Source organism: Colias eurytheme, chromosome 20 (assembly GCF_061535395.1).
Source record: "Colias eurytheme isolate Ceu_HAF_F1 chromosome 20, ilColEury1 Martin Lab GWU primary, whole genome shotgun sequence".
In the NCBI taxonomy this organism is placed as follows: domain Eukaryota; kingdom Metazoa; phylum Arthropoda; class Insecta; order Lepidoptera; family Pieridae; genus Colias; species Colias eurytheme.
This window is the reverse complement of record NC_142999.1, coordinates 2,716,166-2,788,254: the sequence shown is the minus strand read 5'-3', so window position 1 is coordinate 2,788,254 and position 72,089 is coordinate 2,716,166. Positions and strand designations below refer to the sequence as shown.

The 72,089-nt window shown below is 32.8% G+C and overlaps 1 protein-coding gene across 1 annotated transcript; it reads left to right on the top strand.

Moving 5' to 3' along the window:
* Nucleotides 1-16,735: 16,735 nt before the first annotated feature.
* Nucleotides 16,736-50,437, top strand: LOC149899530 (lachesin-like). Its single transcript, XM_090113534.1, has 7 exons — nt 16,736-16,836; nt 26,088-26,199; nt 26,507-26,586; nt 26,753-26,886; nt 27,975-28,177; nt 46,470-46,566; nt 50,294-50,437. The coding sequence occupies exons 1-7, from the start codon at nt 16,736-16,738 to the stop codon at nt 50,401-50,403; spliced, it is 837 nt and encodes a 278-aa protein (XP_089969660.1). The 3' UTR covers nt 50,404-50,437.
* Nucleotides 50,438-72,089: the final 21,652 nt, after the last annotated feature.

Sequence of the window (72,089 nt, the reverse complement as noted above, 5' to 3'; positions counted from 1 at the left end):
CAGCATTGCAAAGAATAACAATGTACAGCTAAAATGTACCTCATTTCCCTGCCATAAAACATTTCTTTATAAATTGCCGTCACTGCTGTCCTGCAATTCAAATGCCTGATAAAAGCAAAGCCGGCAACGTGCTATCCATTAAAAGTTGGCGTTATCTTCAACAGTTGCGCCGTTTTACCTATTTTATAGCACCATTACTATGAATATTATTTGCGGGTATAAACAGTGTCGATTGTATTTGGTAGATGGTAATGCGTGTGTAATTGCGTAAAATGTGTGAAATTATTGATCGAAAATAATTTAATGTGTATTTTAAGTATGTATCATTTGTATGTATGTTGGATCATGTTCTTAATACATAGGTGCTTAGATGTGTATGTGTGCGTACATTATCAGTTAATATTATACCGGGATAAAAGGATTTAACTATGGTAATTACTTTTTGTATTTCTATATTTTACTGGAAAATTATGTCCAACAAAATTCTCAAACGTTGAATATAATAAAAACTGTTTAATATTTACATATATACAGTTTTACATACTAAACTATTTTATCAATTACTGTCATGCTAATTGTACTGTAATACGAATTACCTTCAAAAACTCCATTTAAACCTGTCCCAAAGACTTAACAAGATAAAATTGCAGCGCATTTAGCAACGGAATTAAAAGCATTTAGAATCAAAAGCGCAAAAGCTATCAACTTACATTTACCCTACTTCAAACACTGAAGTACGTACGTTCGCTTAAATGCAAATTCAAAGGCAGTTGTTAAGAAACAAACGAAACAAGACACTGCATACGTGACGTCACAGGTCAAAAGAATGACGCTAAATTGCTCTGTTGGGATAAGTTGAGTCATAAAGCGCTTTTGAAAACTATTTCACTGAACGCTGTATCGTCTGGGGACGTCGGAACTTCATTTCCTTTTCATTACTATTACAATCCGGTTCTGTGATTTGGGGTTTTATCTAGACGTTCTGGGAATAAATATAAAAAGTTTAGCACTTATTGCGTTTGTGTTTATAAATGTTTTCTTAGATTACTTCTACATCTGGCTGGTTAATAGAAAATACAATAAGGTTAAAATATAGTACAAAATAAAGTACTATTTTTATCAAGAATTGTAGCAAGAATAAAACAGATACAAAGTAAGGATAGGATAACTTTTAAATGTATTTAAAGATATTTTAAACGCTTGGAACAAGACGTATGTGTTTAAGGGACGATTTTTTAATCCATAGTTAAAAATTATCCGCCCAATAAAGTATTACACGATAATAATATAGTGTCACCCGTAAACTGTCAAGTACGGCCAAAGAATACATTTTTGAAATGGTAGTTTAGTACGTTATTCGACGAATAAGTAACCAAGGATTTAAAAATCAGCCCTAAATTTAATAATAAGATAAAAGAAGGTATAAAAACTTCAGTTTATGCATCAAAGTGAAATTTGGAATGTTTTCATTTATATTGCAGGACTAAATAAACGATTTTCTCCCAAAAATATGACAACTCAAGTGCTCTTCTAAAAGCTTATTATCTTAATTCCAAAAGAAACTTTTAATAGAAGCTTTATTAAAGAAATGTTTGACTTTGAGTTAGAAATGGAATATTTTGATGTCATAATCTTACTTAAATTACTTTTAAAGGACAATAAAATCCCTACATAAATAATATATAATATTATAAATGCGAATGTCTGTCTGTTACGCTTTCCCGCTTAAACCTCTCAACCGATTTTGATGAAATTTGGCACAGACAATCTTTAGAACCTGAGAACATAGGCTACCTTTTATCAAAACACCACGCGGGCGAAGCCGCGGGCGGAAGCTAGTATAATAATTTGAAGGATTCCTTTACTAAGACAACCCTACCTCTTCTTGTTATTGTAATAGTCATTACGCATAAGTAACTATTTTTAAAAAATAATTTGTATAACCTCCTGTGGTGGTTTATGATACATATCTCTGCAGTTGGAACTAATAAGCATGTTATAAATATACTGTCTTTTTTATGGTAGACGAGGCAACATACATTAAAGTTCGAAATATTACTAGAAACAGAACTTGGGTCTTACCTCTTATTCCCAGTCAGTTTACGCCGTGAATTGAACTGACTGGCAAATTCATATAATACCATAATTAAATATGGCTGGTTATTGATATTATAATACGAATTTGCCAACTCAATTCACGGCGTAATCTGTCTGGAAATAAGAGGTAAATTTATTAAATAATAAGGCTAAAGGCTTTATTTAATAACAAGCAGTGCCGCGCGGTTTCACCCGCATGGCTCCGTTCCTGTAGGTCTTAGCGTGATGAAATATTATAGCCTATAAGCCTTTCTCGATAAATGGGCTATCTAACACCGAAAGAATTTTTCAAATCGGACCAGTAGTTCCTGAGCTTAGCGCGTTCAAACAAACAAACTCTTCAGCTTTTTATTACATATTAGAATAGATACGGCCCCAGTAGCAAGTTCATTCCCCATACAAAATTCGATTAAAAATACACAGTATAAATGAAAATGTGCATGTATCTTGAAACTGTCAAGTCGACGCTTTTCTAAAAATGCATCGACGCGTGAAAGGATTTTATCTTTAAGCATCTTTCACGTTGACTTCAATTCTGAATAAACTACTTTAAGTTTCCGTATATTTCCGACTCGTGTTTGAATAGAGTATGAAGTTTTGAAATGTATTTGTTTTGTTTGCGGACTGTACTCGTAAATATATTTGCTTTGAAGGTGCAGTGTGTTATTTGATTGGAAAAAATTTGTAATTTCTAGACACATTTTTCGATATTATTAAGTCAGTTTTATTTCGGCTTATTTTGTAAAATAAAAGGCAAGACGTAGAACATAACATAACATAACATTTTATGGATAAATGATTACAAATATGATTAAGTTTACATGCAAGTTTAGCCCCAAAAAAAAAAGAATACTTATATGTATAGGGTCTTACCTACTTAACCAGAAGAATAAAAATTTCCAATATTATGATAACAAAATGTTAACTAGGTACATACAGTATTTCAAAGCATTTCTATTGAAAGAACCGGAGCTATAAGTTTCGAAGGTGATAGTTCCATCTAGCGCGAAATATCAACAATGCATCAGTTCGGACGATATGTATGAATCGCGGACAAAATTCACGGAACGTGGTCACAATGTTTTATATGGGCTGAAGTTTTGTGTACCGCTTTATTTTGTCCAATAGTTATAGCTTGAAATAGCGGAATTGCCTTTGGACGAAATACATAAATGCTTTACATTCTAAAAAAAAATATGTACTTGGAATAGGATGTTTGTTATGTTTCCACGTATAAATGTTTAAATAAAAATTCATTCTGATAAATCGTTACCTATAGAAATTCGTTGAAGTTAGGGGAAGAGACATAGGCATTTGTATGCTGTACTACTAATCAATCTATATTTTTTAATATCATGAAGCTGAAGAGTTTGTTTGTTTGTTTGAACGCGCTTATCTCAGGAACAACTGGTCCGATTTGAAAAATTATTTCGGTGTTAGATAGCCCATTTATCGAGAAATGCTATAAGTCTCTATATAATCACGTTAAGACCAACAGGCGCGGAGCAATGCGGGTAAAACTGCGGGGCACAGCTAGTTATTAATAAATAATATTTGTCATTTTTATTAAACTGTACAACATACCTAATACATATTTATAAATAAACTTATTCCATTATATTTATAATATATCTTCCACATCATGTTTAATCTATGTTACCTGTAAAGGTGAAAAATTCTTACTGAGTTTTAATCAAGTGATCCATTATAAGGAAAAAACCTATTTATCGTGTCCTCATTACTCTTGATCGATCACAGCTGCTTCAGCTTTATTTTTATTATGCATTAAGGTTGATTTTGCATAACTTATTTTTGTATAGAAGATTATTTAGAAGTAAGAGCGTCGTATTTCATCATCACTTTGAAAAGGCTTCTCAATTAGACTGTTATTTTTTTTAAATTTCGTTTTCTTATTTGAATGATGGTGTCTTCGATGTGGTCCCATTTTAGTTTAGTTCTGAAAATTGGAGGCGGTTTAGTTTTTTGTTCAAAAATAATTATAGGTATATGTACTAGCTATGCATCGCGGTTTAACCCGCGAACGAATCTATAAAAGCAAATATTTCAATAAATTTTGTACTAACATGACGTGTGTCTGTGTGTGGATCGTGTATATATGCTATGTATAGTTTGTAATATACTATGTTATGTTTTTTAACATTTATACATAATTGAGTACATAATATTGTATGTGCACTGTACAGTACAATAATATGTTAAACACATAAAGCCCCTCGTTTGCATTGGGTATTTAAAATAATTACTTTCAAATAAGCAACTGTGACATATTGTACTTAATAAGGGCCCAAATTCTTACCCCTATTAAAGTTTTGAAGTAATATTAATTAAACGATTACTAATAATAACATAGATTTTACTAAGCTCCGAATATTGAACGAGATTAACATATTTAACGGGCCAAATTTCTAATTCAATTACTTTAGTCTGGTCAGCCATTTTGCATAAATTCTAGAGAATATGTTTCATAATATGTATTTTTACAATATAATGTTATTAGGTGCAAATAAATGTGTTTATTCATAATAATTAAATGATATATACATAATCGCTACTTAGTATAAAACAAAGTCGCTTTCTCTGTCCCTATGTTCCTTTGTATGCTTAAATCTTTAAAACTACGCAACGGATTTGGATGCTGTTTTTTAAATAGATAGCGTGATTGAAGAGGAAGGTTTTAGTATATAATTTATTGGTTTTAGACAAGGCGGGCGAAGCCGCGTGCGGTAAGCTAGTATTATATAAATGACTAGCGGTCCGCCCCGGCTTCGCCCGTGGTACAAATTTCGCAATAAAAGATAGCCTATGTTCTTTCTCAGGGTCTAAAGATTATCTGTGCCAAATTTCATCAAAATCGGTCCAGTAGTTTATGCGTGAAAACCATACATACATACATACATACAAACCTTTCCTCTTTATAATATTAGTATAGATAAGAACGCAAAAAGAAATACTTACTCAGCTTTTCCACTAAACGATTCATATAAAAACACACTTCGTAAACAAAACAAAACAGAGTTTATTAACCCGAAGTAAGAATAAAAATATCAATTTCATTTTGTATAAACCGTACAAAACGCAACATTCCAAAGAAATAAGCCAATATCAGGTGTAACATAATAATAAAGATAACTCTGTATCACTTTACTCTGTGACATTACATTATAGTGTATCGTTACTGAAAACCATCTGAATACAAATGGCGCCAAAACGAAAGAATCGAATTACTCAACATTTTTTTTTCGGATACAGATTATAAAACTCATCTGATATGAGTTCTAGCTTTGCTCAGCTAAAAAAAACAGTTTAAAATTAGAACACGGCAAGCGAGTGCAATTTAAAATTTGTTTGCGTTTCTGCGAAAGACGTTCTTAATTCAAATTGGACGCGCGCGAAATTGACACATTGTTTTTTTTTTATGAAAAAAGTAAGTTTATTTTTAAATTCTTCCGCTTCGTTTATGTTACAATAATTTAGAACAACTTTTGATAAAATTACTGAACGTAACTTATTAGCATTACAAGGGTCAGATCAGTGTTTATGCTAAAACATAATTATGTTGTTAATTTAAAAACAATTTGAGAGAGGTCAAGCTAATTACACAATTATGAAGGCGTGTTAATAACACTTATCACGATTCTCCATGCGACACGTGGATTCATTTCTGACGTTTTGACAGGAATGGTGACGTCACACGGGTTGGGTTTGGTATGTGTGGGTTATAGGCTCAATAGGTGTGGAATATGGATGTGAAAAGCCTTATAATGAAATAGCGTATATTTTGATGCGATGATAGCAAATTAATTTTGGATAATGATGAAATTTTTAGTGAAAAATATTTTAAAATGTCATTGACCTATTTATTAAAACCTAATTAATCCATCAGTCCTCGGAATTACAGACACAATAGAAAATCTATTGTGTCGCGCCCCGATCGGGCCTTACGGTGGTCAATGGGTTAAGACTAACATTAATGAAGTTTTGCTTTGATTTATGTTCTGAGCGATTAAAACAAATGAATATAGGTAAGTACCTTGGTTAGGTTAGTCCATGGGTAATTACCATGGTTAACAGTTAACACGTTCGCGGACAGTACTGGTTTACAGGTTGCAGCTACTGAGACACTACTTTTTTTCATACATTGCCCAGGGGCGTAGTGTTACAACACATGGTTAAAAAACCATATGATATGACAGAACGGATATAGGCGTAAACGTCGTAAGTACTCAGCCTCAGATTCATAGTCACCATCATCAGCAAATGGGTATGGACTCGATTCAGGGGTAGACGCTGCATCAAACAGGTCTTGAAGACGTTTTTGTTCTTTTTCGAACGAGTCTCGAGACGCCATTTGCAAAAATATTCGTTACAAATTTAGTTCAACAAAATCGTGTTCACAACAAACAATAGCAACATAAATATGTTGTTTACATAAGCAACTAGACTTGAATTAGTACATCCAGTATGAGTAAAACAATTAAATTACGTTGGAAACAAAATACTCATTTTCTAAACAACAATTCACACGCGGCACGCGGGATCACCGCAGCGGCGCAGTAACTCGACTAACCGTATGCAAACATGACGCCCACGGGCGTAGTGTGCGCGGGGAGAGGGTTAAAAAAATATGAATGTATGCGTGGAAGTACCTTCCTTTGACGAATTTTTGTAAATAATGCAGTGACAGTACAAAAGTCGTAATTATACCTGTGATGACAGTACAACATGCCGTTCTTTATGATAGTATGAAAAATCGCTCGTCGTTTGGCGTACTGATTTTATGCAAGTAAAAACTGATACGTCGACAGACGTACTGTCGTATCACTTTTAGCTGTCTAGACGCCAGTGGTCGTTACTGTCCGCGAACGTGTTAATGTAATTGTTATATAATTAATGTTTTTCAATAATATCATTATGACACTTAATATTGATGCACGCCAATAAAATTGAATTATTGTTCTGTATAATATTCACAATTACCTATCGGGGCGCCGCGGCGCCGCGCCATAGCCCTTTTTTTAAAAAAAAAAAGTTTGACAGCTGGCACAAAATTAAAAGTAAAACGAACACGCGACTACAAAATAATTAAATCGAATGAATTATGATTTCTATTGTGTGAATTTCAATTCTCTAATTCCATTGTAGATAAAATCTACTAATTCGTGATAGTAATCAACCATAAGGCTGGTTTTTATAATTGCGTGATTTAATTAGTGATACAAAAGTTGAAATTCGAACGAGAAAGAAACCAAAAAAATGTTATCTGTGAACCTTAGCAGTGTAATAGATGTTTTTAACCGTGAAGCTATAAAGATAATTAATATTATGTGGAATATAACATAAAGGAGTATATTTGTTGTACATGCCACAAAACAATACGTACGGTAAGTGTCAAATTTTTTTCGTCTTAATGTTCTGTTTATATAATCGTTCTCTATAAAATTATAATTATTTAGAAATTAAAGACTTCATAACGGATTTTAAACGCGATTTATTCATTATATTACTGACTGACGGGAGACGTCTCAGTCCCCCCGTGACTACGCTTGCTGTAAAGTGTTCGAAACGTCGGGAAAATAATATCATAAATAAATCGCGTTTAAAATCCATTAAAAAGTCTTTAATTTCAATGTATAATATTCGCGTAAAATCAAACACTAGAAAATACTATTATTATTATTTAACTACATTTTTACGTAGTCCTTGAAGCCGACAATAACATAGAAGAATACACCAATATGTTACTTCTTAATTTCGAAACGTATTCCTCTATTCAAAATCTTCAAACACACTAAGAGAACTTCACGTACATTTGACTGTGAAGTTAGTACTGTAATTGACTTGGAACTTCCTCTCGCAAACATACTAATAATATTGCAGGATCAGTTGTTATAGGAAATGTCATACGTTTAGGAAGTTTTCGACTGCACAATTAATTATACAATCAAATAGTTGGAGCTTAGAGTTGGAGTATTTTGTCAAATTATTAAAAGCATAATATTTACTATTTGATTTTTTAAAGGAAAGAAAAAATTAGATCACGGGTCGACATTCGAATCCACGTCTTTTTACGGTAGTGAACATGATTAATTCTTTACCAATGTTACCTTCCTATACATAAATTAATTAAACAATAATTTTCTTATAAAAAAAACAGATTCAATAACTCACGCTTGGCCGCTTCCAAGTCACGATTCAAAGAAGCGGAATCCCACAAGGAAATAAATCCAGATAAGCCATTGCATTCACAATTGAATGAAAAGTGGGAATAATTAAAATGAGAATCAGAATTACGTATGCACTAAGCTTTTCCGGTACTGCGTTCTCAATTAGGCGGGTTCACACTGAGCGAGCAGTCTCGCGAATAAATCCGCATCTGTAGATAAGTATTTATCACTGTGTAACTTACCCCCGAAGATAACAATCAATACTAATCCAAACTCACAACTATAGAATGATATAGCAATCGATATTAAGACAAAAACTTCTTTTTTTTAATGATAACTCACGATCAGGGTGAGAATGGATTCTGCCTAGTCAAGTTTTGAACATATGGTGAGAGTCTTAACTATCGTTTAAGTTTGTGTTTCTATGAAGCGTACTCTGTGCTGCGGAAAAATCACGGGATGATTCGCTTTTTATATACGTGTAAACCTGGAACTGTATATAACTTGAAAATAGGCGGGCAAAGGAAAATAACGTGTACTGTATTCCTCAGCCGAGCCACGACCACAATGACCGAGCTACTTCGCGCAGCTATTCGCGAGGCTGCTCGCTCTGTGTGGACCCGCCGTTTGAACAATAGGAAGGCAAAACAAAAGTGGCTTGCGAATAAGCCACTTAATGTTTGAAACAGTCTCCCTTGGAGAAACAGGGTGTATAATAAATGGGACCACAGTTAAATTGCTAAATTTCAGCCGAGATTAAATTTTGTTTTTTGATCTTGTATTTGTATTGGAATTAAGATGCTTTTTATGTTGGTATGAACAATTATAAGAAATAATGACGATGTATGTAACTTATCACAGTTTTTCTTTTTACAAAGTTCATTATGTTATTAATTATTTTGATAATAATTAAACAGACATAACATTTTAAGACCTTATTGTTTTCTTCTACAAAACAAATGAAACAAATGTAAAATTCGTTAGTTACTTCATTTATCACAGTACATACAAACTGAATAATTATTTCCAAAAACGAATACCATTTCTCAATATTATTTTAAAATAAACAACGTATAGTTCTTTCAACATGCTAGCAACTTCCCGCGAATCTCGTATTTTTTTACAACTACCGTCACTAGTGCCGTTACGTGCGATACAATCTTCATTATATTCTAGGACGTGACAAGGAGAATACCGGATAAAGTCTGCAAAGTATAATCGGCTGTAGATGACAAACCCCGGTGTTTGTTTTTCAAAAGAATTTATTAAACACTAGCGGTCCGCCCCGGCTTCGCCCGTGGTACATATTTACGTTTTCTCTACATAAAAACCATCCTCGCACTTCAAGGAATATAATAAAAAAAGAATTATCGAAATCGGTTCAGCCGTTCTCGAGTTATGCGCTTACCAACACATTTTGCGATTCATTTTTATATATAAGACTAGCGGTCCGCCCCGGCTTCGCCCGTGGTACTTATTTACGTTTTCTCTACGTAAAAACCATCCTCGTACTTCAAGGAATATAATAAAAAAAGAATTATCGAAATCGGTTCAGCCGTTCTCGAGTTATGCGCTTACCAACACATTTTGCGATTCATTTTTATATATAAGATTACGTAACTTTTGAAGTTTTAATTAAAATTTAGTTGAACTTTTGCCAACAACTCGAACTTGACACGTTTTACAGAACTTTATTAGTCAAACTTGTAGTTATTCTTCATTGTTCAATCAATATTTTGGCGAGAAATATATATATATTTTTTATGAATATTTCTTATCAAATGTACACCATAATAATATCATCATTGTGAAGAATTTTCTTTCATGCATCAAATATTACCATGTGTTTGTAATTTTTATGTACAGGTGAAGGTTTCATTTCTAAAATGAAAAAAGAAAATAATTTTTTATCATAATTTATCAAATCTTTTTTGATCTTCGCTTTATAATGATGTTTTATTTATTCCACATCATTATTTTTCTTTTCCACTAGAATTTGTTTGGAATTGGAATTTAATAATTATATTGTTTTCAATTAAAACACAAATTAGTACAAAAATCGACACTCGAATCTCGATAAACAACCTTTCCCAAACACCCCGTTAATTCTTTTTCATTACAAAGTTGACCAAGTTATACAAGCTAATTGTAGTTTGTCCTACGTTAGCACACCTCTGACCTAAAAGCTCAGGTCAAACTGGAACTAGCTTTACCGAAATTCTATTACAGACTCACTGTTTTAGGTTTCAGTACTAAAAGGTTCATGATTCTTTTTTGGATAGGATAATACTTAATAGTATATGAATATTGTTTAATGTATATATTTTTCTATAAAACATGTTTGTCTGTTAGAGAAAAACATAATAATATAATGAAGAACAGAACTGGGTACCTATATTCATTATAAATTAGCATTATTGTAACTTATTCAGAGCGTGAACAAAAAATATGTCACTATTTTTGTACCTATATTATCAATGTTATTTAACTATACAATATTAATATGTACCCACTCGTAATTTAGTACCTATATCACTAAGGTCTTCCAGAAAATATTAGGTAGTATACAATTTATTTATTTAATATCCTTTCTATTCAATTTACAAAAACGAACTAAATGAAAATCATCCTCCCTTTCACCTCGAAAAACATCCAACAAAAACGTAATACAAAGGCGCAGAAAATTTATATTTAATACAAATTAAGCTTATTTAGATTCTCAATGTCTGTAACGATATTGAGACGAAGTAAATCGAGTTTTTTTCTCCATTTAATAACATCCATCTTCTGAGAAACATTCAATTTGTTCTCAATGGTGCTAATTTATAAATTGAGATCAGATTGTGGACTGGAGATAGGAGGCGTTGATTTCAGCCTGAAGGAAATTAATTATGTTACGCGTGCCTTTGGATATAAATATAATACTCATGAAAAGGCCATCAATGTTGAATAATTATTGTTATGAATGTTATAAATCAAGTGGAATTTTTTTTTATTTACTGTTGTGTCCAACTTGCGTCCAACGTACTTAGTCCAACGAATAACAATACTGTTCTATGATTGTACAATAAAAGTAGTATTTTCTCTTTATATTCAAGCTCTATTCAAACTTAAACATTTATTTATTCAAAAGGACTTCTTTTAGAAGCACTTTTGAATCGTAACTTTTTAACATTTACCATTTTATTACGTTCAATTATTACTATTTCTTTTATATTCTAAACTTCTTCTGCATCATATTTAGTACATAAGCTAAAATAAATCCTAATTCAAAATATCTTACAATAATTATTAATCTTTCGATCCCTACTCTACAAAAAATATCTTCAATATTTACCAATCACCAACAAAACCTTTTATTAACAACGTAATAGACATCACATATCTAAATTTAACACCGAAATTCTAGGAATTGCAATACATTAACAGAACATACGTAGTGTGTACTCATAAAAGAATTCCTCCCCAGTGGTTGGCGTTCCATTTCGATAAGTTAAAAGGGTAGGGTTGGCCCAAGGGACAATATATACATGTACTATATTGTATAGTACATAGACACATTGGACATAATATGACGAGTAAATTACTTGCGTACAGGAATTTTAAGGCTTTTATTTGGCAGGATTACTTTAGTTTTAGTATTTGATGTTTGTAAAGTTACGTGGATTTGTAGAAAAATAGCGCAAGTATGCGGTCAAGTAAATTTGTTATATTATATAGTCTTTTATTGGAAAATTGTTGAAAGTTGTTGAAAGACGATTTCTTTTACTTGGCTGACTTTAAAAGTTATAGATTTGTATATCTTATCTATAGAATAAACTAAAAATAACTATGAAATTCGCGCAAGTTAGAATAAACGAGTTCATTTATAAATACTGTGACTCGAGGATTTTGTATACATAGATTTATACTCATTTCTTGTATCAATCTAGATCTCTTTTTATACCATGAATTATTATATTAGTCTACTACTTGATTCCAAAATATTAGGTCATATTTTGAGTTTAACCCATTTAATTCATCAAGAAGGTTATAATAGACTAAGAAAATCGATAGTTCGCATGATACAATTCGCTTTAAATTGATTCGTTTCGCTTAAGAAAAGGTTAAACAAAATGGTCTATTTAAATACATTCTTTAACAAAAGCTATCAGGGTATTAACGCCGCGCCCAGAGTAATGAAAATGGACAAATTTACGTAATTTCCTTTTATTCGGGTATTCACAATCCAACCAAATTATGTTTATCATTTCAATTAGATTGAAAGGGAGTTTATTGCGAGCGACTTTTAGCAATATGTTATTGTGTACGTGGAAAGGCGGTTTATTAAGGTACATTATGTCCTTGTATAATTTATGTGACACTTTTTTTATAGAAGAGTAGGCAAACGAGCATGTGTATCGCCTGTTGGTTAGCAATTCCACAGTCCATAGGCATCTGCAGACGTGTCCAAAGACGTCTTACTGACTGTTTAAGCTGGAGGTAGACTCTCTTTTTAAAAGCCTCGATATCGTAGACCGCGCCTGGGAATAATATATTTTTCTATCTGATTACAAACCTTATATTGAAACAGGGATATAAGCTCGGTTTAACAACATATCGCCTTTTTATTCTAATGAATGTTATCTTCATCGTTATCATATAATTTCAAATACCTATGAACGCAGATTTTGATTTTTTTATTTCATAGATAGGTTCCACTTAATTCACAAAATTACATCTACAAGTCTTTATTGAAATACTTAAATATTGTTGTTTACAACGCTGTTAACAACGATACAATACTCATAATTACTTAAAACATATAGGTACGAGTAAATAACCCACTCAATAGATTAAAGAGTAGGCTTCTTTTATGAAGTATTCTACAAAATAACAATGATAAAGTCGCCCACACATCAGTCGAGCTGATCGACAACGACTTTACAAAGATTCGTATCATTATCGACCTCGAGACCATTTTCCGATATTTCTCATACTTTCATATGGTTTTGATAATACGCTTGACAAAACCTTTGTGTGGAAGTATATCAATCCAAAATTAGGGGAAATTTATCAAAAGAAAACCGCGCTTGTAATGGTGTTTCGAGTGTACTTGTGTTAGGGTTGCCTCTTGAAAATCCTGTTTCATTACACAAAATTGGGGAAATAATATATTTTTCGTATAGATAACAGGCGTAATAATTTAAATAAATTGTTAAATACGCGTGACATCTCAAAAACGTGACGTTAAGTGCGTTTGTTTGGATGACTTTTTATTACAATGTAATACATTGCGTATACTGTGCTTGTGCCTATTGTTACATTCACATGTATTTTATTGTAAAATAGAGGCCCCGGCTTCTCCTGTGGAACAAGTATATGTTTTTTTGACTTGTCTTTTATGGACCATCCTCGTTATTCAAGGAATATCTATCATAAAAAAAGGAATTAACGAAATCGGTTCAGCCGCTCTCGAGATTTTCTAATTACAAAGTGATTGCAATTTGAATTTTAATAAAAATTTAGAAATTTTGTGTTGCTATATTTTTTCCACATACCTACTACGTCACAGAAATTAAACTTATTAATTTTTGTATTTTAACTTACTCCTATAAGATAAGATAACTTCATATAGTAGAAGTTGGTGGAACCTATAAAAATAACGCACTTGACCTCGTAAATTATTAGTACAAAACAATAAGAAAACCCTTTAACCTAGTAATACACATATATCAGGGACCCATCGTAAAATTGTCCTCCAGAGGTAAAGCATGGCCACTGCATGACGTCATAGACCCACATAAATAACTATACTAAAAGTAATTGCTAAATAGCGAAGACTAGCCGTTTTTCCCGGGTTTGCTAGGGTTAATCGAGTCCGGTACAAAATATTAGTTTAAATAACATTTCTCTATGTATATTATAAGCTTGTTGTATTGAAGGACTGTACTGACATAATATCGCATATACCAGATACCTACTAGAATTAATATAATCCATACTAATATTATAAATGCGAAAGTAACTCTGTCTGTCTGTCTGTTACTCAATCACGCCTTAACTACTGAACCAATTTGCATGAAATTTGGTATATATATATTTTGATACCCGAGAATGGACATAGGATAGGTTTTATCCCGGAAATCCTACGGGAACGGGTTTTTCTTTGATAACGCGGGCGAAGCCGCGGGCGGAAAGCTAGTTTATTATAATTCTTAATTTATTACAGGAAAGTAGGAAACAAAAGCAAAAATTGCAGCAATTTGATAACAGGTTGTGGATTGGTAAAATGGACAGTAGCAAATCAGCATTTGCATAATAACAATAATGTTACAGCACTGATTTACAGTGATACCCTCTCATGGTGAGAGAGACAGGTGTTTAGTGAATATTTAAATACGACATCTGTTTATAAATCAACTAGCTTTCCGCCCGCAGCTTCGCCCGCGTTTACAAAGAAAAACCCGCATAGGTCTAAAAATTTCCGGGATAAAACCTATCCTATGTGTTAATCCTAGTTACCCTCTATATCTGTGCTAAATTTCATTGTAATCGGTTCAGAAGTTTTTGCGTGAAAACCATACATATACATAATTACAAACCTTTCCTCTTTATAATCTTATATATAAAATTCTCGTGTCACAATGTTAGTCTGCATACTCCTCCGAAACGGGTGGACCGATTCTCATGAAATTTTCTGTGCATATCGGGTAAGTCTGAGAATCGGCCAACATCTATTTTTCATATGTACCACGGGCGAAGCCGGGGCGGGCCACTAGTATTAGTATAGATTTAATCAACTCTTAAATTTAATTACACGAGTTAATAATACGTTTAGTATACTATCTTAAACCCAACAATATTGTCCATTTATTAATTTTCGTAAAAATATTGATTTGGATTCATTAGTGTCTGTAATAATTAATTAATTTCCTTAACTGTAGGATAGATCGTGTATATCGTTATATTAATTGCAAAATGAAATATAATATTATTAATTCAGGATTCTGTATCTAATACCTAGAGCACATCTAGACTATATTTTTTTGAATGACGAATATTAACTGGTTAATCCATACTAATATTATAAATGCGAAAGTAACTCTGTAAGTAAGTGTCTGTCTGTCTGTTACTCAATCACGCCTAAACTACTGAACCAATTTGCATGAAATTTGGTATGGAGATATTTTGATACCCGAGAAAGGATGGAGATACCTTTTATTGCGAAATATGTACCACGGGCGAAGCCGGGGCGGACCTCTAGTTATAGTATAAAGCATTGTTTGCAAATAACGCAAGCATTATCCTGTAGTATTATTTTATGGTCTGTTGTAAACGCATTCTTTTGTATCTAAAACTAATACTATTTATTTTTAACATTTGAAAGCTACATATTTTCCTAGCCACGGTCAACATTTTAAGACCTGCTTTACTCGGGATAAGTAGCTAGTATTCAATAATTATCTATTGTTCCAGAGAGCCTGCTAAGCGGGTAGGATGCGGCGGCATGCGGCGCGCCGTGCTGCTCATGGCGCTGCTGACGAGGGTGGTTGGTGGCCCTACACCACAACCTACAGGTATTTATTTATAATGTTATTGAATGGCAGCTAAATCATTGATAGAAAGTTATATAATTTACATTTGAAACTACAAAATTGATTAAAAAAAACAATAGCATAGGTACATAATTTTGATTAAAAACACATTGAAAAACATCATGAAGGTTTATCGTATGCAAAAGCTATCTATACCTGTTAAAAACGGAATTTTCTTCAAGGTATTACAGTCAGTATAAAAATATGTTGTTTATGTATAATCTTATATATAAAATTCTCGTGTCACAATGTTAGTCTGCATACTCCTCCGAAACGGGTGGACCGATTCTCATGAAATTTTCTGTGCATATCGGGTAAGTCTGAGAATCGGCCAACATCTATTTTTCATATGTACCACGGGCGAAGCCGGGGCGGACCGCTAGTAGTATCTAAGAATTGATTGACTAGGTAGGTACTAACTAATATAGGTATAAACCATTGATTTGAGAGTTTGTAGTGAATTATTGTTGTATTTTATCATAAAATGTTTTGGAGTCTATATGAAATTGGTTACAGAGTTGCTTTGATTAGCGGGAATTACAAATATTGAAAAAGTCGTTGATGAAAACATTCTCTCTTTTCGCGCAAAAATATCTGATCATATCTGTATGAAATTTAGTAGAGAGCTTGATTAAAATTTGTTTACATAAACGTACCTTTAAAATAATAAAAATAATTATCAACCTTACAGAGGTGGTAAATGTTGAAAATATGGTATGAAAAATGCTTCTAGAAGAAGTCTAATTGAATAAATAAATGTTTGAGTTTGAGACCTATGTAATGATTGAAATAATTACCAACCATTTCTTTACAGAAGCACCAAGCACTGAAGCCTTTACATCGAAGAGCCCTTTAGTGACGGTATTCCGTAGACCGATGACTGCAAAACCTAAGGGAATGCGACGGAAGGGAGATTCGCCAATGCTGAACTACATCTTCGATTCGTATGCCACGAGTAATAAACATTTTCATGATAAGTGAGTATTATATTAATTATTTTTTATCTCTATATAATTAAAATTATAAATGTGTTTTTTAACGGTTTTGTTAAGGGACAAGGAAGTTTCTAGTTAGTTAGTTATATTCAATGATAAAAATTTTCGTTATAATATACCGTATATTCGTAGAATACGTTATAGTTTAAGTACAGCTATCAAATCACACATTTGTAATTTAACGGTTTAAATCTTTATCATACTGGAATCCTGATGCAGAAAACTGAGGGAAATATCCTCATTGGAATAACAGAATGGGAGCAAGGAAATTCATAACAAAATTTAAATGCCAAATTCGTTGGAGTTGGAAATAGCCTTTTTAAAAATCAGTTTTGAGCATGCGTTTTATGACCATGGAATTTCTTATTTCCTAGACTTTAACTGAATCAAGTATGTCACGAATTTACGACCCGAAAAAAACACCGTAACATAAAATATTTTCACAGAGAACAACGTATGCATACTACATGTGCTATGCTTCCTAATAGTATAGATGCGAAAGTGTGTTTGTCTGTTTGTTTGAACTTCCTTCACGTCGCAACGGAGCATCTCGTGGGTTGAATTTTGTCTCTGAATATAGTTAGAAGGCTAGAGAAAGACATAGGATACTTTTTGCGGGGAAACAGTAATTCATTCCCATGGGTTTCGTTTGACTACGCTACTGAAATAAATAAATTTAATTCATGTTACTCATGTTAAAAAGCAACAATAAAACAACGAACAACTGAAGTTGTCGACAGAATTGTCATTGCGTCACTAAAACAAGCATTATAAAATTTATGACGCATTTGATGGCAGTGAGATTTGCGCAGTACGCTTTAAAGCAGTTTAAAGAGCGACGTTAAAATTCAATAAAACGGTAATAATGCCGGTTTATTTGCTTTTCCAATATCACTTTATCGTAATATAATATTGTGTTTTATTCTGATATATTATTTTGAAAGCTTGGGATAAGGCTGTAAGGATCGGACTGCTTAACTGATATCGAATTAAAAAGTTGCTGAATCTCAGAAAAGACTATTACTGAGATTGATAAATATCATGTTCTGTGTTATTATTGAACGTAATAATAAACGTAATATAGATTAGGAGAGATTTAATAACATAAAGAGCAAAATAAATGTGGATAAAACCTTGAAACTTCGTAAAAATTTAAAGGCTTTTATAATTTTTATGTAGCATCACTTTAAATACTTATTTAAATACAGCGCATGATAATTTATGAAGTGAAACTTCTTTATCGGGGTTAGAAAAAAATTTAGTGTAACATTTTTTCGTTACGCGTGACATTTTTCCGTTACGCGCCATCTTTTTCTTATCTACCACGCGTGATTCGACGTATTTCTATAAAGTTGCATATAGTAAATTATTTTTTGAAAAATAAGGTCACAAAGAAGTTTCACTTCTTACGTGTACACGCACACATTTTTATTTTTGATAAATTTTAAACAATATAAAAAATTCAAACACGATGCGGGAATCGAACCAGCGTTTTTTTGCATTACCGGGGCAACGCCTAGCCTCTTGGCCACTCGTGATCCCGCCTATGTAATCGAAATTTCTTCTACTCTTTCGGTTTTATGTGCTTAGGGGCACCCCATTAGCGCATGCATCAAATAAGTGATCTATGTTCTATTTTCTATGGAGTTTCTTGCCGGTTCTTCTCCATAGATACTGCTTTCCGAATCGGTGGTAAATGTTAAAAATATGTATTGACGTTTCAAAAGTGCTTCTCGAAGAAGTCTAATTGAATAAATAAATAAATGTTTGTTTGTTTGAGTTAGTGAAGCAGTATTTAATATCTGTACTTAAAATACTTCCGAAAAAACTAATCACCCTAAAAAACTAAATAATCCGAGAACCTAAAAACAAATAAATATATCTCAATCGAAATATTGTTTCACAATTGACCTATTTAACAAATAGAGTGATCAGCTAAGGTTCGCGAAACTAATTTGAGCGATACGGAGCCACGTTATCTCATTTACCAGTTTAATGAAGAGCCTTTCAGTATGGTTCGTGGCTGTGTGTTACACCGATGTGTATCTGGGAATATTTGCAATTTTACAGTTTGTAGGTGATAAATTGGTCGCAGTTTTGATAATATACTTTATAAATGTTAAAAATGTAATGTGCAATTTTGAAGTAAATATAAACTGAAGATTATATTAAATTTCTCGTTGAAAATTGTCTTTACGAAAATAAAATTTAAACAAATCTTGCTTAAAATCTTATATACCTGGCCACTTATCCAGGTTAAAATTTTAATACTTACCTGGCCATCACTTGGATTATGTAAACGAATTATTGGTAGCAATGGTATTCATAGCTCTAATTCCTTTAAAACTCCACCTGTCTAATGAAGCTAAAATTATTTGCTTTGTAATCTACATATTAATTCAGGTGTTTTAAAAAACAACGTTACACTACGGTGTAATACGAGGACAATTAATTCGTATCCATGTCACGTTTGTAAAGTTCCCCTGTTTGAATAAAACAGAGCTCGTTTCAGTTTTTCGCTGAAAATATTTTGCATACGAATTTACGGGCTGTATTTTATATATTTCACAATTTACATTAAGCGGGATTGTTTACAAATCGACGACACGTTTCCGTTGCAAATTACTTATATTCAATCTTTGTTATTATTGTTTTATGGAGCAATTTGTTTTTTTATTGGTCCATTGATTATGAACAAGATGCATAAACAAATTGTGAGGTGTGATGTGGCATTTGTGAATTGAATAGACAAAGCTTTTCCTAAATTAAAATAATGATATTCTATCAATATTTATTGCTATAAAATACAGAAACAGTTATTAAAAAGTATCTAAATAGCTGAAGTCTATATCGGGACCCATTAATGTTTTCACACTCTATATTATGAGTGAATTACGTTTGTATTTCTGCTTATCCCGTGGGAAAATACGCAATATCATCTTTATTATTAGAATGGCACGGCCAACACGTGATCAAGGCTTCTTCGGCTATACGTAGAACAACAGCACAGCACAGCATTCATTATATTTTGTTAAATTAGTTAAAATAAGCACATAAAAAAGCAAGTAAAAGGCATTTCCTTGAGCCAAAAAAACTCTAGGAAGTACGACATTCGAACTTATTCAGCTGCATTTTCATATACATAAAATATCGATTGATAATATCGGCTACAAGACATCAGACGAGGTGGAAAGTTACTACAATTGTTATAAATACAAAATCTTGAATGAATTGATAGTAAAAGATTCACAAGCGATCTATAGCTATTGAAATAGATTAGAACTTAGTATCCTACTTAACTTATATTATAAATCCGAAAGTTTGTATGTTTGTTTGTTACTCCTTCACGCAAAAACTGCTGAACCGATTATCATGAAATTTGGCAAACATATAATTGGATTAGCACACAGGAGCGTCTTTCCAATCTATACATAGCCAGAACGCAACCATAGGAAACTGCTCGTGTATATATTGTAATGCTGTTTTTAAGTCTGTGATTACAATATATACACGAATTTTGCGTACTGATCGCGTATACTTTATAACGCGGATGTTTGCGTCTTCGCTCCAAACTATACACGATCAGTACGCAAAATATAACTAAATAATATAGTTATATTTTTTATCCCGAAAATTCCGGGAATGGGAACTATGCGGCTTATTCTTTGACTACGCGGGCGAAGCTGCGGGTGATAAGCCAGTAATAATATCTTTTATCCCACAAAAGCCCCACGCTAAATACCGAAGGTATTATTAATCCATTAATTACCACCAATATTATGCATTGGATCATGCCTATCAATGACATACAGCCAACGTAAGCAAGACGGTGAATATATTATGAGAATTACACGCAGTTAATTATTATATTGCTTTAACCTAATTGCAATTCGATGCGGAATTATTATGCATGAAAGTATTAAGACTAGCTGAGCCACGCAACTTTGTCTGCGATCCTTCGTCCCGCTTCGCAACATTTTTCATAGCTGCTCCGCTCTTATGGTTGTAGAGTAAGATGCCCTGCCCCCCTAGTCAAGTGGCTTTCTGTTAGCGTAGCGTTTAATAGAATAGACTACGAATGTATAAGATTGACGTAAGCTGTAGATACGTTTATCTACAGCCTACCTACGTCAATCTCATACATTCGTAGTGTATTCTATTGATCGCTACGCTAACAGAAAGCCACTTGACTAGGGGGGCAGGGCCGCTAGACCTCACCTATTTTCTGACGGATGAAATCGTCACGATTGGGTAGTGTTAGTATGTGCTACCATCGTACGCCTACCTGCTAGCTCGGTTAATGGGCCAATTTCCAGATATCAGGTGATAAAAACAGTACTGACTTTACGTATTTCCTCATGGCTGATTTTCACATATGTTTTAGAATATACAATTAAAAATAAGATGTCAGTACTCCCAGCCACTTCCTGTGGGCCATTTTGCTTAACAGACGCTTTAAAGCTCTCAAAATTATTAAAAAGTCATCGAGATAAGTGAAATTCCATCAATATGAGTCCCCGTAAAAGATAAGTAATATCTGTGTGACGGCCCTGGGATCTTGTACTATAATGCTTCCCATCCTTCCTTGACAAAAAGGTCAGATCAAAATTATAAATTTTCATTTCGTAACTGAAATCAACAAAGACTTGGCTAATTACACTTACAGCTTAAATTATAATCACTGAGCTTTTCCAATTAATGTAGACTCTAAGGTTTTGTAATAAAATTACTGCAGCTCTGGGCTTGTAAATATATGAAAATTCTCTTGAGACGTACTGTGCAATTTTTTGCTTAGGAAATGTCTTGATTTTGTAACGTAACTGACGTTGATATAATTATATATTTGCAGGAAATTTTAAAAAATGTATATGATTAATTAATTAAAGATAAATCTATACTTATATTATAAAGCTGAAGAGTTTGTTTGTATATTTGTTTGAACGCGCTAATTACTGGTCCGATTTGAAAAATTCTTTCGGTGTTAGATAGCCCATTTATGGAGGATATATAATTATCATCACGCTAAGTCCAACAAGATTGGAGCAATTCGGGTAAAACCGCGGGGCACAGTGAAACTTGTCAAATATTTATCATTTTACGATACACCTGGATTCCTTATATTTTACGTAGCACTTGTTTCAGTATTAAATTTTGAATTATACCTATCGCTTCATAGCTTTTTATCGTTGAGCTATTTCTCAAATCAGCTTAACTTTAATCCGATGTGCGAAGTTTTGAATCGATATAGGATTTTAATCATTTCAAAGAAAATATTGTTTCCAACCTAAATAACTAAACAGTTTCGTATTAAGTTTGTGTTTAAAGGGGTTTATAGTTCATAAAATAAATATGTGTAGGTTAAATAAGTATGTTATTTTAGTGGAAATACTTCTTTGAATCTTCTTCTTCTTTTGCATATTATAATTCCATGTTTTTGAAATACTAAATAATATTTCTATATTTATCTAATTAAGTTCTGTAATCGATGAGTTGATTTTAAAAAGAGCAACTTTGGAGTTTCTTGCTGGTTCTTCTCCATAGATACTGCGTTCCGTATCGGTGCTAATTAATGTTAAAAATATGTTATGATGATTCAAAAGTGCTTCTAGAAGAAGTCTTATTGAAACTTATCGAACAAATAAATATTTGAGTTTGAATTTTGTATCACTCAAATACACACACGCTTATCTTCGGACACGTCTGTCACCTATGGACTGTGGAATCGCTTACCACCACATACTCGTTTGTCTAATTTTAAGTTTAAAAAATATCAAAAGTATTGTTGAATACCTTTTAAAATGGACATCAAAAGTATAACAATTGCAAGAGCACTTTACTGTTCTGACACTCGATGCACAAGCCTCGCAATTGACCGATTTTCATGTTAAACGATTAATATATCTATTGTTTGATCAATAAAACTTTTATTTTGTATATGAGCGTTTAAAATAAACATAAAAGTACCTATTATCTATTTATTTAACAACATAAATCAACTAATTTTATAAAGCTGAAATGTTTAATTGTTTGTTTGCTCGTACGCGCTAAAATCAGGAACCACGGGTCCGATTTGAAAATTTATTCTACTGTTAAGATTGGTTAAGATAGTCCATTTATCCAGGAAGGCTATTGGCTGTATTATAATCGTCACGTTATGACCAATAGGAGCGGAGCAATGCGGGCAAAACCGCGAAGTTCTGCTAGTAAATAAATATACAAAATATAAAATTACCGGTAAATTGGATTTTCTTTATTATTTATTAAAAAAAAAATACAGTTCATTGGTCACAGTAACCTACTTACATACATTGTGCTACAAAGGGTCATAAATATTCATACAAAAGCAATTCTTTTTAAGCCAAAATAAATCTAAACCTGTATTTTATAAATCTACATTATCAACTTCACTTTAAAGGGATTTGCTTTGAGTGCGTTATTTAAAATTATAATATTTACAAAAGGCTTCTATTTTCCAGACTACAGCTTACTAGCTCAGTTGTAACGCTCGTCATTTATAATCTCCTAGTACTTTGAAAATTGTGAGCTATAGGGTATATATTTTCTTCTCATTCCTTAACACTACATAGTATAAAACAAATTCGCTTTTTCTGTCCCTATGTCCCTTTGTATGCTTAAATCTTTAAAACTAGGTACGCAACGGATTTTGATGCGGTTTTCTTAATAGATAGAGTGATTTAATAGGTGGGGTTTTAGTGTATAATTTATAGGTTTTAGACAAAGCGGGCGAAGCCGCGGGCGGTCAGCTAGTCCATACTAATATTATAAATGCGAAAGTAACTCTGTCTGTCTGTCTGTCTGTCTGTTACTCAATCACGCCTTATCTACTGAACCAATTTGCATGAAATTTGGTATAGAGATATTTTGATATCCGAGAAAGGACATAGGCTACTTTTTATCCCGGAAATCTCACAGGAACGGGAACTATGCGGGTTTTTCTTTGACTGCGCGGGCGAAGCTGCGGGTGGAAAGCTAGTCTTAAATAAAACAAAAAATATTGAAAATGTAAACAAATGCAAAAGCTGTGTGTATTTCTTCATAAAATTTTAAAAGTAAAGCCTCGGAAGAAACACATAGTCTGTAATCTGCACATTGTAGTGTCGGGGATCAATAATAGGTACGAACTACGAAATGCTATTTAGTATTTACTGCAACAATGAGTGTCCTGATTTTTTAACAGGATAGGTAACGGGCTGGAAATAGAACTAAACTATTCTGTTTTATGTGTACCTAAATATCTGTATAGAAATATATAAAAATGAATCCCTATTTGCCTTGGTCACGGCATCACGCGTGAAACACTGGACCGATTTCGATAATTCTTACTTTGACGTATTCTTATGAAATAAATCCTCAAGAAATTTAAGTAAATGCTAAAATTGTCGACTATTTTATCGTAATGTTTTACAATTTGCGCGAAGACAAGAAACGTCTGTCGGATCAGCTAGTATACATACATGAGTTGTATGGAAATGGTATAAATAGCTATTTTGTAGATCAATTTATTCAATCCCATACTATACGAGATAGATCGACTTTGTCATGCACAAGGGTAAAATAACATTTTGTGTTTCGATAAAGGAATAGTGATGGAAGTCTGTAAAAAATATTTTAAAGTTACTGATGACGCTAATGATACATTTTTATTGAACTGTTAAACAATTAATAATATAATTATTCTAGAAACCAAAGCCTGTGTTAGTTTAAATTTGAACACGCGTGCGTAGCAGCGGGCAACAGCTATTATAATAATAACGCATCAGCACACACGTCCTTCCAAATGCGTGTTATACTCGACGTCCCAGCGGATAAGCCCAGTAATCTAATAGCAAACAAATGCATGCATAATTGCATAGTGCATACAGTTACGTGCTTTTACGTGCTCATAGTGTTTTGTGTCCAATGCCAAGCGTGTTATGAGCACAGGGCCGAGACAAACGTCAAAACGCAAAGGAATACGATCCGCTATGGATACTAATTGACATAAGCGTATGATGTTTTGCTAGTGGTAGTGTGACCGAGCTTATGTCAATAATTAGCGACAGCAGTTTCTATTTCTTAGCGTTATTCTATTCGTCTGCCATTTGTCTTGGCCTGAAGCTCAGTAATCTAAAAGCAAACAAATGCTACATGCATAGTGCATACAGTTACGTGCTGCTTTTACGTGCTCATAGTGTTTTGTGTCCAATGCCAAGCATGTTATGGGCTGAAGCGTAATTGTGGGCGTTTGTCGGATCAAATAGAATTGCTTCTTTGGTAGGAAAAAAAGACTGAGTTTAAAGGTATAAGAAGATGATGATGGTCGTGTTGGTTATACTCGTGGTTATACTACATTTAACTTTACTTTGATCGGATTTATCTTCGCTTGTGTTAGGTTAAAAAAGTCAATCTTCAGAGAGCCACGGCGAGCAGCTTTTAAGTATTTTAATTATCCTCTGCTTACTAATGTAACACATAATTATACTTCACAGAAAGTACTAGTAAAATATTCGGTAATTTTTCTGCGGAAGTGTGGATCGAACTTTCCTTAACTTTGTGATAGTAAAATCTGGCTTACTTTCCTCTCAGTTAATGGGGCTCGTTAATAAAGACGTCAAATTAATACGATATTCAGTTATAAAGAAATATCGTTTTCTATTTGCAATTATGTAAAATTTATTTCACCCTCTGAAATAGTTTCGGTACTAATAAAGTTAAGTAAAATTCTTGTTTAAACCTTGAAATATATTCGCAAAGCTCCGGAGCTTTGCTTTGAATTTCAGTACAAAATGCCGGCATTTTGTACTGAAATTCAAATTAATTTTAAAAGAATTCAATATTTATGGCCCATTTAAAACGATATGTTGGCGTAAATATACTGTGAATTTTTTCTTAGAGCACGCGAAGTTTTAGCAAATTATTAATGACTTTTATTTAGTTACTTTGAGAAATTAGTGTATAACATGTTTTAAGATTACGTGACAAATTAATTTAAGATTATTTTGTTATTAAATAATTGAATTTGAAGTATAATAACAATGTAGAATTAGGTATAAGATATATAATTTATTAAGAATATACAGCTAGTGTTAGAACGGAAAAATGCTGAAAGGGTTCATTAATATAATAATGAATTAAAAAACTTATAAAATTATAAAAAAAATTAGAAACCTCTCTCCCAACCTTTTTATGGAAGTGAAACTTCTTTATCTTTATCTTTATATTTTTTGTTATAGATTCAAAGCACCCTCATTCGAAGGAGACCTAAACTCGGATACTATAATCAATGCAGACACTGGGTCGACCGTGGTGTTCGATTGCAAGGTGTCTTCTTTGAGAGATAAAACTGTAAGTTTATTGTAATTAATGAGTTATTATTTAGCTTTAAATGTATTAATTTATTAGTTAATAAAAAATTAAATCTGGAATAAAGTACCATATTATGTTCCTAAATATAATAGCAGAGTTTATTCAAGCCAAAAGAATCGACTGTATCAAATCAGAAATACTATGATTTTGTCCGAATTCGAACATTTTAAGGACCTCATTCGACAAATTAGGTCGTAAAATGTTTATGGCTAAGGAAATAAGACACGCAGTACCATTTTATACCGCTTTCTTATTAATACTTTATTAATTTTCTTCTGTATTGTAGGTATCCTGGTTGAGGGTATCTGATGATGAAAATTTGGAGTTACTGACGTTAAATTTAGACACATACACTGCTGATGCAAGGTAAGTAAATTATTATCAACTAATTTTTTTACGTTCAAAATGAATAAAAATGTAACAAATAACAAATTCTTCGAATAGGTCCTTCGAGACCGACAATACTAAAAACTTTAATTTCTTATAATATTATTTTTTACGAACTTGGATCATAAAAACTTTCTTCTTTTAGGTACAGAGTAGATTTAGCGGGTGAAAATTGGAAATTGTCACTTTCATATGCAAAAACTCAGGATTCTGGCATTTATTGTTGCCATGTATCAACACATCCGCCTATGTTAAGGAGATTTAAATTAATAGTGCATGGTAAGTACAATATCCACATATTCAAGCGTAGAGTGAACAGGTATCTTCTAGGGAAGCGCGTTCCATCTTAGACCACATGTCAGCTTAACATCAGGCGAGATTGTGGTCAATAAGTGCTTCCCTATCGACAGTAAAAAAGTGAAGCAAATTAATATGAAATTTCAACGATTTTAAGGCCCAAATACGCATTTGTGTCAAGCAAAGACGTTTACTTTTTTAACCAATTCTCAATACTTTCGCTACCTATGTCAAACGATCTTCAGAACGAAGCAATTATGAGATACCTCGTCTAGTTTTGTTGACCAGACAGCAATGTATGTATAAAGAAGATAGATTTTTGATGACGTTTTATCATTTATGCTTTGACAAAAAGAACGTATAATATTATATCATAAAGTTCAGAACACAACGAAATATTTAAAATCAAATCAAATATATACAGACAATAAAAAGTATCAAATACAACACAGACATGTCACCCGTTTCACAAATTGATTTATAGCCTAGAATGGATAAACGAAAATCAATATCAATTATAATAACTTACTTTAAATTAATAATCACCATTTATAGCTATATAAGCTAAAGTTAAATTAGACTTTACCAAAAAACTCAGTAATAATTTAGCAGTCACAAAGCCGTGTGTATGAACACCTGAGTCTCTAGAGTGTTTTGTAATTTACAAAACCTTGAAATGTCTTGTTTTATTCGTGTAATTTAATAGAGTTTTCTGAATTTATGCATAATATTTTCATACTTTAAACCTTGTACATATTTGTATTGCTAGTTTTAGAATTGTTTCAGACGATCGTTTCAGTTTTATTTTACTTTCAGATTTGAATTGTGTTTTATGCAAACTTATAACTGTACTTTTAATAATATTCGCGTCAGTATTTAATTTGTAAACTTAATTATTTGTATTATCGATTATTTCATGATGTTTATCCTATTTTTATCAGTTTATTTATACAGTCTATCATTGTTATAAACCTTTCTAAATAAATTAATAACTCTAATTATAATTAGAGTAGGACATACTTAATAATAGGTAATTTTATATCAAGTATTTAGACATTATTTTCTTTCAGCACCAGAAATAAGGATGAGCAAAGAAACATTCCTTGAAACAGGGGAGACTCTGTCTCTCAAATGTTCTGTGCTACATCTAAACCCAGGAGAAGTGACTCCCGAACTCTTTTGGTATAGAGGCAATAGCAGTACCCCCTTGGATGAGGTGCGGGGAGGAGTGCTGGTGGAAACAGATCAACTAACCCTGACCAGCCATTTACAGGTAATTTGTTCTTTATATAATCAGCAGCAAAAGAGTCACTTGATGGAAAATATTACCAATGTATTGAAGAATTTTTACATTTGAGAAATGTTTAGTGGTTATTCTTGGAGATGCTAATGCCATAAGAATTTGGAAATGTCTTTCTGGTTTTACATAAATTCATAGACTTTTTTCTTGAAGGCTCAATGTTGTTGTCAGTTTGGAAACACTGAAGCTGGTTATTTGTTCCAGAACAGCGTAGTTGTGGTTAAAAATAAAGTGAGACATGCATTGATATTAATCTTCCTACGGCAGATATGTTTCGTAATTACTTGAGACATCCATTAGTATAGATTTAGAAAGTTTAGATACAGCGTTTTACTGAAGCGATGTGAAGTTTGGTAACTGATGTTCATTATTTAAATGCCAATCAGACATAAACTTTATGAGGCACTTGAGCTAAGTTACGTACTCCCTTGTGGGATGTAGACATATGCTTCTGCCTTTTTAACTTATCCATTTTATTCAGGGTCAAACTTGGATAATCAGTTTTCTATGACCTTCTATATAAGGGCTTTTTAATAGCCTGTGCGATCGATACTGTTATTAAGCTTTTACTGAAGAAAGATAGAACGATCAGTGTCCTCAATCTAAGATCTCTCAAGAGATTTCAAGATACACGTGTATAATATGACACTTTAGAATATAATATACCGTGTACCACGTATAATAATAATGTATATGGTTTAAAATACAAATAAGTAGTGATGTAAATAAGTATGATTATTGCTTGCAATGCCATGCCTTTCACAGCATCGAAAAACTCATAATTATTGAAGTAATGTAGTTATTCCATTTCTAAATTTCCGTCGGCGTTGCCTGTTTTGCGGTTTAGGTGTGCAGAACAGACAGATAGACAGACAAAACTATTATCGCATTTATAATATTTTTAAGGATTATAATATTTATACATAGGAACATTCATTTTAAGAATAATTAGGCACTCTACACTGATTAGGCAGACTATATTTAAGCAGAACAATAAATCGCTTAATTCCTTCGCAAAATTAAACCAGATTTATCCATAATTAAGGGATAAGAAATTCACGAACGTCGAACGTTGATTAAAAACGTATTTTATTAGACGTTACATAAAAGCCAATGGCCAATTTCCGCCGTCCATTGATTTTGATGTTCATGGCGGTTGTAACAGCTTTTGTACCGAATTAGGGGCAGATACATCGTTTTACTTTGTAACTTCGAACATGTGCTCCCGGCCTTATTTATGTTTTACTGCGAGTGATATGTAGTCAGTTCTCTTTGTATACCGATGTTGTTGGAAATAAAAATTTGTGATCAAATGCGACTTTTTTGTATCGTCGAGATGTGTATAATACAGACGCAAAACTTTACTTAAATAAACTAAACATTAAATACGTTTAATCAAATACCATATTTATTTGTAATGTTTATTAAACACTTGACCGTAATTTGAAGCTTACTTCATTGAGAAGGCACCTAGCTTTTTCCGCCTATTTTTCCCTCTCTTTCCGTTGTATATATGCTATCTCTCTCGCACACCTCTCCACCAGGTGGCGGGGCGCACGATAATGTCGGGCGCTGGATGTTTTTCATTGGTGCTATTAAGTATTAAGTATTGCTTAAAGCAAGTGCTAAAAGTGTTAAAAAGTGTATCCCGTCGGATCGGTACAGTGAGTTATTTTTACATCTATCTAATAATATTTTACTTAAAAATGAGTAAAAATCTTTAAAGTCAACGGTATAATCGTTGGACTTTATTTAAAATGCTGAGGTTTTTAATGAATCCTTCAGCAATAGTTTATTTTTCAATATGCTTAAATACTTAATAGCATGAATAAAGATATTTAAAATTAACGATACAACCGTTACATTTTACTTGAAATAGTAACTTTTCTTTTGAAATATTTCATTATGCAATATGTACTAATTAATATTTGAATTTTTAATACTGTGAGTAAAGCTATTTTAACGGTGTTACCGTTCGGCTTTACTCGAATCGTTAATATTACTTTTGTGATTATTTGATATTACTAGATATATCAAATACCCTCTCTTGTATATAGATATTTTTAATATTTTATTTCATTTTTAATAATGTGTTTTTATTACAAGGGTACAAGTGAATTTTTCGTGGAAAAATTACAATTAATACTTAGTATGGATATGAGCCAACTCAAAGCTTTACAGGCATACAATCCATTGCTACGACTTTATTACATTGTCGTTATCGCTAGGAACGGTTCGGAATTCCTATCATAGTTTATTACTAAAAATTATCGAACGAGATGAGTCAGCTCCAAGAAGTCACGACATGTCAGAACATGTTGTGATATTATTTTATAAATCGTACGGGAGTTACCGCTCAACTGAATAATGATGGAATTCGCTCATGTATAGTAGATACGTACCATGAATGTTCCACACATTCAAAACTATCCGTAGTCTATACGTGTCCTTTTATGAGTATTATTCTGATCCGTTTTTATGTGAAAATAGACATATTACACACGGCTAATTTGATTGAAAATTACGTTTCCTATGTTCAAATGATGCAACTTTTTTGTTAAAACGAGTAAGTACCAAAATTTTACAATTAAATTCTTTGGTTTACTGAACTTGTGCTGAAAGGGTTATCGTATAATAATTATCGAGATATCTTAATATAAATTAGATTTAGATACACTTATTTCAAAGGATTTACAATTCACTTCTAACGTTTTAGAATAATATTATAAACTTGTACACCTTGACAAAAAGTAAAAATTTGCGGGTGAGTGGAGATTATTTTGTGCAATTAAATATAACGTCCTACGACGGTATGGTTGCGTTCGTAAGGAATGTTAACGGATATAAAGCAACTAAATTTTACATCGATTGCATGAACAAAAATAAATATGAATCGAAGTTCATTTTAAAATTTAGTGAATTGATTTGAATTATGAATTTATTAAATGTCGCTAACATTGGAAAATAAGTTAAAGGACCTTGTTAATTGCTATATTATTTAAATGATTATTTACTGCTATTTTTATATTAGCACTAAGGTGTATTCTTGCTCGAAGCAGAATACATAAATGTGGCCACTACTCCTCGCAGGGGTTAGCCAGGTCAAATTCACCCTCGCAGGGTGTCTCTTAAGCATTTTTTGGCAGGCCCTACTTATTTCTAGTTACAAACATCCCTCGCGCAGCTGTCGCTCGCAGGGAAATGGTGCAAATATATATCGGCCCTCGCGGGGCTTTGATTACAATCGTCCCTCACGGAAAAGATGGTGCGAATATATATCAGCCCTCGCGGGGCTTTGATTACAACCGTCCCTCATGGAGAAATGGTGCAAATATATATCAGCCCTCGCGGGGCTTTGATTACAACAGTACCTCACGGAGACATGGTGCAAATATATATCAGCCTTCGCGGGGCTTTGATAACAACCGTCCCCACGGGGAAATGGTGCAAATATATATCAGCCCTCGCGGGGCTTTAATGGCGATTGGTGCAAATATACAAAGGATTGATCATTAAAATGATCATAGATATTTGCTTTTGTCAACGAGGACCCACGAAAGAAGTTTTGGATATGACCGTATCGGATCTTCACTCTTCTAAGGTAGGTAGAAAAAGGTTTTGAAATCTACTTCACAGTGGGCAGTATAGTAAATGACCTAATAAATACAATAAAGGTTAGATACGTCAAATAATGGGCGCATGAAATTGATACTTCGTATCCTAAAAGTTTACGCTTCAGGAATCAGGAAACCACCATTGGTTTACCAATTATGGAAATTGGAATTGAACAAATTGTATTTACCAATGCAAAGCCTAATCACAACAAAGGAAGGCGAGTCGGATCAAATATCATCTCGCAGATGATTTATGGCGGTGGTTTCGAGGATTGTCACCAAGCCTTGTGTCAACGGTATGTTTGGTATCGTAATTAAATGGCACTAGCCGACCAATTTTCATATACAAACATCGGAAGAGATTTTTTAATCGCAAAGCGATTGAATGTAACAAATGACGATTGATTACGTATAGTTGACCTCTCATAGGCCTATTTTAGTTGCCCGGTCTTGTAGGCAATTTATTTGACTCGTTTTTCAACCCATTTGACCTCATTATTGCACCCATGAGATTTTTCTTCGGGGCTCAAACAATAAATCGCTGAGGGATTAGGATAATCGTTTGTTAGACAAGTTTTTTGTCATCCCACCAGGATTATTATATTGTATAATAAAGTTATATACAACTATTAACGTAAAACGTTTAAGTACTCAACGAATGCTGAGAATACTGACCGTTGAGTTACATAGGATAGAGGATAAATAACGGAAAGTCAATCTTTCCAAACAAAAGCCTCTTATTATTAGATATTACTTGGAACCCCTACCCTTAACGAGAAAGCTCTGCCAAATGACTTCTCATTTCTTTGCTTTGAGGGGGGGGGGGGGGGGGGGCAATAAATGAAATGTACAGGCTATACGGCTTTTAAAATATAAGACTGGTAAGCGAACTAAACTTTGCTGGTTTAGTTCTTGCTATAATTTATCGCTATCCGTGCCTGCTTCTCGTGTTTACGGGTGAATTAAGTTTATCAATAGTCATAAATGCAATGCTATTCAGAGGATATACTGCATTTAAAACATGACAAAGTCTGGTAAGTGAACTAAACTTTGCTAGTTTAGTTCTTGCTATATCGCTGTCCGTGGCTGCCTCGCGTGTTTACGGATGAATAAAGTAATGTCCTGTCTTCGCATCCACAGCTAACTGTCCTATACTGTCATAATCTTAACACAGATTCATTCGACATAGCTCCCCACGAGCTCAGTTCTTCATTTTTGCACTCGCACAACTGTGGACAACACAAGAGCAATGCCTCCATTGGTAGCAGTTACAATCAAGGGATAACTAACCTTAGGCTAGCCATATTACGGATGTTGGAACAACCGACTATATTCAGGGCAATTTTCTTTGTTCAGTGTAACGTTTAGACTGTCGTAGCATTCCTACGGAACAAAGATGGGATCAGATCTGCATCCTTAATGCAGTTAATCGAAAGGAGATACTTTCAGACGACGATAGTATTCAAAACCCACCATATTCCTTAACATAATAATGCATAGTTAAGCTTATCTCTCTTGCCATTATCCTGCAGCAGAATTCCTTGGCGATAATTTATCCTCGTTAGAACGAGCGAGGGTTGTTACGATAATATGAGAAATCCTAGTTAGTTAGAGACCTGAACGACGCGATAGAGTACCGCTATTTCAGTAGTAGTAACACCTAGAAGGGTGAAGGTATTCTGGAAAGCGGAACTGAAGGCCCGGTCAGCAGCATCAGCCACCTAATAGACAGTGTTCAGTGCTGCACCACTATAATCTGCAAAATGACTCTGACGGTATGAAAATGTGGAGTACATTTTCAAAATATCAAATGATATAGTTGGAATAAAAATCCTATTTGCCTCCGTCTATCCAAAAGACATACGGAGTAGCTAGTAGTAGTTGGTTGAATTAGAATAAAGTAACTATAGTTAAAATCCTTTGTTACTGACTGGATAAATTTGGCTCTTTTCCTATCTGACGTTCATATAGCTGTTGACTGCCTAGTGTTGTGCACAAACACTATTATTATAAACTAGCGGTCCGCCCCGGCTTCGCTCGTGGTACTTACGTTTTCTCTACATAAAAACCATCCTCGTACTTCAAGGAATATAATAAAAGAATTATCGAAATCGGTTCAGCCGTTCTCGAGTTATGCGCTTACCAACACATTTTGCGATTCATTTTTATATATAAGAAGATAAGTCACGTTATGTAGTCCCGAGGCTTTCGGTATATAAGTTCTGATGTAAATCATAATTATATCTTAAAACCGAATTGATTAAAAGTAACGTACTTGGCTGTAGTAATTGCAGTTTTGGGACACAGATAAGCTCCTTATCATTTTAGTCTCTTAAGTTCAGTATATTTGTTTCCAGTACAGAGTTTATGACCTATCAGTTTTAAATAAATAATTCATGCATTGTACTGAAAGTACTAGCCATGTTTAGATTATGATTGGTGGCGTTGGCTCTAAACATTAATAGATACCGCACGGTTTGGTTTGATGTTAAAAATCTGTATTATAATTAAAACCGTTTACCTGTTTTGATATTTTATTGCCTTATTCAAGGGGTGACCTTTTAAATTTATTTCTGACCCCAAAAGTAAGGACCAAGTTCCCTTCTTGTCCGCTTGTAGCAGGTTGGGTTAAAACTGTGTGAGTTGAGACAGGTGGTAATTCTATGTTAAGATGATTCAATTGTGCTTCTACAGATTTCTAATTGAATAAATAAAGGTTTGAGTTTGAGGTATTTTTGCCTCGTCGGGATCAGCTGTTGCTTCATTTTGTAAAAAAAATCTAAATGCGTAATTGAAAGTCGTTACTGGCGCTTTCGCAGATTTACGCTAAAGATAGTGAAAATTGTAGTAACTTTAACTTTTCAAGCCCAAAAGGTACGCTTGAACCAATCTCATAAGTTCTAATACTTTTAATCATTATGATTAACTTTTTGGTTCTTATTTGATTAACTTTTCATCTGGGATTGTTAATATATTATATAATATAAAAATTTGTGTGATTTATTGGTAGGTATACTATCTGCACACCTTACTCTTTCAAATAAAGAAATAAGTAATTACTTATGTATTCAAATTCACATTGGCGTCCATATATTGTACACCAGGTGGGTAACAGACAGGTCTCAATGAAGTAAGCTTCAAATTACGGTCAAGTGTTTAATAGCTGTGTTTTACCTGAAAATAAAACACATATTAAATACTTACCTATATTTGAAGCTTACACTTAACGTCCACCTGTTGTGGATTTCGACTCAATGAAAAACATCCAGCGCCCGACATTATCGTGCGCCCCGCCACCTGGTGGAGAGGTGTGCGAGAGAGATAGCATATATACAACGGAAAGAGAGGGAAAAATAGGCGGAAAAAGCTAGGTGCCTTCTCAATGAAGTAAGCTTCAAATATAGGTAAGTATTTAATATGTGTTTTATTTTCAGGTAAAACACAGCTATTGTTGTGTGCTTGTGTGAGTTGAAATAAATGCTTTCTTTCATATCAAGCCTTAATGCTATTAAAATTTAGTAGCTTGGACCTCATCACAAACTTTTATAGCTAAAAATGTCATGGTCGAACATTTAGGACAATATCGATTACTGAATCTATCTTGATTACTAATTTCATGAAAATATCATATGAAATTAGAGACATATTTTTTTTCCTGATTAGGTGAATGTAGGTAATCAGATAGATTGAGAATTTCTAATTAGCCTCCAATTGAGATTCAATCCTTCTTATGCTTTCACCTTAACTTTTGTTTCAAAGAAACCTACTTCGATTAAGTTTAATCAAAATGAGTAAAATAATAATAATTGTAATTGAGTAAAATAGGTATGAACAGTTGCTTTGCATTAGAGAATCGAATCTGCCGCCTTTGTGTTGTTGTCCTGAATATCCTAGTCTTGGAGGCTAGCGGGATCCGAAGAAACGGTTCACCGCTGGCCGACCGCAGGTTGTAGGGGGCCCAAGTAACGAATTAGCCAGTCGTGAAAGGCTGCCCCGCCGCCTGTGCATAATCCTGGATTGGCTCCAACGTGCCGATTGGCGATCGGAAGAGAGGACCCGTTGGCAAAATTCAGGGGGTTTCGGGCGTCCCCGCAGTCTCCAGGCTAGGTTTATTTTTGGGTATAGACATGTTGGTGATAGGTGGTTCCATATGCATAGCCTCGTTCAACTTCTATTTTTGCTCCCTACCTAATCACTCTAGCCAGGGTGAATAGGCTCCTTCTAGGCAGACGTGCAACCAAGTAGGCCACATCACCGCTTCCCATCAGGTGGGATTGTGGCCAAACCTCTGCCTATTGTTAATAAAAAAAAAAAAAAAAAAAAAAAATTATAGGCACCACGTGTACAATTTCACTTACGAATGTTAACGTAGGTTACTTACATAATTATAACTGCGTTCATTTATTTAATGATAACTTAAACAAAGGTAATTGCAGTGTAATTGGTGAAGATAATAATAGAGGTAGCTAGTCATGTATTATTGTTTCAGGCTACGTATTTCTACTGTAAATTGAGGTATATGGAGCCCCTCTGCTAGCGTATTCGTAGACATGTAGATAAATATTCACAGAATCTTTAGAATATTCACAAAAAAAGAATAATTCAATGAAAATAAAACCAATATAAAAACAGTAATTCATATAAATTTTTGTTTGTTATTAATTATAGCGACATTTATTTCAAATGATGATGATGGTGATCAAAATATGATGGCAAATTTGTTTTCAAATTCATATTATAGATATGATGATGATGGTGATCAAAATAATATGATGGCAAATTTGTTTTCAAATTCATATAGATATTAAACAAGATGTAGTATTAAATATTATTACTAACACAATTTTGCGGTTCAAAGGGAAAAAAAACGCTTATTTGCACGGAACCCTAAGTGTAGCGAGGCCGACTCGTACTTAACCGACTTTTCAATTTATCGCGAACAGACAGACGTTGTAGAGGTTTTGTTTTATAATACGTTACGTATGATTTCATTGTTATATAACGTAGTATTATTTTTCCTTTTAACGCCTTTTAAAGTCAATTTTGAGCCTCTTTAATTGACACATAAAATACAACTAAAATCGTAATAACTCTAGCAATGTGGACGCACACTACTCCAACCTAGACGGGGTAATTTAAACCGCTCCCTCCACTGTAATATATTTGTTCGGTTAAGTGGAGGCTTAACATTTCCTCCTATTTCTGGGGAAACCAGAGATATTTTCCTTTTTGATGGTAAATAAAACTTGTAAAAGTAGGTCATTGGAATCTTATCACTTAAATAATAGCCATGATACACTTTTAAAGCCAAGTGCTTCGTATAATGTTGAAATATTTTTGGAAAGATTCCAAATATATGACGGTCTATTGAGAAATCACATAGATATTGATAAAATATGAATAGTGGCCTTTAAAAGCGCTTGGATTTTGAACACCCCCTTCCATTAATGTTAATAGAAATGAAATTAGAAACAAAATTCTTCCGCTAATAATTATTCATTGGTATCTTAAGATAATAGCGCTTACCAAACATTAGTCGTGTAATAGTGTACGTAAAATTGTTGATATAATTGTTAAATAATATAGGTAAATTAATTGTTTTTAAATTGAATTAAGAGTCCTTATCGTCAAAAAAGATACCTCTTGTTTCTCTTTAATTGAAATAACTAGAAAGTGAAAAATTGTTTACTAATAATTGAATCGACGGAAAATTATTTGGAGCTTAAAAAACTAAATTAATTCTAAAGCAAATTTTAATTGCCTAATGAATACTCGACTTACTCAACACAAACTTCTCAGACAGCCGATATCTGTAGTTCTGTATTTGGGCTTTAATTATAAGTTAAATTAAAATATTTAATTGATGTACAAATAAACCCCGAATTCTTGGTAATATTATGAATTAAATGGGTTAAAACAACTTTTGCCTTTGACGTAAATAAATAGAATGGAAAGCGAAAAACAAAGACTGATGCGTAAAATTAGCTTAATAAATTAATTATATTGTTTGAAGCATTTCTAAATGTTTTAAATTATACGTTAGATACTAGATAGTATTTGTTTTTATTTCGACTTTATTTTGTAAATTTAAACGAACATAAGTGGGCCACCAATGAAATAAAATTTGACCTATTTTTACTGTGTGGACAAAGTTTTAAAGAGCAATATGTTTCTAGTCAATATTTATCTTTAATTCCGAAATTAGGAATCAATAGTAGATTCAAATAAATACCTAAAAACTAAAAAAAACGCACTTTAATGATATGAATTATTTACCGTATTTTCATCGACCAGGGATCGATCGATAAGTGTACAAAGTTTGTATTAAATCGGCCTGTAAGTGGTTCAAAATTAAGTCTAAAGAAGTCAGTTAGATACAAATATACAAATATAGGTACATATTAAGAAAACATAAGCGTGTTAAAAATTGTTATTTGGCAGAACTTATTAAAATATACATGCATAAAATTTAATACATTTAAAAGCAAGCGTTCAGTATTTTTCAAAACATTACGTAAGCGTTATTTCTGGCATAAAAGCGATATAGTCGTGAAATTATTTTAAGCTAGGACTAAAAATATTAATGAATATAAAAATTCTAACATGTGCAGTAATACTGTTATACCGCTGTGTCACATTTGTTCCTTTTGCATCTGCACTCGTGTTTGAAATTAAAAAAGTTGGATGGAATAAATGTATAAAAATATATGCAAAAAGATTTTAGAGCGGTAATATATTATGCATGTAACAGTTATTACGAAGAAGGGGTAGACTTCTTCAGTCTTGCGTGGTAAGTTTTATAAGAAAACTAGCTTACCGCCCGCGGCTTCGCCCGCTTTGTCTAAAACCTAATAAATTATATACTAAAACCTTCCTTGAATCACTCTATCTATTAAAAAAATAAACCGCATCAAAATCCGTTGCGTAGTTTTAAAGATTTAAGCATACAAAGGGACATAGGGACAGAGAAAGCGACTTCGTTTTATGCTATGTAGTGATATAGAGAAGATACTTACTTCGTTTTTTGTTGTAACGTTCACACTTTAGTTCAGAATCTGGTTTTTGATCATGTAGTGTATGTGAGTGAAAGAGAGGGAAGTATTATGTCATCTCTTGCGCACGTGCAACGGTGACACCGCTCACACAGCTCAGTTGGCTGCAGGCGGTCGGAGTGAGAGGTCGTGTGCGTCTAAGAGCCGATAATAGGGAAGGACATACACTACATTTTTGGCGACGAGGTAAATCGGGAATATATGTAAGTAATTTTTTTTTTGATAATGAAAAAAAATTACAAAACGAAAAAAAAAAGGGAGGAAATAGGTGTGCTGTGATAACTATTGAACTAATTATATCCACAGTCGAGTTACATCGAAGGGAATATTAAAGTTAATAATAATATACACACATACCTATTTTCATTATGATATTTTGTGCCGCTTACATAAAAAAAAAATATCCGCACAAAGTAGATAAATAACATGTGCATTGTGCGTGCCTTTCGAGAGGCCTCCGGCCTCCGCGCCGTAGAAAACGAAGGTTTCGTTTACATAAAGATTTAGCAAAACCTCTTAAATAATTGTAGCCAGAAGGATAAAGTAGGTGTTGTCAATTGTTTCTCGTATACATAACTACACTGATACCAATGCATACGCGGGCTGTCTTTATTGCTCGAGCGTATGGTGCCTGTTTGATAAATACACTGTACAGTGTACGGGTATACAGCTAGCGTCGTCCAGTATATGTACTCACGTAGTCATGCATAGGACTGTAATTGCGTTATGCGAGACTAAATGTGATATTTTGTTTAGTCGAGGCTGTAGATTATTATTTTGGGACATTTGTTTACATATAAATTTATTGATACTGATATGTAAAAACCTGCTTAAAGGATTGGTTAAACATGATTAAATGAGCTAAGAAGGTTCGATTCCCTATCAGCTCAGAATAGATTTGTCTGGTTACAAAAATATAATTATACCAAATACCCACTTATATCTTATTTAATTACTCGATGTGAAGTTGCATGAGTATTATTTAAGATTATTCATTATTGCATAAAGAAGTAATTAATGGTTATCATGCAAGGAACGTAAGTTTCCTGGACAGGCTAATACAGTAACATTATGGAAGTTCATGTAAGTTGATGTATGTGTTTCGATGGTGATGTGGACCACGACAAGGGATTTCTAAAGTTGCTTGTTGTTAAGCTATAATGTTACAAGATGAAGCCTGACAAAAAAAAATGTTGTGTGGTTTTATGAAACCACGGTAAAAGTGAAACTGTTCGAACGGTTCCGAACACTGCTTTATACCTACTCGGCAGCCGACCGTCACGCGACATGCGCTACACAGACCAAAAGTTTGAGACGATGTAATAAAAGTTTCACTTTAAAAAGGGTAACGCCCGTGTACGTAATTTGAAATGTGTTACCAGATGATGCCTGGTAGTACAGGAAAAAAAAACGGGTGATGCCTGTGTGTACTTTGTACTGTGTTACCAGATAATGCCTGGTGGTCAAGAAAAATCGGGTGACGCCCGTGTGTATTTTATAATGTTATACCAGATGATGCCTGGTGGTACAAAAACAAAAATCGGGTGAAGCCCATGTGTATTTTGTAATGTTATACCAGATGATGATGCCCGGTAGTGCAAAATCAAAAATCGGGTGACGCCCGTGTGTACTTTGTAATTTTATACCAAATGATGCCTGGTAGTCGTAATATAATTACAATACAGGTGATGCCTGTAGTGATGTGATACGGGTGATGCTCGTATAAAATGTTTATATTTTGGGTGATGCCCATATTGCGAATTCATGCACTTAAATACGCTATCTTAAAAAAAAAAAAGTGATAGTTCGTCACCATTTCACAGTGAAGTATTGTTCGTAAGATAGATTGTATCTTCGAAAATACTTACGGTTAGTATTGATATCCAAATAAAAAATGGAATAATACAATTTTTAAGAGCATACAGTAAATACTAAAATATTTACAGTAGCTTTTATTATTCTTATCTAAAAGTGACTTAATATTTTCATAATTTCATAGCAGATTTTGTTAAACAACGAAAGAATAATCATAATGATAACAATACCTAAAATATCTGCGATAGGTATTGCACATTTAACCGACAACTATAAAGTTAGACAGTGATAATATAATAATCATAAACAGGGTAAGGTAATAAAACAATGAATATTCGAAAACAAAAATAAATGGAATGAGAGACATACAGAGTAGTCTCAATATTCATTATTTCAAACTACCCACCTGGCAGACGTTGTTATGCTCTTTCGCCTTTTATCGGTTCTTTAAACGAATTGGAACATGAATATTATCCGAATTGGTCGAGCCGATACGCCGCGCGCCGAGGTTTGAGTTTTACACTTAGCAACATATTTGGCTATTCATTTTTATTGTATATACTATGTGGCGTTGTAGGTGAGGTGGAAACAAAAAAATAATAATAAGAACTAGATACTCACCATACAGTCGGTAATTAATTTAGTTAATTAATAAAATAAAATACAAATATCAGTAACAATAAGGGTCGTGGTGTGCCTAGGTCCAAACCCTCCGGTAGGGCTCTTACTGATATAGGTGGACGTAAGATGGAGTGCGCGTCTCGTTGCGAAGGCTAGGCGGTAGGGTGTCTTTAGGGTTGGTCGCTGAATTCCTTCAACAGGAATTAAGGAGCCGAAGCAAGCAAGACGTAGAAGGATTTCCTCAGCGGCAATCGTAGCAATGTCGTAGTACTACTGAAGATGGGTCTTAAGCGGTATGTCACAGCGTATGAGGTTCCTTATCGGAACGTGGCAAGGACGCGACAATTCCCTGCGCGGGAACGTTGCGGGTATGTAGAAGCTTTCTAAACGGAACGTAGCAGTCTGCAGTAGCATAACACCACTCTCTCAGCGGAAATGTAGCACCCCGGTTTGGGGTTAGGTATAACACACTGTTAATCATTACATGTTGGAACGTTGAAAACGACTTTTACGTAATTTATATATATATAAACAATAATATACCGTGAAAGACAAAAGTTGGACAATAGACAGTTGGCATAAAATATGAATCGTTAATTGTTAATAACTAGCAAACCTGGCGAAGTCCGTTTCGCACCAGATACACCTTTTCTTTGTTATAAACCTCACGGAGCCCGAGACCTTTCCAACGAGTGCAAAGCCGTGGAAATCGGTTCGTGCGTTCTGGAGTTGTAGCGTCAGGAAGGAAAACCCGACTTATTTTTATATAGTAGATTACTTTGATAGATAGTGTATAGTGACAAACAACCTGTCAAATATACACTTAAAATTTTTAGATAGATAATAAAGGTCAATTTCAAGACTAACATTTAATGTAAAATAAAAAATGGATCATAACCACATCATACCGCAAATATTGGTATATGCAAAGTATATGTAAGAACCATGGTAAAATCATACACCATGTGCATATAGTTATTACTATATTAATAAATATACTATGTACTACTATATAAATATCGCACCTAATGCATTAACACCGTTGCGAAAAAATAATGGATATCGTACTAGATTGAATAAAAGATTATCAATTAAGAAATACGGTAAAGATTTCTTGTCAAAGCAAAAAAAAAAAATGTATTATCGCGAAAAGGTCACCATTCGTGCCTTAGTCAGAATATAAATTCCAAGTATTAATCTCTACAATATTGAGGTGGTATAGTGGTATTGATTTCGAAATGCAAAATTGAATATTGTAAATTCAAGTTAATTACATAATTTATGCAAATACTTATATAGTTATAGGAAAACAAAGTTTTGATTGATTGTTACAGTTAAATTTGTATTACTGATTGTTACAGTTAAATTTGTATTACTGATTGTTACAGTTAACATTGTACAGTTAAAAAAAAATATGTATCCAACTACTTATTTTCAGACCATTAATGTCTAGCCATTATTATTGTCATTAAGTTATCTTTTTCTTTTTCAAGTGGCTATTAAGTTGTCAGTAATACAAATACAAATGTTATCATAAGTAACAAAAAAGTCATCAACAAAATGATACATTTTGATTCGTTTTAGGTTCGTTACATTAATTGAATTTTAAATACCTATGTGTTATTAATGTAATAATCATACAATGAACAACACCGCGTGTGTGTTGAGGTTGCAATAAGAAGTATAAAAAAAGTAATACATTATTAATCACGCTTTACTAAATATTCATTATTGTATTGTCAATAAATTGTTGTAATATTGTCACTGAAGTTAAATCTGTACGGTTTGGGTAGGTCATAAGCGAATCGAAAAGAATCGGTTGCATACAGTTATACGAACATACAGGTGAAGCTAAAAGCGGTTCAATAGAAGTCAATGGCACAGTATAGTATGATATTGTACTGTTGCAGAGCAAGCTCCACTAAGACTATAATTCTGTCAGAGTGGTTTATACCCGAAAGTTGGTATTTAAATAATTGATAATTATGAACCTTAACGTTGTAATACTATGTATCTGTATGAATTAAATATATTTAATGCGCTATAAAAAAGGCTGCCACTTTCTAGCCTCTAAACTTTCACCCAAAAATATATCATAAATCGCTTTATTGCGATATGAAAGAGAGACGGACAAAGGAATAAATAAACAAATCTTCCTTGTGCCTAAGGATCATATGATAAGTTGTTGTTGCTTAAATAAGAATAAATAATGAACCAATTAATGTTTGGTTACAATTTTGCCGTATAATATTTATTATATTATTTAGGGTACAGATATATACATATTATATTACATTCCGATTTTATTAGGTATATTGAATTAAAATCGGAACATATATTGTTTTAGTAACGAAGTACATATACAGAATATAGATATTAAAGAATAACCGAGCATTTAAGTATGTACCCAGTCTATAGGCATTTCACTTGGTAATAATTCGGTTTGCAGCTATCGTTTATTAATAATTTTAATATGTGGGAAAACAGTGGAAACTTAGATGGTGCAGATGCCGGTGCAGGTAAAGTGAATTAAATTATGCGTCAGAAGAAGCAGCATTCACCTCTTCTAAATGACCTGGAGTGCAGGTCATGATAAATAGTGAGTGAAACATATCAACAAGGTAGTGCAATAGTCATGTAAGGAAAAAATAAAACAGGTTAAGTACAGTACAGGTACAGTACAGGTACAGTACAGTACAGGTACAGTACAGGTACAGTACAGGTACAGTTAGTCAAAAGTATAGTTAAGTTACAGAAGGAACATTAAGTTACTGAAAACGATTTCGTCCCATTGGTTAATAAATAAATAATGACTTAATAAACTTAAATATAAGTATACAACTTATTCATGATAGATTGTCGTATACTAAAATAAATTGTCATTATTGTTATTATAAATACCTATGTAAGATGTTACATTTCTATGATTTTGAAGGAGCGACTATATGCCTATATATTCTTGCCGGCTCTTCTCTGTTGAGGCGGCTTTCCGAACCAGTGGTAAATTCATATTTTGTCCTTATACTGACGAAACGTTTTAAACGTTTCTGGACGAGGTCTGGTTGATGAATGAAGGTTTGAGTTTGAAAAAATTATTAATTAATATCGATTTGAATACATATATTGTAAAAATTATTATAATTTTGAATATACATATACTTAATGGAAAAAAAAGAGAAAAAAAATGAAAAGGAGAGATGTTGCATATAGATAGAATTATATAACTAGGCCAGGTGACACATTCTACTCTATCGCTGGTATGGAGCGGACGTGTCCCTGAGCTGTGTTTACTAACAGTGATACCTATGATATATAAAAAAGCTAGATACGTTACCCGCTCTCTATTTTGGCAAGAAAAAACTCAGCTAAGTGCCCGAGTTTCACTTAGTCACGCACCATTCAGCGTCGTGGCTGGACGTTCTTTTTATATTTTAATCGGCAGTTGTTATAACGAAGTACATGAGTGAGACATGTATTATGTCTCGTGCGTGAGAGTGAAAGAGAGAACAACTGTAATGGTGATAATGCGTTAGTAAGTAGGTATGTATTAATTACGCTGTTTTTTAGTGCAATGATGTTGGCGTATGCCGCGTCTACTAGTATAATAGGTCATTGACTGATACTGGTGCTTAGGTATAGACTAGAATAGAAGCATACATATAACATACCCGAATAGAACATAATATTTTATTTAATAAAATTAATTGAAAAAATTAAAAATTTCTAAAATAAAGGAGGGATGTAGTGTATGTGAGTGAAAGAGAGGGAAGTATTATGTCATCTCTTGCGCACGTGCAACGGTGACACCGCTCACACAGCTCAGTTGGCTGCAGGCGGTCGGAGTGAGAGGTCGTGTGCGTCTAAGAGCCGATAATAGGGAAGGACATACACTACAGATCAAGTGACAATAAGTTTTCGTCTCTTTGATTCATGGAGTATCATGTTTGTTTAACAGATAATAAAGTAATTCGTAATGTTAAAACGAGTTTAATTATATGATATCAATATTAATACGTATGCTTGATGTAGTTATTGTGACTGCATATTTTAAAATTCTATCTCAACCGATATACTAGTTACATCCATACAAATCTAAGTAGATAAAAATGTGTGCGTGTACTAGTGTACACACGTAAGAAGAGAAACTTCGTTGTGACCTTATTTTTCAAAAAATTATTTACTATATGAAACTTTACAGAAATACGTCGAATCACGCGTGGTAGGGATAGGAAAAAGATGGCGCGTAACGGAAAAATGTCACGCGTAACGAAAAAATGTTACACTAAATGTTTTTCCAACCCCGATAAAGAAGTTTCACTTCAATAAATTAAAAGAAAAAAGTGATCGTAACGTTTTTAAAACACAAATAAATGTTTCTTTTTCTTAAAGAACAGCTATTCTCAACAGGTTACAGCTAAAAACGGAATAAATAGTTTTCACTCTTATGCTAAATCGCGATTTCGTTTATGCATTCGCAGCGCATTTCCCTCCCGTTTATTTTATTCCACTCAGAATAAATACTAAGCGATCTTCGTAAACCAGCATTCACCGTCGTAATATCACTGCCATTGTGAAGATAATGCTGTAAAGCTTCTCTAAAATGTATAGAAAAAGTTAAAAGAAATGCGGTCAGAATTACGTAAGCCCTTTTGTGTAAACATTTTTGGGAGTGGTTGTTATTTAAAACTAAACGTGTTGGAGAAATAAGGGGCTTTTTACCTTCTCAAGGTGTGGATATCATCTCATTTAATTAAGAGATATAAGGGATCATAATATAGAGAGGTCATAACGGATTTTTAACTTCCTAAATAGTAATTTGCCACTTTATTAGATGAATAACTAATTTTCGCGTCAATTATGACGATAATATTAGTTCATTAACTTAGAGAATATATTGGCTGATGATTTTAAGTGTGGATGACACCGGGAATATAAAATATGGTATCGGTTTCAAATTTCAATCCGGATTGTTGACGTTGCACTTCCATATTCTTCACTCGCAACTTCTTTTTCTTTTCCGATCACTAACGACATTGCCATATTATTGTCTTTCAAAGAGACACCTCATACAGATTTCCAGAACAATCAATTCTTGATGATAGTAAGATTAATAAATATTACAATACAATAATGAATAAACTAATATTATTGTTTTTCTCGCAGGTGGCCCGTCTAAAGCTAGAAGATGCTGGAAACTACACGTGTGCTTTGGAATCACCCATACAAATGAAGACTGTCACCAGAGTGCATGTATTACAAGGTAATTCACTGAAACCTTGCAAACTTTTAATTTAATACCTACCTTAAAAATCTTGCATAATATTTCCTATTTTCCTTTTCCTTCGTAAATTATAAACCTGTTAACTGTTTATATCTATTATATTTAAATATCTCTTTTATATTTCCTCTTATATATTTTCTATGTTTCACTGATCAATTTTGTAAGTGATCAGCTATCTGAGTTATCCTAAACCGTGACATTTTTTGTTTATAGCTACTGGGAATCGAACCCAGGGCCTTTAAGTTCTACGCTTAAGCGTACCACTGTACCAAGAAAGTGGTCACATAAATTCAACACTTAATCAAATATTGACTCATAATCGCATTTAAACATTCCTCCAACAATAATTTATGGAACCACTAATAGACCAAGCGTTGCCTTTCCACTAAACCAAGGTAATATTACCCGACTAACTTGTGAAGCTGTACTGTCTCACTTTACCCACTAACGGTAAACTTTCATAGATTATTACTGGCTGTGCTCTTAACTTTGCCAACTTTATCCGATAGGGTTATGTTACACATTTGTATGGTTTCAACTTGTTAGACTTGCGCCGGGTGGTTTTTGCAAGCTGGAAACTATTATTGTTCTTGTAATGAGCCTAGTCTACATATGCTAACTTATGAGAGCTTGAATCTGTGGAATTAATAATCGAGAGTATAGTATTTTTTACTTCACAGTATTTTTTAATTATTTCCATACTAATATTATAAACGCGAATGTGTGTTTGTCTGTATTTAGTTCACGTTGCTATAGAGCGATTTTATGATGTGATTTTTTGGTCTGGTTTTGGATATTTAGTAGTCTACAGACAGGCTATTTTTTACCTGGGTGGAATATGTTACTGCTATGGAAATTTCCTTTACATACGCAGGTAAAGCCACGGACCGCAAGTTCGTTGAAATTAGTTTTTGAAGTTGCAGTGATATGTATTAAAACTCAATTAAATTATGCGATAGCTTCTTCTACAATCCTAAACGACTACGCTTTTAAAATTAAATTCAGGACTCGGACATTCGGCTTAACCGATTCAATCATTGGTGAATTCTTGAGGATTATAAAAAATAGTCTGTTCCTATTAGACTCAGACTATATTTATGACTCTACAGTAAAGTTCGAAGTTCAACTACTTATTTGTAAAGTACTCAATGATGAGACGTTATAGTTTAAAAGTAAATATTTAATGGTCAATCAATCGTATTAAATGGTGCAGACTACGCTCATAATTTAAAGTGTGGATTGTGGAAGTCGAATCCAAATTGTATATCCACTCCATTTCTTCTAAATTCTTTGATACATTGGTCGTGTATGCTCACCTTTAGATTTGCTGTTCGTGTAGGCCCACCTTTATATGTATATTTTGCTGTATAATGTATATTCCACAGAATGTCTTCAATTGTTTTCATTATAGCCCTTGTAATATTATATGCATGTCGAATTCCACCCTATAGTTGTTCCCATACACAAAGCACTACTAACAGCTATTATTTTTGATTGCTGATGCGAATGTAATTTTAATTATCGCAATGGATATCATTTGCCGGACTATAACGCTTTATGACATTGTTTTATGAGCTATAATAGCTTGGCGTATTGCCCGATAATTGTATGTGTTTTGTTTAACTTAATGTTTATAGTTGTTATAATTATTATTATAGAATTTGGACAATGAGAGTAATGTGGGTAGTAACTGTAATTGGCTCGGCATAATTTTATGACGATAGTGAATTTTCGTGTTTGCGCTTCAAAATAATATGCATGCCATGGTACGAAGTTAGGAGTAAAACTATAATTGTTTAATTCAAAAATCATCTATGTAATAAAAATAATATCAAATTATTTGTATTAAAATGTAGAAAGTACTGTAAAATAGAAGTATAAATTTATATGTGCGAAAGTCTCGGAAAGTAATTAAAAGAAGGGTAGTTACTAAAATGAGAAAACGTCAGGTGGCTATATTTTTAAGCTTGCCAATATTATATTGGAAATCAATTTTTTTTTTCTAAATTTATGAAGTATGAAAGGTACCTATGGTATGAAAGAAGTATGAAATTAGTTATTTTTTAAATAAATAAATTGAAAATATTTAATTTTAAATTCCAATTCTATAACGTTATAGATGAAAACTTATTCAACTGCAAAGGGGCTTTGATACAAAAATTTCTTAAAGCATAAAGCAATATTTTGTTTATTTTGCAAAATATTTCAAAGGAGCTTACTACGTATTAATGCACTTAGCTGCTGCCCGCGGATTTGCCCGCGAGGTAAAAGGATATAATATAGAGATAGAAAATACTCTTGAGAATGAGATTTTTCACTATGATATAAGTAAATTAACCTCCATACGCAAAAAAAAATGTGTAATAAAGTAGTAAATACTTAACTTCTTGCTGGCTTTCTGCAGATAAAAATCGATCATAACCAATTATTATGTACCTAGGTAATAATATGGCGATTCAAGTGCGTTTCTACAAAATGCCTATTTGATTAACTATAAGTTTTGATAAGTGGGATAATCCTATCCTACTAATATTATAAATGCGAAAGCTTGTGAGGATGGATGTGTATGTGTGTGTGTATGTTTGTTACTCTTCGACGCAAATACTACTGAACCGATTACAATGAAATAGAGAATTGATTTTGATTTTGTTACGTTATAGAAGCAAATGAGCGACATGTAGATGGTAACTTGGATAAATACGTCATAGGATAGGTTTTAAAAGCTAGTCGTTTAAATTGAGAATAAAGTTATTGCAATAAAAAAATCATTCAAAATATTTCACCAAATATGGATTCATCTAATTTATCTCACTGTCTTCATTTATCATATTTCCAACAATGCGTATGAATGCTAAAGATATGAAACTAAAATAATTTGTTGGCAACACAGTAGAAGTTGTGGGTTCCAACGATTAAACTTACGCTCTAAGCTTACCCGCCTAATGTTACGACTAAGTGAAGTTATGAAGTATAGTGTTTGGAAGGATAACTAGTAAAGTTGGGGCACAATATATTTTTAAGGGAAAATTTTTTGAGAGAAGTATAGTAAAATATACAGAAAGGAAAAATCTCATAAATAATCTACCGACATCTTTCAAGCCTTAAAATACTTATTATACTACGTATAAATCTATCAATGCACGACCTAAACTACTGGACCGATCAGGCTGAAATTTGTGCAAATGCAGATGGGTACTATTAGAAAAGCTTCCGATAGCAAAGCATCCGATAGGAAAGGATTTTGATAATTTCTACCTCCAAGAGGATAAAATGGGGGATGAAATTTTCTACTATAAAAAAAATTGGCAGGCGAAGCTGCAGGCAATAGCTAGCACAATTTTCATGTAGTCACGCAGAAATCAAAATTAAAAAAGACGTGTGGCACTCGGGGACTGCCGCGGTAAAGCTATTGCATAGCATGCCTTCAAGCCACACCTTCGCGTCCGTCGGAGTGGGGAGCGTGAGGTTTTTTCGTTACGGAATTTTTCGATTCGGTCCCCGCGCTCAAGGCTCGCGATAGAAGCTATGCAATAGCTTAAAAACTTTTAAACAGATATAAAATCTTATTAATTAGCTTTACTCATTCTAAACAAAACTAAGAATACAAAACCAATTTCTTTCATTCTCACAACACAACCTCAAAAAGCGCAAATATTAATCTCAGTTAGCCATAATGAAAAAACTAATTAATTTAAATTTATCACAGGTTCAAGTCTGGCGGAGCTGCAGAGCGGAGTAAAAACAACAACGAGTTACATTAGCCTCTTGCTTGCGTCGCTTCTAATTATACTCGCTGGCTATAGTGATGTCAGGTGACCTAGTTTGTTCTAGAAGGTTCTAGAAGGTTACGGAATTTCTATGGGAACAAGTATTGTAAACAATGCGTTTGGACGGTTTGCTTTTTCGTTTATGATGTACATGAACGCATGTTAAAAACGAACTGTCTTACCACAAAAACCTTATACAGGGTTCTCTTTAATCTGGTTTTGTCGTATTTCACATAGACAACTATTATAGTGACGGATCCCTGGTTTAAAGTTAGACTGTGTTTAAATTATTTTGTGGTAAGACCAAGAGATTTTTAAAAACGATGTTTAATTTATTTTTATGTGAATAACAATGTTTATTTATTATGATGTCTTTTAAAAAATAGATTATAAATTTATAGCATTTATACGAATATTATTTTTTATATTAAACAATAATTATTATGTTCATTCTTGTATACGAAAATTGTCGATATTATTGTTTGTTTTATGAAAATGTATATTATATGGTAGGTATATATTTCTTATTTAAATTTAAATAATATTCAATTATTTTTTTCATAATAACGTCAACAAACGCATTATATGTATTGAATATTGATTGAAATAATGTTTATCTTGTTCACTGAAACCTATGAAATGGAATCATAAGAATATTCATATCAAGAATAATCACTATAATATAAAGATTTTTATAAATAAAGTCAAATTTATAAGGTAGGTATTAAAAGGTAATTAATTTTGGTTTGATAAAACATTTTCTTGTGTTTTCGATACATTAAAAACATTTTATTTAAAATATATTCTAGCCTCTAGGATCACAGTTAATAAGAATTAATATATATAATAAAAGAATATATTAAAAATTGTGTTAATACTGTCTAGCTAAATAAAAAGAAACACTAATATGTGAATAGGTGATTAATTTGAACACCAAAGCATAGATTTATAGGACATAATACCTTTAATAATATATCAAGTAATGCTACTGTTATAGATTGAAATTATATAAAAATGGTTGGATAAAAGTAATAGGTAAGTAGTTGTATAAAACATATAAATAATATATTTTATATCAAACCACATAAATATATTATTCATTACGTAGAAGTTACATATAAGAAACTGGATATAAATATTGAAATAATCTTTCGAATTGAAAATATTATAACTATCCAAAGGTCCGTAAATTAAATTATTGCGTCGCTCTTATTATGAATATTTTTAAAATGCCATATCTGAACACCCTAATAAGGTCTTTTTACAGAATATTTTACAAAATTAAGATTGATTTGAAATATTTGATTTAAAATCCCGTCCATTTGACGTGTATATAATATGAATAGTAAATAGTTTCTTATATTATTTTGTTATGTAATGTAATACTACTTTATTAATTATTATAGGTACTTGCACTACTAAAATATTTACAAATTTAAAATTCCATGATTAAAATTAAAAGGCTCATTGAAAAAGAAACATATCGAATAAACATATTAAAGCACTTATAAAATCGTAAAAATAATAATTCGAAAACTTCTCTTAGAAATGAAAAAAAAAAACTCAATATTTACAAAAGTGACGCAGTAATCGATGTAATGATAATTAAAATTAATGAGAAAGTAAAAGACACATTTCAATCAAGCCGGAATCCTATTAAGAAATAAAGAGAGTAAATGCTGAATAGAATTGATTTTCCTGAGTACTTGAACATTAAGGCCGCAACAATGATTGAGCGATAGCGTAAGAAAGCATAAACTTTTATGATCAATAAAAATCAAATCAAATTAATAATAGTATAAATATCCATCTATACGTACGTATATTAATAGCTTGTGATTATCTATTGTGTATATATTGTTTGATATTTTCCTCTTTTCTCTTTCATTTTCTTTGGATAACCAGCGACTATATACTTACTAAACAAATTTTATCTCGTTCATCCAAGAATAATAATTGGGCAGGTCCCACAGAGCGAGCAGCCTTGCGAAGCAATTGCCGCGCGAAGCAGCTCGGTCAGTTTGGACGTGGCTTGGACTAGGAAAATGCGTATGCTATTTCCTCAGTCGAGCGGCGAGCCACGTCCACACTGACCGAGCTGCTTTGGAAGTTTACTTGCTCACTGGGTACCCGCCTATTGTCAAATTAAAATACACACTCGTATACTGTAAATGCGATGAATACACATACTTTATTCACTGTGATTATATTACCTAATACTAGCTGTGCTCCGCGGTTTTACCCGCAGTGCTCCGCTCCTATTGGTCTTAAGTGAGGATATATTATAGTCTATAGCCTCCTGAGATTAATATATAACATACAAATAAAACAAACTCTTCTGTTTTATAATATTAGTATAGACTATAGCAATTCCGCTGTCGCTTAACCATTGAATGCAGCCTTAAATGAAGAATGTAAAGAACGCTCCGTATCCCACCGATCGTGTTAAATGCTGGAGCGAGATCGCTTTATGGATATTTAATACGGTTCCCTGTAATATAGAAATAATTGTATGAAATTTTATATGATTTCGCCTTTATAGCGTTACATATCGAGCGGTTTTAAGTGTATTTTTCATTCGTATTCAGTTACATTTTGATGTAAAATTTATTATATTAGTTATACCAATGTGAAAATTATCATACTTAGCATATCAGAAATGTTTTGTTTTACTATAGTGTTTTAACCCTAGAACCACAACATTGGGTCATGGGTGACCCCACGCACACGTATTTTTATTTTAATTTAGCGATTTTTGCACCTACAACATTGTGCATCTAGGTACCTTCCGTAATTGGTAATCAGTGGCCCATGACGCATGGCGGGGTGCCCACGCCCATTAGGTTCGGAGATATAGCAGTTTGGGGTCGCCCGCGACCCGTGTTGTGGTTATCGAAACTATTTTTTTGTGATTATTTTTGTGTGATTTCACGTTTATTTCACGAATAGTCTTTCAATATGGCCTCAACGTCACGAGCCCTTGAAAGTAATGAAATTGAGCAACTTTTGGAGGAATATGAAGGTGAAACCTCCAGTTTTTCGGACGAAGATGGATCTGAAACTGCAAAAAATGAACACTCCGATGAAGATGATTTGTTTGATGTTGAATCTGGATCAGATGATGATGATGTTCTTCTGTCTGATTTCTGTATGGGCAAAAATGGTTATACTTGACGAAGAACTCCGTTCACTGTTCCTAATACACGCACTGCTAGTAGAAACATCGTGATAAATCAACCTGGTCCTAAAGGTATCGCACGCGACGCAAAAACCGAGTTAGAAGCGTGGAAGCTTTTTTTTTCCAGACTAAATATTGGTTATTATTGTGATGCATACCAATGCACAAATTGACAGACTTTCTGAAACCATAAAAGAGAGTCATTCTAAGACAACAGTAAGAAAAACACGAAGGTGGCCGCTAAGATTTTACTACGGCATGCTTGATGCTGGAGGTGTAAATTCCTATTTATTCCTATTCCTATTATGTACCTAATACTCAAGGCAAACATTCGCAGGAGTAAACTGAAAAGGAACTACTTTCTAAGAAACCTAATCCTTCAATTAGTACAGCCCTACGTGAAACGCTGCCTTGATGAGGTCAAAAATTTGCCCCAATTTCTTAAAGTGATAATGCTTCATGTTTTGGGAGTAGATGACTAAAACAGTGCTCAGGTAGCCCAAGCTCGATCAACTTCAAGTTCCCACTGCTATTTATGCACTAGAGCCAACGTTAGGAAGAGCAGAGAGAAATGTGTAAAGTGCTCCAAAAAAAATATGTGCACAACACAGGTTACCTATTTGTCACTACTGTATCTAGATTTTCAGATTTGTACTAAATTTTTTTCCCTTAAACATTCCATTAATATCCAAAAAACCTTGTAATAATTGTTTAAATTTATTAAAGTTTAATATTTTGTAAGTAATCATTTTTTTATTTTGGGGTCACCCAGGACCCATGTTGTGGTTCATTTAATTAAATTTGGATGTTGTAGTTCTAGGGTTAATAGGAAATAATGTAAAATCTATCTATGTAAAATGTATGTGAAAACACAGTAATTATCGTATATATTTATTTACTGAACATAGTATACTCTTTAAATACTTCTAGTTATAGGAATCAGACATTTTATTTTAGGCAATAAAATGTAACTGCATAATATCAAAAACAAGTGCACATAACATGCTGATTATAATCACAATAATATCATGTAGAAAAGTCTAGGGATTACGGGAAAAAGTACCCTATTTTACATAATATTTTATAACCGAATTGAATTCCTTTTTTATTGCATGGTATTTGTGTTGATTTGTATATCGAAAAACTGTCAAATTTTTTACCATATTTAGAAACACTGTCTTTGTTAACGCTATATTTATTTTAAATAACTAAATCAGCATGTAATGTGGACGTTCTGGTACAAAAGTTTGTTCAAACTTAAGATCAATATGAATTCTTGCATCCAGAACACCAAGCTACGAAGTTGTTATCACAACTACTGTTTGTAAACTAATTATATATCAGACTGCAGAACAAAAGTCACTTTATTTGAACGACTTTAGATTCATATTACGATAGCACTTATGTAAATACACAATACTCGTATACCTTCGCTTTGTGATATTGATGTATTCTGTTGTATTATTTGTAAAGATATTCTGATGTAAGTAACCTATAAATGTCCATAAATGTAATAATATTAAAGCACACAGTTTCCTGATATGTTTCGTTAGTTAAAATGACGAATAAAATGTAAAAATGATGTCATAATGTCTCAAATAATATATCAGAGACATTATTAAGAAGCGGTGAAAGTAGCTTTCGTCAAAATTTGACAGATAAAAATGACCTCTTTAGAATCCATCGCCCTTTAAATAATATTTAAGTTCCAAATAACCGTGCGTATTTTGAAGTAACCTAGGTGCGTCGGCATGATAAAGTTTATGCCTGATGTATTTAGGTTAGCCTCAACAACCTAATAGGTCATTCTATAGCCTTAAATACTGCTGTAAAGTAATATCATATAGATGGTAAAATTTCCATTAGGCGGGTCTCTACAGAGCGAGCAGCCTCGCGGAGCAAATGTGGTTCGACCGAAGAAATTGACGGCACACTCGTTTTTTTTGCCGAGCCTTGTAATAAATATTATACATATACATATAAACAGACATAGAAGCGGTCTATGCAAACAAACTAGCAGTTAAATTCGTTCCGCGTTAGACAAAGATAGAATATACATTTAAACTATTAGCCGAAAAGAGTTATCTACATAACCGAATAAACACAACGCCAGCTAATTAGCTGACTTCAAACGGAACGTGTTTTAACGCGTATACAGCTTCTACCTCAGTTTATATAGGTATAAGGTATATATTCTAAGTGCTGAGCCATGCCGTACTAATCAAGCTGCTTCACGCAGCAATTGCTTCGCGAGGCTGCTCGCTGTGTGATCCCGGCTTTTGATAGATCTCATCATATGCACGTATCATTACTTATAAAATTATGTACATAGATATTAGAACTTACAGTTTTTCTATATCAATAGTTGGATAATATTCAAACATATCGGTGCTTTAGTTGACTGTTCATACGTCGTTTATATATGTTAGATATAATTGTAATATAGTATGTGATATATACTTTGTAATAAAATTACACAAAATTATTGGTATTTTTATTTATTATTACCTCATCACCCAGATATATAGGGTAAAGTATTTTCTGTTCTTCTTAATAACTGGTACTAGAAAATAAGCTGCATTGTCTTGTAGTCTGTGCATTGGAAACTCAATCAACCATTAATTTAGTAGTTGATTGTATTAATTTATTGCAGCTCTTTCACTTTTGATTTTTCAATCCTTGTATTGGTTAAAACTTATTCGTCGAATAACGTAATAAACCACCATTTGAAAAATGTATTCTAATTGCCCGTATTAATTTGACCGTTTACATATTGTGTCTTTTTAATATTTTTGTGTAATATGTACTTGGACGGGTAAGTGTTAACTAAAAATTGAGAAATCGGCCCTTAAAAATTTAAAATATGTAAATGTACATTTTTAAGTATAATACAGTGATATTCGAATCTATGATAGCAAATAAACTTTTTCCTTTAAATTAATTTACCCCAATAAAGTTATAAAATGGGAGCAACAAATGGTTTTCAACAACACATACCTATTCAAAGAATAAACAAACACCTCACTAGACATTATTTGGATAAACTTCATAGGTTGTCTGCAGGCTGATGAAAAAATAACAAGAACGCTTTACTGTTTCTGCGACACAATAGCAATTCGAAAACTAGTTACTGAAGACAGAAATTCACTTCAAAGAAAATGCTAAGTCGAAATTACGAGGAAGTGAAGACTTCTATTAATTACGCCTGCATTATGTCAAACTTAATTTGTAATACTAAATATACATTTCTATGTTAATTTGAGTGTGTTTTTAACTGACTTCAAAAAAGGAGGAGGTTCTCAATTCGGCTGGAATATTTTTTTAAACGCAGTACACGTATTAATAGTAGGTATTTTGTAAAACGGAGGGTTTAGTTCATGCAAATACTCATATTATTTTACTTCTTACTTTACTTTAAATTCAACCATTTGTTCTGATTTGTAAGCTTCTTGCAATTTCTGACATTATTTTTTAAAGCATGGAGATTGGTTCAAGGACATTTTTTTTCTCACAACTAATTAATTATTAAACCATGTACTTTCATAGAATTCTTTTATTTGAATTTGGCGTTAAATTTATAAGACTTTCACAAAAGGAGCATTAAAACTCATTCTCATTAAAAAATCATATCTCCAGAACAGAAACGTTCCCAAAGAAAAAGGGATTATTGAAATATTTTAGATTTTAACTGTAAGCGAGAACTGTAGAGTAAATTCGACCCAAGGGTACAACTTAACAAAATTAACTTTCAAACAACAATTGAATTGTTTCCTAACGTCCGTCTGTTGTATTAATTTTTGTAATTTTGGAATAGATGAATACCGTTTGTGATGCGAATTTTAAAATATGCATTAAGTTTATTATCGAGATAATTTGCCATTTGTTTTTTGTTGGTGCATTAATTCGCTTTATTAGAGTAAAAGCGTGTAGGTATGTTTCTTAAATAAATGTAATATTTTGTAACATATAATGGACGTATTTTGATTGACATTGACCATTGGAGATGTTGATACTATAATATATTATTCTATTAGTACATGTAATAATTTTAATAATCATGCAGGCTGTTATCAATGAAAGATGGACTTGACCCTAAATAAATCTTTAAGAAGTTAAGGTGCACATGATAAAAGAATTTGGTTGTGGTGTCATTTAAGTAGTTTTTTTGGGAAATCGGCGCCTGAAATTTTATATTTTAATTTTATAAGTATTTTATATTTTTTATTTGGTAAACGTTCGCTCTACTAATATAAATATTATAAAACTTGCTGTGCCCTGCGGTTTTACCCGCATTGCTCCGCTCCTGTTGGTCTTAGCGTGATGATATATATCTAGTCTATACTCTATAGCCTTCTTCGATGAATGGGCTGAATGATTCGATGAATGATAAACACCGAAATAATTAGCGCGTTCAAACACACAAACAAACTCTTCAGTATTATAATTTTAGTATTAGTATAGATAGATATAATCCCATTAATATATTTTTATTAAGGAAATCTATAAAAAATTTAAAACGCAAAAACCGACGTGAAAACCTACATCATTATTTATTCTGTTTTGTAAACAGCGCGGTCTCAATTTGAATAAATAAATTTTAATAAAGCTTATTGCTTTCAATCGCTTAATATGGCTTTGTAGGTCCCTAAACTGGAATCGGGATGGTTATTAGAATCCCTTTTTGAAGGAATTTCAATGAATTTTTATGCTGTCGGTACTAACAGTTACACATCGATAGATCTACCGAAAATATTGCGTTAAATTGTCATGTCACTGATTACAATTTTTAGACAAAATACTACTAAATATAATAGGTAGTTTAGTAATAGTGAACTCCCGTGTCCCCGCGTGGAATAAGGGGCAGATGCATTATGCAAACATCTGTTTCACTGATCGATTTTCTTTAGGGACAAGTAGGTGATCAGCCTTCTGTGTCCTACCAGACCGAGACATTTTTTTCTTCGTCTCTACCGGGAATCGAACCCAGTATTCTACGCTCACGCGTTAAGTTACGCACACTGTTGTACTAAGTAAGCGATCAAATATATTAGTTAAATAATTGTAAACGTCGATATACAATTATTTAACAAATATCTTCTGACATATTGAAGTTCATAATATCATCTAATAAACTCTCATTTAAGGAACTGTACAGCTGAACACAAAATAGGTGAAAGAATGTGTTATTCCGTCCATAAAATAGTTCTTTCATACGTTTTGCTCGTATCAAAATGGATTTTAAATTGAAAAATCCAATATTAGAGGTGACTTCGGTCATGCCACGTTGGCAGTACCTATAGTTCCAACGTAAATGCTGTGAAATGAAAGCGCTTCGAAATACCCTTTTGCCAGTATCGGTGTCATCAGAATTTTATCAAACTGTGAAATATTTTTCAACTTTACGTTTTTAATAAGGGAATTCCATTCCAGGGATTTTCTAAAATTAGGTGAGTACCTAATTTTAGAAATTCCCTGGAATCCATTCTAATATTATAAATGCGAAAGTAACTCTGTCTGTCTGTCTGTTACTCAATCACGCCTAAACTACTGAACCAATTGTCATGAAATTTGGTATAGAGATATTTTAATACCAGAGAAAGGACATAGGCTACTTTTTATCCCGGGAAAATGACGCAATCCCGGAAATCCCACGGGAACGGGAACTATGCGGGTTTTTCTTTGACTGCGCGGGCGAAGCCGCGGGCGGAAACCTAGTGAAATATAAATTTAAATGATAGGAATTCGCATCTGTTTGTTCGCGATAAATTATTGTGCCGATTTTCATTTGTTTTCCTCGATGGACAGTTTTGTTCTCAATCAAGGTTATGGTTCATATTTGATTAGATTAAAAGAAGATTATTATTAGAAGCCGCGAGTGGATAGTTAGTATCAAAATACATCAATAACGAAGAAGATATTATCACACAAGTACAAACTTCTTCAAAGTACCCTTACAAACCTTCTTTACACAGCTACAAATTGTTACACAAATAAACAAAGATGAACTACACCATATTCAGTTAGTACACAATATAAAAATCGTTTGCAAGACTGTAAATATTTCATGGAATTCAGACAATCTCATATCCGTTTCATATAGTGTTTTACCTTGCATGGTAATGTATCGTGCGGCGTTGCCGGGATTTTAATTTTCCTCCATATAATAGACTAGATTTTTCCGCGATGTTATGAAATATTTCACAATACAAGGCAATTGTGGTATTTTGCGTAAACAAACATAAAATATGTGTTGTAAGAAATCTATACTTAATATTATTATAAAACTGAAGACTCTGTTTGTTTGAACGCGCTAATCTCAGGAACTACTGGTCCGATTTGAAAAATGCTTTCGGTTTTAGATAGCCCATTTATCGAGGAAGGCTATAGGCTAAAATTTAGCCTATAGCCTTCCTCGATAAAATATTTTAATATCATCTCGCTAAGACTAACAGGAGCGGAACACTGTGGGCAAAACCGCGGAGCACAGCTAGTCAATTATATACTCGTAATTCTTTAAAGATGGTAGGAAACGTTCTAAAATCTATCAGAAATGATTTTCCAATTTGAAGAATAGTTCTTGCGGTTAGCACTTTCAAACAAACAAACTCTTCAGATTTATACATTAGTAAAAACATTGATTGAAATGACCAAAATATTATTATACATACAGTCAAAATCTCACTTCTTTTGTATTTTAAATGCGATTTAGAAGTAGACCGTACCTAATTGAAGTTACCGTCAGGCTTTTCTTTGAAATGAGTGTTTCTTTTGTGAATTTATAAAATGTTTAACGAGAACAGTAAATGAAAGCTTTAAGTTTTATTATAAGAGCCACGTAGCCTCTGTCTTGCTCTGGATTTAATATCCATATTTAGGTTTACTTTTTGAAATCGTTATAGTTAAATCTCTTATATATAAAATTCTCGTGTCACAATGTTAATCTGCATACTCCTCCGAAACGGGTGGACCGATTCTCATGAAATTTTCTGTGCATATCGGGTAAGTCTGAGAATCGGCCAACATCTATTTTTCATATGTACCACGGGCGAAGCCGGGGTGGACCGCTAGTTGTAACATAAAATTTATTCGATATTCGTAACGAGCATAAATGCTGCCTGCCCCTTATTCAATACGTAAATCATGTGGAAATGGAGGAGAAATTTTGATAATTTCGAAGGTTTTTAATAATAAATAGATACTAAAAATCGAATTGCATAATTATAGGACGAAAAGAACGCTGAACCATCATTTTTTTAGACTTTATCTTTTGTCTTGAGCGGAGCCGGGGAAAACAGCTAGTATATGATATAAAAAATACTTACCTACACCTTGATGTTATATCGTAAAAGGAAAGGTATTTTATGGGCAGTGCGTGCTATATAGCATCATATATACCTATAGCATCATTGGGCTTCAAGGCTTACTGGGTTTATTTTTCTAGAAAAAGTAAAGTAAATAAACCAAGTTATCTACAAAGTAGTGAATAATATTAAGAAAATATTTATCATCCAGGTATTGAAAACAAGAAATAATTTTAAATCTGATGAGACAGGCGTTTAATCACCTATTCCTAAAATAAAAATTCCCAAATATATAGGCAGGCATGAAGGGACTCTCTCTTTACCTTATTCCATAGAAACAAAATATCTACAAAGATAAATACTCCGATGCAATAATAATAATACTATAGGTAATATTATAAAGCTGAAGAGTTTGTTTGAACGCGCTAATCTCAAGAACTACTGGTCCGATTTGAAAAATTCTTTCAGTGTTGGATAGCCCATTTATCGAAGAAGGCTGTAGGCTATATTATCATCACGCTACGACCAATAGAGCGGAGCAATGCGGGTGAAACCGCGGGAAACAGCTAGTATAATATAAAGAGAGCAACTTCTGATCAGAGTTGTTATATTCACATTATTTTGATTTCATACTAAAATAACTCATACAATGCGTAGTAATAAAACGTCCCCTAACAAAAATATAATAACAATAAAAAAACACAAGATTAATTAGACTTTTATATGAAATACCGCAATATAATTTCTACTGAATTATCCTAAGATTTATTCATTTAAACAAAACCAACTCAACCGAAAACCAATGAACAAAGGTGCCTTAAGGCTGCCCTAATACTTCTCGGTGAAAAGGAACACATCAAACACACAAAAACATTTCTTTATACAGGAAAAGATAAACTTACCAATGAAACATGCAGTTCATTCACAGTATTATATAGGTAATATTTTTTATCTAAGTATACTTTAATATTATAAAGCTGAAAGGTTTGTTTGTCTGAACGCGCTAATCTCGGGAACTATTGGTCTGATTTGAAAAATTATTTCAGTGTTAGATAGCCCATTTATCGAGGACGAGGCTGTGTATCATTACGCTAAGACCCAACAGGAGAGGAGCACTGCGGGTAAAACCGCGGAGCACAGCTAGTTAATTATAATTGATTAAAAACTGGATAAAAAGCAGGATTGCGTTAGTGTGTCTTCTTTTCTTAGGGCTGATTTTTCAATGCTTGGATAAAACTTATCCGTCCAATAAAGTATTACACGATAATATTAAAATGTCACGTAAACTGTCAAATACGGGCAATTAGAATACGTTTTTAAAATGGCAGTTTTGCAAGCATTGAAAAATCGGCCCTAAATAATGCAATCTTTTTTACTAACGTCATTTCTTCACTATAAAAACTTAATTAAACAAATAAATATAATTTATATGAAGTTTATATCGTAAAATTTCAATTAACACATGATTTTTTTTGTAAAATAAATACTTTGAATCGGTATATCAATATTGGATCACTATTTGAAATGATACCGATGAAACTGCAGATATCAAATTGTATATTTTTATTTATATAATTATAAATATGTAACTTTCGTGACATCAACTTGTTCTTCTTTCTACAATAAAGAGTTATTCATATTTTGCGCATCAAAATAAAAATATTATGATTTTCCTTCCACATCCATTGTTTATCTTTCGACCTATGTAAATAGCGTTCAACCTCCAAGCTACTGAAGTAATAAATAATCTATACAAATATTATAAAGAGGAAAGGTTTGATTTTTTGTTTGTTTGTTTGTTTGTATGAATTGAATAGGCTCCGAAACTACTTGGCAGATTTGAAAAATTCTTTCACTGTTGGAAACCTACATCATTTCTGAGTGACATAGGCTAGGTTTTATCCCGGAAATCCCACGGGAACGGGAACTATGCGGGTTTTTTTTTGAAAACGCGGGCGAAGCCGCAGGCGGAAAGCTAGTATTTTATAGAGATAATATCGATTTTCACATTTCTTATACCTAGATTCTTACTAATAAATTAACTATTTTTTTTTTAAATGGAATACTTCTGAACACCACTCATAGGTAAGGCAATAGTGAATGTATTAAAATTTATTTTTTGTTGTGAAGTCCCATGTCCCCAAGTAGGGTAAGGGGCAGGTGTATTATACATCTGTTTTACTGATCGATTTTCTTTAAGGACAAGTAGGTGATCAGCCTTCTGTGTCCTACTAGACATTTTTTTTTCTTCGTCTCTACCGGGAATCGAACCCCTTGGTGCTACGCTCATGCGTCAACCACTGTACCAAGGAGGCGGTCAAAATGTATTACAATGGAACTATTTATTTTTTTATATTTTAGACCAGTTTAATTAAGTTAAGTATTTGCATACATTTGATAAGTTTATTTAAAATGTGCTCATTACTCAATTTCGTAATTTCCATAGTATCTAATATCAACTAAGTTAAATAATAAGGAAAATGTATCAGTACCACATAAAGTACATAATCAAATGTTATTCTAAGAATTCGTTAATAGAAATAATGTTTGAACAGCCTTCAGACACGTCTCTGAGTAAAAAACATACAACGTTCCACAGAGTGTTATTTGAGTTTCCAGTATTGTGAAGATGTTCAAATCTTACTTGCATAATATCATGGTATAGCTGTAATTTTTTATGTGCATTGCAAGACTTTACCCGTAAAGTCCAAAATGTAAATTCGCAAGCCATCGGAATGGAAAGCATAATTATTATACCTATAGATAGGTACTGAATAATAAAGTGATGTAGAGTCTGTTTGTACATGTGCTTATTTCTACGTACCTATATAATTACTTGACCGATTTCAACAATTCTTTCCTTTGGATATATCTATGATACTTGAGTTCTTTAAACTTTATCAAGGGAAATGCCTAGTTAGACTGATAGGTGCATGAAAATCCCATACAAATAAAGAAAATTTCTATCACACCCTTCTACATACTTTGCCCAAACCTGCTCAGTAATTATTAATTTTTATTTAATGAAATAATCGACTCACAAATACATTCTGCTTCGAGAGCCGTGTCGTTCCTCAACAACGAATATGGATAAGCCCGTATTATTCTTAGAACGGTTATTTCCCAAGAGCCTGAACATTCAAAATTGCTAAATCCAGCTTACGTGAACCTCGCTTCGGATGACAAACATTTGTATACAAAACTCGGTAAGTATGTTACATATTGCGAACGAAATGAATAAATATTAAAATTACTGAGTGCGGCTTGCGTACAAATAAATGGGATACACTTGTGTATTTTTATTTTACGATTTTATGTAAATAAAGTTTACTGTGATTTTTTTTTCGTAAATAAGGTAAACGTATCGATAGTAGGTCATTGATTGAAGGATTTTTTTGTTGAAATTGATGTCTTATTTACTGGACTTAGTTTCAAAAGAGTTGCTTGGTTGCTTGGTTGACATTCGATAATATCTTTTCTGGCAAACAAATCAATCGTTAATTAAAGAGTATATCAGATCATACTAACACACAAGTATCTGAAATGTAGACACTTCACTTTTGTATAATAACAGAATATACTTATTTTAAAGACTTATTGAATTCTTTGACGTGACAACGTCTTATAATTCGATAGAGCCGGCTGCACGCACGAAAAAACATGACTCATGCGGCGTTACCTCGCTCTGAGGCGTTCCATGTAAGGCTTGAAGTGCAAGCGAGACCGCGGAACGAGCGACAAAGAAGCACAATCGGACGTTGTCACGTTCAATTATCAATTTAAACAATTTACAGATCAAGAGAACACATTGATAGAGAAAGTTAAATAGTTTATGTTTTTCAAATCTATTTTTAATTATAAAAACTGTGTCGTAAATTAAAATTGATTCCATTTAGTTTTAACTCTATTATCTACCTTCACTAGAAATACATCAAATTTTGTACAAATAATTTATTTTCAAATTCAATACTAAAATACTTTAATCTCTAAATTCTGAATAACAATAATATATTCCTGGATTATTGGAATCACAGTGCGTGAAAAGCTAAGCTGTATCGACATACCCGTGATATAGCTCTGGATTAGTCTAGTATTAACTAGCCAATAGCTATAATTTGGTTATTTATAACTAGATATTTTATATGTAGGTACTGTTATTTAATATACTATTTAAAGTCAATTTAACCAGTATTTGACAAACAAAGTTGTCAAAACTGGTTAAATAGACACACAGATTAATCTTTTTGTATCTATTATGAGCAATATTATAGACGTTTTTAACGAAAAATATATATTATGTATTCAGTGGATCTATGTCTTTGTTCGCATAATACTAAAAAAAAGATTTGGCTGAAATCAATTTTTTCTGATAGAGTTTAACCTATACCATATACACCTACATATATATAAGTATTTTAGGTCACCAGAACAAAACTTCTAGAATAATTTATTAGCATTTTAGAGTATCAAATGAGATAAATTTTAAATTAACCATTTGTTTATCCTAACACCTAAACTGGAAAATTGTATAAACAGACTTGAGAAAGCAATTAGTATTGTTGTTCCTACATCCAGACTTGGTTAACATTATAGGCTTGATGTTTATCTTAATTTACGTAAGTATAATCCATACTAATATTATAAATGCGAAAGTAACTCTGTCTGTCTCTCTGTTACTCAATCACGCCTAAACTACTGAACCAATTTGTATGAAATTTGGTATGGAGATATTTTGATACCCGAGAAAGGACATAGGCTACCTTTTATTGCGAAATATGTACCACGGGCGAAGCTGGGGCGGATTTCTAGTTGTTTTATATAATTTACAAGATGTCGACACAACTTCAACTGTTTTACATATTATCTAAAACTTTTTATTTCTGCAAAAAAAACCTAACAAATAGAGGTACCTACGTAAAGAACATTAATTTTTTAATTGAGATTTTAAATGAGAATATAAACACATTAGGTACATTTGCAAAAGGCTCTAAATTAATAAATATGTGAACAAAATGGAACAATGCAATAAACAAAAAACTTCATTTGAAAAATATTTCAGTCAAAATCACTGACACGAATACAACAATTTTGTTGGACAATACAAAAATATATTTTAGCACGTACCTACTGCATACGTTTAAGTCATTCAATATGAGAATATTTCATCCGAACATACTATATACTAATACTAGTGGTCCGCCTCGGCTTCGCCCGTGGTACATATTTCGCAATAAAAGGTAGCCTATGTCCTTTCTCGGGTATCAAAATATCTTCATACCAAATTTCATGCAAATTGATTCAGTAGTTTAGGTGTGATTGAGTAACAGACAGACAGACAGAGTTACTTTCGCATTTATAATATTAGTATGGATTACAAAGCTGAAGAGTTCGTTTGTTTGAAAGCGCTAATCTTAGGAATCAAGGGTCCGATTTGAAAAGTTATTTCACTGCAAGATAGCTCAGTTATCGAGGAAGGCTTTAGGCTATATAACATCACACTAAGACCAATAGGAGCGCAGCAATGCGGGTAAAACATTCAAACTCAAACATTTATTTATACAATTAGACTTCTTCTAGAAGCTTTTTTGAAACGTCATAACATATTTTAACACTAGCTGCTCGGCGCGGTTTTATCCCCGTGGCTCCTTTCCTGTTGGTCGTAACGTGATGATATATAGCCTTTCTCGATAAATGAGCTATCTAACACCGAAAGAATTTTTCAAATCGGACCAGGAGTTCCCGAGATTAGCGCGTTCAAACAAACAAACAAACAAACTCTTCAGCTTTATAATATTAGTATAGATTAACCACCGATTCGGAAAGCAGTATCTATGGAGATGAATCGGCAAGAAACTCCATAGTTGCTCTTTATAGCTTTGTAATAGAAACCGCGGGGTATAGCCAGATGTATAAAACTGAAGTGCATATTTTATAATAACCATTTATTATGAACAACAATTTCAGCAAGATAGAGCTTGTAATATTCGCTTTACTGGGTTTAGCTAAAACTAAACTATATGAGCAAAGCAAATTGAATACAATTTCGCAAACTATAGCGAACGTAATTAATACGGGAATATTATGATTTTATTAATTCTCGACGGTTATTCTCGGTTAATACGAATATTGAATATGTATTTGATAGCGTGCATTGTTGTTTCTTGATGGAAATTTACGTTCGTTAAAATCCTTTTACGTCTTAATTGTATATTGAACTAGCGGTCCGCCCCGGCTTCGCTGGTGGTACATGTTTACGCTTTCTCTCTATGAGAACTATCCTCGTTCTTCAAGGAATATTATAAAAAAATAATTAACGAAATCGGTTCAGCCATTCTCGAATTTTGCGCTGACATATGGCAATTCATTTTTATTATATATAGTAGATAACATAATTCCATAATTAACTATAATCCATACTATATTATTAATATTATAAATGCGAAAGTAACTCTGTCTGTCTGTCTGTTACTCAATCACGCCTTAACTACTGAACCAATTTGCATGAAATTTGGTATAGAGATATTTTGACACCCGAGAAAGGACACAGGATAGGTTTTATCCCGGAAATCCTACGGGAACGGGTTTTTCTTTGAAAACCCGGGCGAAGCCGCGGGCGGAAAACTAGTTTAATCTATAATATAAAAATGAATCCCAAAATGTGTTGGTAAGCGCATAACTTGAGAACGGCTGAACCGATTTCGATAATTCTTTTTTTATTAAGTATATTCCTTGAAGTACGAGGATGGTTCTTATGTAGAGAAAACGTAAATATGTACCACGGGCGAAGCCGGGGCGGACCGCTAGTATATGATATAGGTACAATGCATCTTAAACAAGGAATACGAACATCATCATCCTCAACAATATTTATGTTCCCACTGCTGGGACGCGGGCCTCCTATGAGGGTAGATGCCATAATCCACCACGCTGGCCAATTGCAGGTTAGCAGATGTCACATGTCTTCGATCTTTTGATGTTCGATATGGCGGTTTTCTCACGATGTTTTTTACCTTTACTTTTTCGAGTTGTGGTTATATTTAATAATTATTTGCTTCTATATTCTTTACATATTTTCCCTTGACTACGCGGGGAAGCTGCTGCGTGGAAAGCTAGTAGTCACCTATACGATAAATTGCATCCTTATTCTTATATAATAGATACACGAACACACATTCATGATTTAAATACACGTCTTCTCTTTATATCCAGTACATCAAAAGACCCATTTTACTTTCAATGAAAATATTTTCCGTAAACCATCTACTAAGGATTTCCAAAGAAGAATGAAGTATTGCATAATTCAAGGAGAACTTCGTCGCGATAAGTGAAACAGTAGCGATGTTTAGAGCTTATTTTAGTACCGAGAAAGAAATTTATTCCACTTAGCTAACATCTGTACGTGTTTATTTTTTCACTTAGTCTTACGTGATTTTTGTTTTTATGTTATCCTGAATTACCTACTGTTGTACATTTCGGGAAGAGACACAGAAATATTATATGAGTATTATATTATATATTATTTTTGTATATTCGTGGTGTCAGTCATGACGTGGTACAAGAGCAGAATTGAAAATGTTTGTGTCTTTTAGATGATTCGAAAGTAGAGAAGCATATACATATAAGATTAGCATAGACTGAGGACTTTACACTTACCCTTTCTTGGCATTCATATCTAAGCCTAAGCAATTAAATTGAAGATCTAATTAACTAGATAAAAGCTATTTCTATTTCTGTACCAAATTAAATCCAAATCGGTTTGGTGGTTGAGGCATAAAGAAGAGGTAGACAGACCGAGTTACTTTCGCATATATTTTTATTTTAGCTAGGCTAACTTAACCTGAAAGTTATAATCGACAAAAACCTACAGGAATAATTATGATCGTTAACTTACCTACTCTTTTTTACAATAAATGTTTTTCAAATCATAGTTGATCAATTATGACCCGATTCCCGCCCAACTTTGCTAGAAAATTGAAACATTAAAGGCTGTTTCCAAGAAAACTCGTTAACCTATAACAAATTAATTATAAAAACGATTAACGCAGACTAATAAAACCATTGTAAGAAATAATTTAATCAGATCGTTTTCGTAAAAACGCAATCCTATTTTTTATCGGGAAATTAACCTGTCATGACACAGTGTTTTTAGTTTAATTAATTGTTTCTTGTAGATTTTTAATTATTTCAAAATAAATGGGTAGGATTTGCTTCACACATTAGATTTGTTTCACACATTCATTCAATTCAATCATGAGCCTTTATCATGTGACTAGCTTTCCGCCCGCGGCTTCGCCCGCGTTTTCAAAGGAAAACCCGCATAGTTCCTGTTCCCGTGGGATTTCCGGGATAAAACTTATCATATGTGTTAATCCAAGTTACTCTCTATATGTGTGCTAAATTTCATTGTAATCGGTTTAGTAGTATTTGCGTGAAAGAGTAACAAACACACACACACATCCTCACAAACTTTCGCATATATAATATTAGTAGGATACCTATCAATTTTTTTGTAGATTGTTGCAGGTTTTATAAAATATGCATTAATCACATTATTTCTAGTGATCAATATAGTGATAAAATAATAGAAACAATTAAAACATAATTATCATAGAAACCAACGTGATTTAAGAGAGTAAAAAACAGATAATTTTTTTAACAAAATATATAGTTACCTACATTTTTAGTAGTTCTTTGAATACACTTTGGGATAAACTTAAAATTTATGCCTTTAATATAATACCATGTTTTCCAATAATATGTTATGCCAATTTCGAAGATACAGTCTGCTTTTGAATTTGATTTACGAAGGATATAAATCAACTAATATCTAGAATAGAAGGGCAGATATTGTATGAAATTCTGCTTGTTAAGGGTTTTCTAAAAGTTATTTATTGTTGTGTGAATTAAAATAAGGAGCCATTTAGTTTTATTTTTTATTTCTCACTTTCAAAAACTGCGTCTTCAACATTCTATAATCTATTGTTGTGTACGGTAAGCATTAAAATTTTATGTGTTAATTTCAACTCTTCGCTTAGTTTAACATACTATGGTTTAACCAAACCATCTAAAAAAATACGTGTGGCACTCGAGGACTGCCGCGGTAAAGCTAATGGCATAGCAATTAGCATCGCATCCACTGACAGACATGTGTCGCATCGCTGTGCCGGTCGGAGTGGGGGGTGTTAGGTATTTTCGTTACGGAATTTTTACATTCGGTCGCCGCGCTCAAGGCTTGCGATAGAAGCTATGCAATAGCTTAAAAGGAAAATCACTTTTAATTATTATAGATTCCTGCTATAAATCAATAGTTATTTATTCGATATCTTAGAATAAGGTCACAGTATAGAATTAAAAGATACTATAATTATATTTTCATGAAAGATTAACCAGTTTAATACGCTGATATTACATTTTAAAATATCGTACCTATTATTCGACTATTTCATTCACAAAAGCTGTAATTAATGCTAGTACCGTTTCTATTTTATAATTTAATGCTCATTTTCCTGTTTCATTCAAAGGAAGTGTTCATTTAGTAACAACAAAAGATTAAAAACGCGATTCAATCATTATATTATTATTTTTGGACGAATTTAATTTAGAAACCTGTTTTCATTTTTATGTGATTAACAATAGACAATTTTATAATTAACTAGCGGTATATTTTAACGTTTCCTCTCCATAAGAACCATCCTCGTGCTTCAAGGAATATTATAAAAAAGTATTAACGAAATCGGTTCAGCCGTTCTCGGGTTATGCGATAACCAACACATTTTGCGATTCATTGTTATATTATAGATAGATACAATTATTTTAAGTGTGTAATATTTTACAATCGTTCAATTCTCAGAAAAAAAAACTATGAAAATAAATATCGAAAGGTTATTAAAATATGTCATACATCAAAACATTGATCCCAACTTACTTTTAATGTAACTATCGAAAAATTCACAATAACCTTAAAAAAATATTATTTTAATTTCTCTAAAAAACTCTTTAAAATTACCATAAACCCCATAAAAACGTTCAAATAAACACCCCATCTTAACCAAGAGCTTATCCCCTTTCCCGGTTCATTACCTTGTGATCCATTTCAGGATATTTTCATAATTCACACTGACATAAGCCTGGGCATTTAGTGGATTAATAGACCACCATAATTCCGTCTTTCAACGCGAATTTTGGTGTAATTTTATCTGATAAATTCGCTGAAGGGATGTTCGTATGTGCCTGATTAATTATATGATAGCTGCAGTAAGCTATGGTGGCAGTGTTAGGGACAGATAAATAACATAGACATACATTTAATATTTTATCTATACTTAAATGATAAAGCTGAAGAGTTTGTTTGTTTGAACCCGCTTATCTTTTTGACTGACTGGTTGGCTTGGTTGGTAGTGGCCCTGCCTTCCAAGCCAGAGGTCGTAGGTTCGTTTCCCACCCGGGGTAAATATTTGTTTGATGAAAATAGATGTTTGCTCTGTGTCTGGATGTTAATTATCTATATTTGTATTTATTGCACGCCTCATAAGCGAAGCGTTGAGGTGGGTACTACTGTCACTTCGCGCAAAACATCTGATTTTTCAAACTTAAAATGTCTCTATGTATCATACATTGCACTTGTAAGATAATACATACACACACATATTAAGAAAAAAACACTATTTTTAACGTTCATGATATTTTTGATGTCATTTTTGTTATTTAAACTAGTTAAAAAACAGTTTAAAAAAGTTCTGTCTTGGACGTCCGTGTGTCTGTATGTGCGGATCCTTTTTCTTGTTAACACGATAGCGACCGAAATACTTTACTAATCGAGTCTTTATTTTTCTCTTACGCTTGAGTATGCTCAGGAATAGAACCCTTTCATTTTTCAGGGTCTGATTCGATGTGGTTTAATTGTTATTAAATAAACAAAAATAATAATTAATAAATATTTATTAAAAAAAATTATGAGGCGTGCACTTTTGGATTTTCCAAATTATTTAAAATTATATATGTATGTTTATCAGCCATCTGGTTTCCATAACACAAGCGAAAGCTTAATATGGGATCAGATTGTGCCATGTGTGAAAATTGTCCTGAAATATTTATCTCTTCGCGCTAAATTCTTTCGGTGTTAGATAGCCTATTTATCGAGGAAGGTTGTAGGCTAATATCATCACGCTAAGACCAACAGGAACAGAGCTCTGCGAGTAAAACCGCGTGGTACGGCTGTCCACTGTAAAATTGGCATACATTAAGAAAGGAAATACA

Excerpts from the sequence above, each read along its gene's own strand:
- LOC149899530 (XM_090113534.1), top strand. The coding sequence starts at position 16,736 with ATGACTGCAAAACCTAAGGGAATGCGACGGAAGGGAGATTCGCCAATG. Across the intron at positions 16,837-26,087 it reads AATAAACATTTTCATGATAA|ATTCAAAGCACCCTCATTCG; the intron begins GTGAGTATTATA and ends TTTTTGTTATAG. Across the intron at positions 46,567-50,293 it reads CAGAGTGCATGTATTACAAG|GTTCAAGTCTGGCGGAGCTG; the intron begins GTAATTCACTGA and ends AATTTATCACAG.